Source organism: Paramisgurnus dabryanus, chromosome 21 (assembly GCF_030506205.2).
Source record: "Paramisgurnus dabryanus chromosome 21, PD_genome_1.1, whole genome shotgun sequence".
Classification (NCBI taxonomy): domain Eukaryota; kingdom Metazoa; phylum Chordata; class Actinopteri; order Cypriniformes; family Cobitidae; genus Paramisgurnus; species Paramisgurnus dabryanus.
The window spans coordinates 20,330,086-20,402,174 of record NC_133357.1 but is presented as its reverse complement, the minus strand read 5'-3'; the positions used below and the strand labels follow the sequence as shown (position 1 = coordinate 20,402,174).

Below are 72,089 nucleotides of genomic sequence, written 5' to 3'. Positions count from 1 at the left end.
CAAGCGTTTATGCTACATGCAATGCAAATGCTTCTCTCTTCTGAGTTATCAGATCTTGCATAAACAATGTAAAGTGTCAACAGTAACGATACAAATTATTTGCAAGAGTAATAGTACTGCTTTTGCATTTATTGCTCTGACTGTATAGGCTATACAATCAGATATACAAACAAGCAGATCACTGCTGACCTGAAATCTCTTTCCCAGCATGCCTGAGGCCGCTCGTACAGCTCTACCGACACTGTTTTATGTGCTCTGATACATGTGTTAAAAATCAAGAACATACACTTTCCTTTTAGACAGAAAGGACCCTTGACAGAGAAAAGGAGAATGCCTCTTTGTCTCTAATAGGATCTTGGATGATGTTCAGTCCCCCTCTCCCTAAGTTTTTATGTAACTCATCATCTGCCTCAACCAGACTCACATGTTTTTCGGTATCTTGCTGAATGAGGGACTGCCCGAGAGTAAAAAACACCACGAAAAATTACTCCAGACATTAAATATGGCACAGACTTATGTTTGTTATCTTACCGGGGATGGCCAGAGAAAAATACATTTGTTACAAAGGTAACGCGTGAACGCGGTTCAGTGACGACAAACGAAACTGCACAACAGGGACTCGCAACAGTGAACTAAATAAACATGAGCTCACATTTAGGTCAAGCAGATACGCTGCATGCACCCAAGAATTTTTTTTGACGCTGGTAAGACGGTGCCAGTGTGATCTCGTAATAAATGCATATCAATGTGTTTACATTAACAAAACAACATGAAGGACAAATCAAAGCCCTGCCAAAACTGTTTGCTAGGTCACATAGGCTTATTGACAACGTCAGACAGGTCGCACTCACTCGAGCAATGTTGAATATCCTCTGTGAGATTGTAGAAGATGTAGGTTTAGGACTAGTAGTGGTCAGCATCTGATATCAATTTGAACGTGCTTACTGACAAAGTGATCTGTTTAAACTTTGCACACATGATATGCATGAGATGTCACCATCTCTCTCTCTCTCTCTCTCTCTCATTCGAACACACAGCTCTGTTCCCTTGTGTGCAAACAGCAGAGCTAAACAAATGTACACTCATCAAAGTTTAAAAAAAAGGAATACGATTGGTTTTCAATACACTGTGTTAAATGTATATTACAGTTTTATGGATGGATGTGCAAATTCACACAAAACTACATAGATGATGAGATATTCTGATATGAATCTGATCTTTTGCTATCTATTATCATAATCAAATTATTATACTATACTATAACAATTTTTTCAGAATCTTTGAGATTGTTAATTATTTTGTTTTGATAAAAGTTGACTTAATATACTTAATAATAAATGTTACAAATGTGACCCTGCCTATAAAAACGCAGCTAAAGTAAATTTTTTGTGAGTTACTGTCAACATGAAATTATAATACATCAATGACAGGTACAAATATGCATCTTTGAGGTCAAATATGCACTCTTTGGTACCAATCGGTACTAATATGTGCCTCTAAGGTGTAGTGCCCTAGTGAAAGGTAGGGACCATTTTTGACCTTCATTTAACAGTGTATTTAGATGACATGAGAGATTAACAGACTGTGTAACATATGGGGGATTTTCGCGAAATTAGACTTATGAGGTGTCATGAAACATTTTGATAAAAAAAGTAAATGCAAAGTAAAAGTTTCAAAATAAGAAGCATACAGTTACAAACATCTCTTCATGTACTATTTTGCAACATGATTTCAAATGATATCATACAAACAATTTTGTTGTTTTTCCACATGTAAGGGAAAAATTTTCATTACCGCAACGTGTCCATGACTGGATTTGGGTTCTTTAACATGGAAAATTTATAATTAAAAAAACCTAAAAAATAAAAAGCTTCAGTGCATGTTATACTATAAACATTTACAGTAAAGAAACATGTGGTATTTGGTGATCATTGGTAAATGTAGAGACATAATAAGGAATATAAATGTGTCCAAGACCAATTTTCTCATCCTCCGCAACAATTTTCAATCATTGTTCAAGCCTTCAAGGAACTAACATTTTCAAAAAAAAAAAAAAAAAAATTTGTTGGAAGGGACATAATTGACTGTGACACTCAAGATGGCTACCAGGTAAGCAGTTCTTATTTTTTCTCTCCAGATAAAAGTTGAAATTTTGTTTGTCACAGTACCTAGACAACTTTTTAGTTCTCATTACCAAAACATGAGTTTGTGAATGCATATATGTAACGTAATATCATGTTGCGGTAATGATAATTTTTGATAATGATAATCTAAAAAATTTAAATAATTCTATAGGAAACATTTTTTAAATCCTCTAAAATAATACTAAGTTCACACCTTAATCGTATATATATATAAAAAATGGCTTCAAGGGCTTTTTAAAAATTCTGATGCTGGACACCTCTTAATCTGGATTTCGTGAGAATCACCCATATGTGGCAATTTTCTATATTAAAGAAAGGGGACATATCGTGAAAATCAGATTTTTTCCATGTTTAAGTGCTATAATTGTGTCCTCATTGCTTCTATCAACCCAGAAAATGTGAAAAAGATCAACCCAGTAACTTAGTTTTGCTAAAACATTCTCTGCAAGCATATGGAAAAATAGTTCATTGAAATTCGGCTCCCCTTGTGATGTCAGAAGGGGATAATACCGCCCCTTAATCATTTAGTGCATAGATCAGCCCAAAACGTCAAATGTTTTGCTCCCACCTACAAAGTGGCAATTTTAGCATGTTACAATAAATTATCTATATTATATTTTGAGCTACATGCATATAACATGCATACTCCAAAGAGTCACCAAAGATTTATTTAACATCTTAAAAAAGTCTTGTGAAATGTCCCCTTTAAGTAAAAGTCTAAACAGTTTAAAAAGGTGAACGCAAAAACGACAATATAATCTGTAATTTGTCATTTACATGCAGTTTGACACAATGTCTGGTATTGACAGATTAATGCAGGGCAGCAGTCTTGCACTGATAAACCGAGTGAAATAAATCACATCACACACGCTTAGTTTTCATGTCAATCAGCACATTTCCAACACACAAAAGTCCAAAGGCTGCCAAACGCCTGTATGTCTCTCTAAATAGTGAATGTATGACAGGAACAGGGCATGATCCAGCGAGCCTGCCGGGCTGGCTTAACCCAGTCCAGTTATAATTAGAGATGACCTCAGCAGGGTGATGAAGACAGGGTTTCCTGCTCGGGTGAGCGAGACCTGAGTTGGCCATTTCGGGGACTCCCCATCCCCCTCGAACTGGTTCCCTCATAGCTGAGGTGGGGTTTCCTCAGCTGTACATGCCATTCTGTTATCCTCACTTACATAAAGATGATTGATCTGCTTTATGTGCACATACTGGAGTGTAATTTTTGGATTTTTAGTAGGGTATTACGGGTCACAGTATTTGTTCTCTGAGGCAAAACTGGTGTAATCTTAAATTATTCTGACAAGATTATCACATAGTCAGAGCAATAAAATGTCCTATTTTTGACTCAGATTTTCATATTTTTGGGGTTAAAACTACATTCTTAAATCGAGTTTCTGTCATTTACACTGTAAGGCTGGTTCACACCAAGGACAATACATAAAACTATGTATACATATAGATATAATATAAAGATAAACGCCCCAACTATGATAACTAAACAGATCACTTTCAGAGCCAATTTTTTAGCTGATGAGTGACAAAACCTCAGAAATCCACATTATTTAAAATGCTAATTTAAAATGTAAATCTTAAGATCTTAATCATAACGTTATCATATGTTGAAGTGCATGCATTTGCATACAGATGAACTTGTACATGTATGCCCTTGGGTGCAAAATGCATTATTTGGTAATACAATTAAATTACTTACAAGGGTATGTGAACTTTAAATTGAATTATTTTTGTAAATGTAGCTATTTTTGTGTGTTGTGGAAAGATATGTTAATCATTGTTATGTGAAATAGCGGTTTATTTACTTGTAAAACATTTTAATGCAAAATTATTGAGTGCCCCTTTTAATTTGCCAATATAACTACCCTCATGAAAATTAACTATAGTTTAACTACAGTGAGTGACCATAAATGTAACCATTGTACATAGTACAGTTTACTACAGTTTATCAATCCACTATAGTTAATATTACAGAATATCATAGTATAAAGTGTAATAAATACTATATTATACTACATTATACTTTTATACAATTTACTACAGTAAATAATAAAGAATACATCAGTTTGCTATTTTAGCCTACAGAATAGCATACATTAACAAACTGTAGTTATTACTAACTATTATATGGCACAGCATACAATTTACTAATGATTACTAAACTATACTACAGTATTTTATTCATTTGGATAGACTTTTACTAACATTAAACCGTGGTTAATTTTCCTACGGTTATTTCAGATGCTTTACAATGACGCCCTCTACTGAATAATCCAGTAACACATTTAACGTTACTAAACTGAGGCCCCACACTGTCACAACAACACGCGGTATCTGCCACAATAATCTCTGTTCCCTTTTCGCAGAGTTTCAGATTGTTCGACACGATGTTTCACTAAAACACATGTATATCTTTAAAATAACAGCGAAAATTGATTTGCTTACCAGACTACAGTAGCTGCATCTTGCATCAAAGGTGTAGGGTTGATTCTAATGTGTTACCTCATCACATTGAAGGTTTCAGGTGTGTTGGACTATGTGGGTACATCTTATCATGACGTCAATGTACCGCGAGAGCAATACACAGATGTGATTTCGAGATTACTCTCATCGTTGCTCTCGCGGTACTTTGATGTCATATTGGGTCGGTCTGCGCAGTGCCGCCTGAAATCCAGCTCAGGGTGCGCTGCGAGGACCAAATGAACTACACTTCCCATAAACGCCGCTTCACAACAGTCCAGAGACCCGAGAAAAGCACCGGATTGCTCTCATACTGCCGCTAAAAGAGACACAGAGGCGCATTTTCCCACATAAATGGAGGCACGACCATTGGGCGCCATCAAACAGCCCTAAACCTTTAAACATGGTGAAGGACCAAGAAGTGGAGCGCATCGCTAAAAAGCTGGACAAAATGGTGCACAAGAAGAACACGGTAAGTGTGACCGATTTCCTGCAGCATCTGAAAAGCAGGTAACAGAGAATCACGGCACTCACAGTTATGGGGGAAATTTCCAGAAATGGATGCACGAGTCTGGTTTTACGAGCGTCGAGATTTGGTTATAAATCTCCCGTTTTCCAATTCATTACGGTCGCGTTAAAATTAAATGGTGAAAAACCTGAAACGTTATTTTTAGGCAAAATATACTTCAACTCTTTGAAAGCAGATACTTTAGTGATAACCTGCTGAAGGGCTTAAACTTATTGCCTAGTTTAAAATGGTAAATTTTGGAAACGTACTAACGCGAGGCCGATTAATATATTCCGCGCGCGTTTTATGTTTGTTCTTTATTAAATGAGCAGGAGATCCGGATACAGTGTTTGATTATCGCCTGTTGTTTCATCCTCATCCAGACGCCAACTGACTTCTTCAATGCACGCGTACATATGCGACCTTAACCCGCGTTTGTCTGTTTTGATGAGTTGGCAGCTGGTTGTTCTCCAAATTTCTCCAGCGCAAACAAAAGACAGATTTATACTTCACAGCAGCCAGTCGCTGTTTCGTATCCAAAACAGTACAATTAATTTATGTGCACATAGCCAATTAAGGATGCACCGATAGTTTTGTTTTTACAGATTTACTATTTATTGACATAGGTAATCAAATGCATACCTTGTAATGCACTATAAGTCGCTTTGGATACAAGCGTCGGCCAAAATGCTTAAATGAAATGAATTATAAATTATATTGTCCTATTCCTATATTTCTCACTCGCATACCGATGTTTTGCTCAAATATTATTTTTTTTAATTGGACATAAAAATGGGATAGTTCACCAAAAATAAAAAAGTCATAAATTCACCCTCACGTTGTTCCAAACCTGTATAAATTTCTGTATTCCAGAGGAATGAGTCACATTTGATTTATTATTATTAATAATATTATAACATAGATTGAAACCATATGTTGTTTTACTGGTCACTTGTCATCTTTTCCAATCCTTGTGATTTTACTTTCAGGATGGTGCCATTGATCTGCTCCGAGAGCTGAAGAACATGAAAATGTCTCTGGAGACCCTACAGGTAGCTTGGCTGGATGAGAAACCGTTTCTGTGGGCTGAACTTTGTTTTGTGTTGGATTACATAACCATCATCCACTCAAGGAATCTCAGACTGCTTTTGCTGTGGTTACTCTGCTTTGATTTCCACACATGAATCTGTTTCAAGACATACACATACACACTATAGCCTCTACACCGTAGGCTACGCATCAATATTCATTTATAATTCTGTGTCGTTGTTGACGTTGACGTCCAATTACACATGCAGACAAGAATTGATGCATTGTTTACATTTTTGGAGCGGTGCGCTTCAGGCTTCGCAGAGCTATGCTCAGTCGTACAGCGTAGCTACTAGTAATGCGCAGGTCAGGTTTTTTTACACAGGTCATTGAAATCCTTGAAAGTTTGTGAAGCGGGGGGGGGGGGGGGGGGGGGGATTCAAGACCCTGGGAAGTTTTTGAAAAAATACATACATAGATACAGGCCATTGAAAGTGCTTGAATCTATTTTATTCAAGAAGGTTTCTGGAAAATATCCATATTATTCCCTGTGTAGTGTAGGATAATATCATAATAATTCTAGACTTTTTAAGCACACGTGCTAAACTGTTCGTTTTAAATGCTTATATCTTCTGAATGTTGATTCATACCAAAATGTTTTTTTGCATAGTTGTGTTTGACACATGAAAACATCTCGGGTTACGTAAGTAAAGTTGTTACCTGAGAAGGGAACGAGACGCTGCGTCTCCTTTGCCATACTTCCTGCGTCCCTGTAAAGCCGTCGTTGGCAATATTTCAAATATCGATATACTTCCTGGCTCCCACGTCACCCTGTCTTTGCTGTTAAGCCTCACCATTGGTAGAATTTGATATACACCTCGATACGCACTTTCCCTTCGAGGCATCCCAAAAGTGTCAATGCAATGATGCAGCGCGAGTTTCATCGAAAGGAAACTGTAACAATGTATCTTTAAAGGTAACACAATGTAACCTTGCTCTTACTTGAAATGTGTCCCCACATTTAGTTCTTGAATTTGAGGGTATTGGACCTGGAATGTCCTTGAAAGGTCCTTGAATTTGAACCCTGTTTTCAGAGACTTTATTTCAGCCAAAAAGTGCTTGGAAACAGCCAATACGCTTATGAACCACAGAAACCAGCATGTTCATATTAATAACAAGATTAAAAACAAGCAGCGTTTGTAATATCAATTCACAAATTCCCGACCTTAATTTCCCGCGCACCTCGTATTTCATCTTCACTTTTATTTCTCCGGTTTTTTTGTTGTTGTGGCTGGCAGTGTGCGCTGCTAGGCGTTTTTTTGACGTGAGGCCAAAGTTTTGGGAAAATCGAGTTATGTTGCGCAAGTTATGTTGCTACATAATTTAACCTTATCAAAGAACCTAATAAAATATGAAAATATATATTCCCAAATACATACGTTGTTTTTATTTTGTTTTTTAATGACCCGCCCGGAATAAAGTGACTAAATGCTGCACAAAACGGCACTACACGAGAATAGCTGTAGCCGTGCGGGGATTATGTCGCTTGCCTCACACAGTGTGAAATGCCCATAAGAAGGTTTCGCGTGTTTTCAGACCAGTATTCAGCTATGCGTTGGTTCAGTTTGCTTTTACATGGCAACATTTGGGATTAGACCAAAACTGTACTGTAAGATCTGTCGGGTAATTTTGTACTTCTGTATTTAGTTGCAGTATTATTCCTCAATTTTTTTTTTTACACATTTGAAGCTTTTTTGTGCTATAGTCAAAGCATTGCAATCATAAGATGCTTTTTGCTTACGGCTGTTTTTGAGAAGGTGTTTAATTGCATTTTAATCTCTATACTATCTAAATTTGTACTTCGTCTTTGAACCTTTGCCGTCAGACAGTAATTTAGACTTCAATTAAGCTTTGCCAATGAGTTTTTATGGCAATCCATATTTTCACTATTATCCACCAGGTGGTGCTGTTACCCAACTTATTAAACACTGAAGCATCCTCTAAAGCCAAAAAAGCTAAAACTCTGTGTACGTTTTTGTTCGAAATTTTGTATTTTTGAAGAAACCTACCCATATTTGAGAGGTGATAAGCAGAGGGTCTGTTCTTTCATTTGATATACTGCATGTTTATATATTTAAAGAAAAATCTTTTCTGGAAGGCATTAAGCTTTTGTGAAAATCCCAAAAAATTCTGCCGCTGACCGGCAACTTTAAAAAAAAAGTTCTGGTGGGGAAAGAGTTCAATTATAGCCTCTAATTCAAAAGTGAAAGTAAATGCACATGGCTGCATGCGAATGTGTAAGCCCCTCTCACACGGTGATACCGGTATCACCAGGTTTTTCACACGCAGTAATTTAGACATTCGTCAAAACAGCAAAAATGAGTAAAATTGTGGTCTTTCTCTTGTATCAATTTGCTTCTCTCTTTACACTTCAGTCCACCCGGATTGGGATGTCAGTGAACGCGGTGCGGAAACAGAGCTCAGAAGAGGAGGTCCAGACTCTGGCCAAATCACTCATCAAGGCCTGGAAGAAACTGCTGGGTACTTTGGTTTCTGATTGTTTGTTATTTTGCCACGATGCCTTTAAATTCATATAAAGACCAGGTTAGGTGAATTGGAATTGCCCTTTCCCTGCGCGTGCATAGATTAACCAGTTTTCTGCATGAATATAGTCATAGATGCTGGAATTGTGTTAAGAATGAATAAATTAATTAATTAATAATTTGATGTTGAATTTCTATACGCCTTGTCTTTGGTGCAGATGGAGCTGAGGGTAAATCAGAGGAGAAGAAAAAAGTAGGATCTCCTCTCCAGTCGTCGTCTTCTAAAGACTCTCCTGGATCCAGTGACACCAGGTGTGTGGGATCCAACCATTGACATGCTTCAAAATCAGTGGTTAATGTTATAAAAAGTGTAGCCTGTTGTTACCCTTTGTTAATATTGTTGTGTAGTAACAAACCGGAGACGCCAAAAACTCCCACAACCCCTGTAACCCCCAAGTTTACCTCCTTCCCACCTACCCCTGTTACGACGGACAGCGTGCGGACTAAATGCAGAGAGCTGCTGGTGGCAGCCCTTCAGACAGACGGTAAGAGATGAACACGTTAACAGGAACACAACCACTGATCTGCATCAGCTACAGTAAATATAAGTTAATGATCAGAAGTACTAACTTGTGGTTTTTCGCAGGTGATTACCAAACTATTGGAGCAGACTGTGAACATCTGGCAGCTCAGATTGAAGATGATATCCTTTTTTGTTACTTAAAGGCCACCTGATATGTATTTTTGTAAAAATGTAACATTAGTTATAGGTGTACCCAAAATGTGCCTGTGAAGTTTAAGGTCCAAATACCCTATAGATAATTTATTATACCATGTTGAAAAGGCCTGTTTTTGGAGGTGCCGTTTTGTGTGTGTGTCTCTTTAAATGCAAATGAGCTGCTGCTTCCCTTTTTGAAAAAATTCTGGAAGGCATTAAACCTTTGTGAAAATCATAAAAAGTTCTGGCGCTGGCTGGCAACTTAAAAAAAAAAACCTCTGGTGGGGAAGAGTTAAATAATTGCATCTCATTCTGAAGTGAAAGTAAAAATGCACATGGCTGCATGCATTTATAAGCCCCTCCCACCCAGTAATACCGGTATCACCAGGTTTGTCACACACTGATTGAAATTGCTAAAAGATCTGTCACCGCAACATCTATTAAACAACATATAAAAGTCAATTACTCCTCCTAGGTGACCTTTGAATCGTTTTTTGACGCTGAACTAAACCAAACACTGTCCAATGCTCTGAATACCTTTGCCCATCCATTTCGGAGATGCTTTGATCCAAAGTGATTTTTTTATCAGAATGTGCCCTGCTATTACAATGCTTGTATCGGTTGAGCTACAGGTGCAAATGCGGTGCAAAAGTTTGCATATGTATTTTCTCTCAATGTTTAAAGGAAATGTGATTGTGGGATGTTTAAAGTCAACACTGTGCTTCCTTGACCTCATGATTCACCTATCTACCAGGAGTTTAAATCCACTGACATAAAATATAAGACCAGATTGAGGAGTCGCATCTCCAACCTCAAGGACCAAAAAAACCCGGATTTACGCCGGAACGTTCTGTGTGGCAACATCGCAGCTGACCGGATCGCCAGCATGACTGCAGAAGTATGTGTATGATTGGCACCTTTCTGTTTACTTTTTTCTTTAATTTTTTGGAATATAACATGGTCAGTTTATAACAGTCTAAGATTTGATTTGAGATTACAGTAGCTGCTTTTCAGAATTTGAGATAATCTGGTGTTTTTTTTTCTACAGGAGATGGCAAGTGCAGAGCTGAAAGAGATCAGGAAAGCGCTGACCAAGGAGTCCATTCGAGAGCACCAGCTTTCCAAAGTGGGCGGCACAGAGACTGATATGTTTGTCTGCGGCAAGTGCAAGGGAAAGAACTGCACTTACACTCAGGTATGATGCTACAACATCTCACCAGCTCGTAGGACCGTTTCACATCACATTACGAAAGTGTTTACGCTGCAGTTCACCTGAAACACAAATAGATCTACGTCGTTGTAGCTACCATGCTCTGAATAAACTTGCCTGCTTGCACTATTATTTCACCTGTCTTAAATGTGAATGGAAGTTTGTAAATAGGCTTAAATTTCATTGACGCATGAAATTCGCTGGAATGTTGTGCATAACGTACAATCTCTCTGCAGGTCCAGACACGCAGCGCTGATGAACCCATGACCACCTTCGTGCTGTGCAACGAGTGTGGAAACCGGTGGAAGGTATGAATACTTTTATACACACCCTAGCAGTGCGAAAGACATCGCCTTGAGTAATGTGTGTTGCAGAATGAACATAGAAGCATATGCTACAATGTAGCCACATGGTGGCAGTATATACTCACTGTAGCTCAGGTCCCTCCGACCCTGCTCCTGGGGAGCTACCATCCAGCAGACTTTAGTTCCACCTATTATAGCAACATTACACACTTACTAGGGTTTAAAAAATGGGGTCAGAAAGAATGTGACCTTTAAACATAACAGTAACAGTAGGAATTTAGTTAGATATTAGCAATCTTAAAAATGTATATTATGCAATTTTTGAATACTACACATATTTTTTTGTCTTCTTTTGTTTCCCTCAGTTTTGTTAAGACTAAAGGACCAAGATTCTTCATATGAAGAGATGATCTAAAAGTCAATAGTGTAAGAAAATACTTTTCTTTTGAGAAAAAAAAATGGATGTCTTTTTTATACATTTCGTTTTCATAGCTTTGTAATATATAATGTGAGTGTTGCTACTTAAAAAGCACTTTCTGTATTTCTTTTTTTTTACCGGTGTAATATCATTACCATTACGCACTGCCGATAACATAGACCTAGTAAGTCAGCTGGCTTGATGACTTTTGCTTTCTGCCTTTGGTATAGCGTTTGTGCCTTTCTGCTCTATGAGTACCAAGTAATTGCTCAAAGATTTTGTACATATTCATACTAATGTTTTTTTTTTTTTTTTTTGGATTGTGTGCTTTTCATATATGTACATGCAATTTATGCATTTCATAGATGATTTATTTAACCAAATCGTGATGGGTTGGTTGTGTTTCAAGAGTTTAGAAAGTCATAAGGGATGAGCAGCTAGTATTTGAAGAAAGCGTAAGCTTTGTCCTCTATACGGCTGGACGTTGAGCAAATTAGAATGGTACATGATTGAGAATTCATATGTATTATATGAAGAAGTCAACTGTTTTGTCACAGTAAATTTGGCTAAAATAGTTTGTGGTTTGAGTGATTTTTCTTTATGAAATCGATAGATTGTAGTTCCTATGGAGGACCACAAGAGTCATGCAAAATGTAATAAAGAACTTCAATATTTAATAACTACCTGGACAATAAAAATAGCAATTAATAGATTTGTTTAAAAATTCATTAATTAATCTATAAATAAATAGACAAAGTTATAAAAAAACATTATGTAAGATTTTATTAGGCAATAAAAAGTGAGATTATAAAAATAACGTAGAAATGAAATATTAATCCATTAATAAATAGTTCAAATTAATATAACAATTTATAAAAACATAAAAAAATACTCAATAAGTTCATCATTTTAAATTGCATTTATAAATTCTTAATTAAATAATGGAATTTCAAAATGTATTTCAAAAAGCGATTTAAAAAGAGAAATAAATAACTGGATTTATAAATTGAATTACAAATACAGGTTTAAATTAGGCATTTAAAAGGGCATTTCCGTTTAACTTTTCTGTTTTCATTTTCCCAATGATTCTCCTTATTCTTTTCGCAATTGGATTTGCTTTTCGTTTTAGCCTCTCTATTTAGCTTTTCCGTGACTCTTTGGGTCCTTGCAAATTGTCAAATGAGAAATGCAAATTAGCTATGGCCAGGAGGATGTAACAAGCTCGCTGATTGGCTCTGATTGTACGTCATGCGCAGATTTATAGATCTCAGATGAGGACCCAAAGAGTCACGGAAAAGCTAAATAGAGAGGCTAAAACGAAAAGCAAATCGAATAGCGAAAAGAATAAGAAGAACCATCGGGAAATGAAAACAGAAATGTTGAACAGAAATGCCCTTTTAAATGCCTAATTTAAACCTGTATTTGTAATTCAATTTATAAATCCAGTTATTTATTTCTCTTTTTAAATCGCTTTTTGAAATACAATTTGAAATTCCATTATTTAATTAAGAATTTATAAATGCAATTTAAAATGATGAACTTATTGAGTATTTTATGTTGTTTTTATAAATTGTTATATTAATTTGAATTATTTATTAATGGATTAATATTTCATTTCTATGTTATTTTTATAATCTCATTTTTTATTGCCTAATAAAATGTTACATAATGATTTTTTTTGTAACTTTGTCTATTTATTTATAGATTAATTAATGAATTTTTAAACAAATCTATTAATTGCTATTTTTATTGCCCAGGTAGTTATTAAAAATTGAAGTTCTTTATTACATTTTGCATGACTCTTGTGGTCCTCCATAGTTCCAACAGAATTTGCAAGCAATCAACCATATGCCCTAACACAAAACCTTTTACAAAGCACCCAAAAATTAAAATGCAGTTAGCATGTTGTTCTAAACCCAAAGGCATTTTGTTTTTCTGTGGAGCATAATTTGGAATTTTTGGGTTCCATGGAAGAAATCTCATACGGTTTTGGAATGACAGGAGGATGAGTGTCATATTCCTTTTGAATAGTCATAACATTAACCCTTCATTTATGCTGTTTTGCATTCTTTCCACTAGAGGGAGTAATAAACCAATACCCGCTTGTGTTTTTCAACCAAGGGCCTCAAGATATGGACAGTTCACCCAAAAATAAAACTTCTGTTATCATTTACTGACCCTCATGTTCTTACAAACCTGTATAAATTTCATTGTTCTGATTAACATAAATGAAGATATTTTGAGAAATGTTTGTAACCAAACCATTCATGTCCTCATTCACTTCCATAGTAGGAAAAACGAATACTATGAAAGTAAATGGGGTCCACGTATGGTTTGGTTACAAACATTTCTTAAAAAATACCTTCATTTGGTTTCATCAGAATAAAGAAATTTATACAGGTTTGTAACAACATGATGGTCAGTAAATGATGACAGAAATATCATTTTTGGGTGAACTATCCCTTTAACAACATTGTATTTGATCCCTCAATCCCTTTCAATTTGAACACTTTCCTAACTGTTGACATCCTGGATGTTTCTCTGTAGCTTAACTTAATCAAATCTGGAAATACATGACCTTTTGTGACTTGGATATAAGTCACAGATGATGTTTCTGGCTATAGTATTAAGTAGTAATTGGAGCCGTGACAAAACATTTTAATTATGTTGACCAAAAATAAATTCTGTCAGATCTGTTTTTGGATCAAAGCGATGGCTGAAGGTGCTTTTTGAGCTCTTAAACACCACCCGTTAGTTGAGTACCACCCAATCGTCAAGGGCTTAAAACCTATGATGGATTAAAAGAATAAGGTGGAAATCTTTCAAACAACCGTCTTCATTGTGTCTCCGCACAAAGTACAAAATAGCCTCCAGTCCTGAAGGAATTAAAGGGTCACTAAGCAAGCGTCCTGTGCTGGTGAATTTAAATGAGTTACTGCTGTTTAAAAACGTTTAGGGTTTTATTCAGAGAATAAACTACTAAACCAAGAGCTTTAGGTAAAAACGCGGTGCAGGGGATCTGTAACATATTTTTTTTCCAATTAAGCTGGTTTTGGTAAAGATTTGAAGAAACACACACACACGTCAAATAGTGTACACTATCTGAAAAAAAAAGGGTTAATAAATGACTCTAGATGTCACTAGGGTGGTACCCTCGTGATCATCAATAACTACATCCATGCTTGCACCCTCAGAAATGAAGATACTAAAGTTGTCACTGGGACGGCACCTTTTAAAAAAGTCCTAGTATGTACCATTCATGTACTTTTTGAAAAGTTACCGCCCCAAGGGACAACTTTTGTATCTTCATTATTTCTTGAGAGTGCGCAGATAGCTTTTCTCCGTATTATGAGCCCAAGTTTATTGGTCTATTAAAGGCTGTGTTTTCTCCTTTATGATGTAACTGATCTCTTTTATTTTGACATTCCTGTTTCCCAGAGTTAATAATCTCTGTCAAGGCCTTATCGCCGGACACATCTTCCACACAATTCTTGTTGGAATGTCAATGTTAACTGAGACTCATGTTTGACTACAGGAATGTTTGTGGAATTGAAGGAGGAGGAGAGAAATTCTGTATTGGTATTTCCGTCTCGCATTTAAGCCATTTGTTTTTTCCTTCATACATTTAAAGTTTATGCAACACAGATGTTCAAATGGTGCCTGTCAGATGCTGAAACATGCAAAAAAGTTGCTTCAGTCGTTTTTGTTAATGGTCACTAGCATGCTTAAAAATGCTTGGTTGTTTCAACCAATGGTTGGGTAAAAAATGACCAGACCCAAATTAACAAGGAAAATGTCCAACAGTTGGATTTGTCCTTTTTTTTATCTAATCATAGGTTGAAACACTGTTAGAAAAAAGGCACAAAACTGTACACTTAAAGGTTCATCTTTGTACCTTAGGTATACAACACATTGGTATGTTGTACCTTTTGGGTTTAAGCGTTAACGCTTCCCATTCACTTTTAATGGGTGACGTCATGCGTTGCCGAACTGAATTGTGGATCCGTCGGTGCTACGCCAGTGCCGTTGCTCATGGCAGAAGTTGAACATTTCTCAACTTTTTAAGTTGCAACGCGTGCGTCAGCCAATCAGATTGCCTTATGCAAATAACCTAGGCAGAGCCAGCCAATTACATTTATGGAAGACTGGAGCATAGGTTGCGGCTACTGTGATTGGCTGTTGGCCATGCTTCAGACAAGCCTTCCGTCAAGCGTTAAAGGCGTTCTAAGCGAATCTGCGAGACGTTAGTTTTTGTTGACGTTTGAATTGTTTTCAAACAGACAGCGCATAGCTAACTCCTCCTTTCCGTGCTTTCATGAATGCGTCCAACCCCCACCCCCAAATCCTTCTTGTCGTTTATTGGTTAGAATACTTTGTTATTGTGTTGTTATTGCCGTTTGTGAAGTCTGGGCTGTCTACAGAGATCGCGTTTTTTTACAGTTTGATCAGCGGACAGGCAGCAAGCAGATAGTGAGGAGATGTTTGCTGTATGTAACAAAAAACGTTTTATGGTCTAAAACGCGTCAATTCGCTTAGAGCACCTTTAACGCTTTCGCCCCGTGTGAATGTACCGTTAGGGGTACAGAACATTTAACTGTTCCTTTAAAGGTACACAATAGGTCCCAAAGGTACAGTAATGTACCCAAAAAGTCCCAAAACATTGTTTTATGTTTAGTATACGTGCAACGGTACAAAACTGAACCTTAGTTTAACAACCCAGTGACAGAAAATGTACAGTTTTGTACCTTTTACTAACTGTGTAGGGAAAGCATCATGTTTGTTTTGGCAATATGATACCATTTCCACACATGCCTTCAATGGCAATGAGAACGATAAAGCCTGAGAAATCCCTCTGCGTTTTAAGCTTATCCTGCTTTTAAATTATTCGCTTGTCACATTGGCTTAAATAGAAAGTCAGGCCTGAAAGGTTTGTCAACTGAATGCTTCATTAAAATGATCACAGTAAGCCTTTGGTAGGCCCGTATGAAATGAGTCCTGCTAATGTGACATTCATGACAGAGATGAAATTGGAGAAAGATGATTCCCAATTTCGTATTTAAAATAGTTATTTTTAAAACGAAGAGCTGCATCTCAGACAGTTTCCTAAAAGTTAAACCAGAAGGGAGTCGTGTTTAGATGAAAGCTATTTGGGACACAGTTGATCATATTACCATCTTAGGTTATAACATTTGGAGCCATTCACCAAAGTCATTTTAAACCCTGGTCTAATCATGTTAAATAGTTTCTGTTCACTATTTCGAGTAGATTTTTTTTTAACCCTATGTCTGTATTTTTATTTTCAAGGTTAATAAGATGTATCATTGTTTGTAATGATGATAAAAGGCACAATACATAATTTTCCATCGTAAAAGTCATAGTAAATTTCTTGGAAAACTCCAAATGAATAATAACACAAATGTCTTTATTGTTATTATAGTCATATCTTCTTTAAAAAAAAAAAACATTCAAAAAATCTGCAACCAAGTCAAAGTTTATGCAATTTTTCTCTGAATACTGGTAATGAGCTGGCCTGGGTTAACAGGGGACCGCAAGTCCAACCACAACCTGAAGAGGGCACCCCGTCGTGGCACCCAAGTGTCGAGCAGAGGTTACGCAGTAATGGCAACCGAATCTGAGAAACAAAAAATGGTCCATAAATCTATAAACATACTCTTTAAAACATAGCTTGATTTATTTTAATACAAAATAGAATGCTAATGTCAATAAATAAGTGTCCATAGAAGTCCATCGGTCAGGGACCGATCTCACTGCTGTACTGTACGTCTCGTAACACTACGAGAGAGTTTCACAGAGCAGCTGGAGAGAATGCAAGTGAATAAATGTGGGACGGTAAATGTGCGTAAGTGAAATTGAGGCTGGCATGTGAGATGTGCATCTACAAGTCTTAAAACACCAAAAAGAGTTAACTTAACATGTAATGCAGATCATTGTATGGGAACACGCATCAGTCATCGATACAGACTCGCATTCACGTCCATAGTTTGAGACTGTAAGAAGGCTAGATTAATTTGGCACCTTAAAGAAATCCATGTAAACATAAGCAGCTCTAGGTCACAATCTCTCTAATCAAATACATATTTGTATCTTTCCTTTCCAGCCATGTTCACTTGAAAGACATGATGACTATAATGTAACCTAGTCTACGGGAACACTGTGTACACCGCAAGGTAGTGATGCAAAATGTTAAAACACACTTATTGTAATGAACAAAGTGGTTCACGCTGTAAATGACGGTTTCAGCTGAATTGGTATTGTGTTTGCAGCACAAAAAACAAGAGTTCGATTTCTGGGTAAACCTAATAAGAAAATTTATAAAAGTGTGTGCCAAGTGCATAAATGTGACGTTTTCATGTTTTAAACGATTTAATGTTTTGTTTTATGAATGTTTTGCATGCTTAAAGCATTTGCAGTTTTGTTAATTATCTGGAACGTTTAAATTGTTTGTAAAGTGCTGCGTCCACACTGTCAGCGATAAAAGAATCAAGCTTTTTTAGTGTTCGAAGTAAGTTTGCGATTTTGAGGCATTGTGAGCGACTTAATCTGCAAAAAAAAGTGCACACTGTTAAGCTGCATTCTGACTAGCCGTAGCTGAGCAATGCAATCGGGTGATTCTCGCGAAATTAGACTTATGGTGTCGTGAAACATTTTGATAATAAACATAAATGCTATCAAAATAAGAAGCATACAGTTACAAACATCTCATCATGTACTATTTGCACGTGATTTCAAATGACATCATATAAACCAATTTTGTTGTGTTTTCCACATTTAAGGGGAAAATTTTCATTACCGCAACGTGTCCATGACTGGATTTGGGTTCTTTTACATGGAAATATTTATAATAAAAAAAATCGAAAAAATAAAAAGCTTTAGTGCACGTACCGTAAAGAAACGTGGTATTTGGTGATCATTAGTAAATGTAGAGACAATAACAAGGAATATAAATGTGTCAATTTTCTCATCCTCCGCAACAATTTTCAATTATTGTTTAAGCCCTCAAGGAACTAACATTTAAAAAAAAAAAAATTGTTGGAAGGGACATAATTGACTGTGACACTCAAGATGGCTACCAGGTAAGCAGTTCTTATTTTTTCTCTACAGATAAAAGTTTAAATTTTGTTCGTCATAGTACCTACAACTTTTTAGTTCTCATTACCGAAACACAAGTTTGTATATGCATATATTTAATGTAATATCATGTTGCGGTAATGATAATTTTTGATAATGATAATCTAAAAAAAATGTAAATAATTCTATAGGAAGTATATTTTTTAAATCCTCTAAAGACAATGGTTATATGAAGTTCAGACCTTAATCTTATTTGTGCAAAAAAAAATTGGCTTCAAGGGCTTTTTACAAATTCTGATGCTGGACACCATCTAAATCTGGATTTCGTGAGAATCACCCAATCTTATTTCAATGAAAGCTCTGCGACACGAGCGACAGTGACCGTTGACCTTTAGCGACTAGCAATGGCAAAGCGACACAATAAAATTTTTGCAGTAGAAGCTTGGTTACTTCCAGCGACATGAGCAATGTTGACAGAAAGTGGGCGTGTCCACTGGTGACAAAAAATGAGAGGTTTTACATTATGCAAATGAGTAGCGGCTTTCAGGAGTGTTAACCAATAGGAGTGAAGTCGATGGAGTAGTGTCTTCCATCTCTTGACGCTGCAGTGACTTTACAACTATTACTAGGACAACCAGAATACACCTCCTATGACTACATGGATGGGGGCGACACACAGCAAAAAAGTCGCTAGCGGTGTGAACGCAACTGGTAAGCATATGACACCAATTGAAGTGCAGATAGCGGAGCTTCTAATAAATTTGGATTGTGTTGTTGTACAGTACTGTGATTAAAAACTGAAGTGTGTGGTTTTTGTGGCACTAACATCAATTATTTAATTTTATGGGAGCGAAAAAAATGTGTTTTAACATCGAATGCAACACACGATTCAGCTTTAATTTGCTTTCAGTCTCATCGCAAAGTGCACATCATGTGACATGCTGAGAGGTTCACCAGCACATTTCTCTCTCTCTCTCCCATTGTCTTGTATGATATTTCACATTAAATCTCTCACACACACATACACTCAAAAATCCATCGGGCTTAAGTTAGACTGGTCACATCATGTTGGACAACAAGAGCAATGCTAAATATATACTCGTATACACACTTATATTACACACCTATAATCAAAAATGTACATCTTCATGCACAACTGATGAAACGTAAAGAAAAATATAAAGGCATCAGTTGTTTTTTGGTACTACAGTACATGATGTTCCTCTAAATTGTGTTTGGCAACACTGCCAAATCGTGAAATCGTATAAATTCTCACTTTTCATTTAATTCGCTTAAATGAATATAGTTTGTATATCTCACTGTAAGTATATATTTACAATCCTGAACGTACCAGGATGTACCAGGTGTGGATGATTTGATCTATTTCAATGTGAAATGAGAGTTCTGACGTTGTTTGAGAATTGTCTCAAGCACTGGTCTCTGATCAGTTTAGACTGCTTAAACCACCACTACATAAGGATCGATGCTTAGGTGAGAAAAACTCCAGTGGACGTGGACACGAGATTCAACACGCATACAAATCACAAATCAATATTCTGATCAGTGCTTTAAAATCCACATTGGATTTGTATAATTGTGGTAACCAGTGGCACAGTACTGGATGGTTTTAGATTCACATTATGAAATGCTTAAACATTTGATGTGTATAGTATACATGCAGACTGTTGTATTAACTGTTTACCATCATGTCTAAAGCCAGTGAGTTTTTTTTTTAATTCCTGTAACACAAAATTTTTTAATCCTTTTGTTTTCTATAATGTTTTTTTTTGTAACAGTGGTCGTGCTTTTCATGTGAAAAATTACTTCTGTGTTTTGTATTTCTGCTTCTTTTTTTTGTTACAGACCATTTACGAAAAACAAGTGCACTATGACAAATAAATAGCCGTCAACTTGACGCCTAGGTTAACTTTAGACCCGAAACTCGAATTTGGTTACATGTCATTTTTGCCTAAATAGCTTGTAGATATATGATATTCCATCATGAAAGCAAAGTCAACAGTGATTACATTTATTTGATCTTATTTATTTTGAGGCTACGGTTAGACGCCTATTACATTTTCACTTACAGACAAAATGTTGCCTCGTTTTAGCCCAGACATCTGCTGGACTGCTATTCGACACCTTTTAAAAGTAAAACTGCTTTATAGGATTCTCTTGTGTTACGTGAAATTTGATTACTCTTTTAAAAGCCTGCAAGCATCATCACAACACACGAGAGTGATGAGTGAGTTGTTGTTTTTGTGAATTACTGGGTATTTATCTTAAAGGGACACTTGAAAATAGTCCCCTGCTATTGAAAGTAGCCAAGGGGACTATTTTCAGGCAGTGCGTAATATCACAGACGAGTCAAGTTTTAAATAGGAAAAATATTGAAACTCTTTGGTTATTTTTAGCGCAATGCTAATGGTCTAATCAGATTCAATGGATTATGCTAAGCTATGCTAAAAGTGGTAGCACCAGATCAGATGAATGGATTCCAAAACGATAAAACTCAAAAGTTTAACTCTAGGGGAGCAGGAAAATTTGCCTATTTTCAAAAAAGTGGAGTGTCCCTTTAACATAAAACCAGTTTGCGATATCTCAGATTCTCTGTTCTTTAAAGTTAACACGAAACCGTGTTCGCAACCTGTGACATGTTTCTGATTTAATACAAGCAATGGGAATAAATGAGGGGGTGTGACTTGATTTTATCCATTGATTGGCTTGTATAAACCACTCCCCTCTTAAATTAAAATAACTTTTGGCTATTGGTAAGGATTAACCAGAAGGTCATAGGTAGGGTGGCCATTCGTGCCAGTTCCGCCGGACACGTCCCGAACATGTTTTCGGGTTTCGTTCTCCGGAAGTCACGTCCGTCGACCGTATACGTCATCAAGGTTTAATATTTTGGGTTTAATTTCAGAAAAACAACCGTTACATGTCAAGGTAAGAATGAAACTACAATGATTGTATGTCTTAAAAGAAATAAATCTTAAATTTCTAATGTATTTTAACTGAAATGTGATGATGTATGCGGTCGAGCAATGCGACTTCCGGAGAACGAACCCGAAAACATGTTCGGGACGTGTCCGGCGGAACTGGCATGAATGGCCACCCTAGTCATAGGTGCCTACATCTAAAAAAAAAAAATGGTGCTAAATTGCACTAAAAGTAATTCCCTAGCTCATAATCATAGGCGAACCACTATGATTATGGTTTGACACATGTGCTATAGTGCATATATTTACTACACTTAGCACCAATATTTTTACATAAAAAATTGATTTCTTCTTCAGAATGAATTGAACTGCTAAATCTAGCAGAACAAGTCCAGCAAGGTGGATTTATGGTTTTATGGATGTTACAAAGAAAAGAAATTTAGATCTTTACATTGACTGTAAAATGGTCATTTTTGAATGAAGAGCAGGGAAGAACAGATAAGTATCTTGAAACAAAAGTGAAACTGAGAGCAATGGGTCTCTAATGCACTTAAGTGCAGTACCTCAAATTACCTACAGGGGTTGCCAGAGAAACTCTCTCACACACACACACACACACACACACATACAGTGAGGGAAGAGACAGATACCGCTCTGTTGAGCACTCAGGACTACGAGCTTGTTCGGTATGATGTATCTGTTCCAGATCGCCTTTAATATATGTACAAGAAAATAAAACAAATCACAGTTTAACAAAATAAATAACATTCAGAATACTCATTTTAAAATGTGTTTGAGTGACCAGTCTAATTAAGACCCTACATTCTCTCTCTGTTTTTTATTCAGTATCTCTAAAACTGGTGTGGTCTTTATTTTATTTATATCAACTGTTAGAAATAACCAGGCCCATACAGAAACTATGCATAAAATTATGTCTATTTCCAAATAACGAATATGTGTCATTAAAGTAATAGTTCACCCCTACAATGAAAAGAGGATATCTCCTCAAATAATGCCATCCAAGGTGTATATATAACACATTTTGAGTTTCACGTAAGTATTTTCTGATCAAAACATTGCGTTTAATTGTAAACGCATGTAGATCTAAAATGGAGGGAGAGCGGGCTCCACGTTGGTAGGTAAGAAGAACATTGGTTCACCATATGATTGAAACACGTAGTCACGTAAGAACCAATAATCATCTTGCGTACTTTCGTAGAGCTAGGACGATTATTCAAGATAACTCTTTAATATGTTCAGCTAATGAAAGGAAGATATATTATATATATTTATATTGGATGGCTTTAATATATATTTCATTATTGAGTAAACTATTACTTTAGGTACACATCCATCTCTCCAGTTTGTTCCATAAATGTGTAAGATTTTTATACATTTTTCTTTCAACCAGGTTTATGTTATTGAATATTAAAGTTTGCAGAAACATCAGCATTGAAAAAGTAAAAAATCAGCAGCTTCCGTCTGGGCCTGCGTATCAATTAGCGTTTAATATTTACTGTAAATATTTGATCTACCTATCTATTTAGCACCTAAAAGTGCCATCTCTTTTTTTATGATCTACCAGCCAATCACTTCTCAGCTCCTTGCCTCGAAAAGCCAATCAGAGCACAGAGACAGTGGACAGGTCCGTGGTGACAGGTAAATGTGGTGATGAGCTGAACGGTCAGGCCACTCCAGTGTATGTTATTGCAGAGGCCTTTTCAGCTCTCTTCCGCCAGAGACATAAAAAAGATGTATGACGGGTACACGTGTGCATACATAACAAACACAAATCAAGTCAGAAGATGGCTGCGTGAATCAGTAGTTGATGCTGCTGTAGCTGCTGCCACATACGTTTGGATGAAACGGGGACGGAGGGAATTACGAAAATGAAAACTGCATTTTCAACCCTGTGTTCCAGTTTTGAGTCTGTGCAGGAGAAACACCCCAAAAATAAGGGATTCCCTTAAAAAGTGGAACACTGACCAACAAAAAACAAGAAAAATCATAATCCAATGATGATGACACAACAAAAGAGTACTTTATCCTCAGGTGATTGTGCAGTGAGGGGAAATATGAAGGGGTTTGTGGAGAGAGGGATAAATAAAGAGGGTTTCTATGATTCAGACGAAGAGCGCGACCCTCCCTGCACCAGTGATCTGTAGATGGAGGAGTTGAGGAATCGTGGGTAGGAGTCTCTGTGCATGAGCATGTAGATCTGCAGCTGTGCGTCTTCAAATATATGAGGGGTCGGCTCCTGCATCCTCCTGTTGATCACTTCCCTCACTCGAGAGTCCAGACTCACCTTTAACAAACAGAGAAAGAAAGTTCTGTGTTAACTAAATTAATTCTAATCACAGCTACGGCTTTTACTATACTAGTCTTAACTACTCTTACATCTGCACAATGTCCAATTCTAAATGACAGCTACAACTTATACATTCCCATAAGAAAGAAAATATATCAAAGGTAAAACACTGGGTTTAGTGAACTAAATATTAATATAAAGATATTTTCCAAGACCTTATCTCACAAATGTCTCCATTAGAGTTTCAGAACAGATCTCAACGATGTCCAGGATAGCCGGATGACCCGGGGACAGCGTGAACGATGTTGACAAAACTGTCAGAGGCCCGATCGGGCACCATTACGAAAGTTTAGCATTTGCACGTGTTTTTAGGCCTTGCCAATTTAAATGTTTAATAAAAGAAGACGCGAAACAGATGTCAATGCGCTACTTACACGCTGTTGGAGAAGATTCGTGTGTGCGTATATCCGAAGCGTATACTCACAAATAGTTAAGACAGTGTGCAAATATTAAGTTCATGTTTTCTTACACTCGAGCAGACATATTTGGGTCAATGACATGACGTTAATTATTTTGTGTCCGTATGGTTCAATTAAATGTAAAACGGTTAAATTTTAAAATATTTTTTCAGATTACTTGCATACATTCTCTTTTTTCTAAAATTTCTGGTTTTATTTCATTTTGACAGAATATTTGGGGGATAAATAGAAAAAATGGCAATGTGGTGTAACCGGTGTGTGTCAGTTGGTGTAACTAATATTTTTTAAAAATAAAAATATAAATATATTAATAAAAAAAGAAAATATAATCATCTAGTTTAGTGTAATATGATTTTTTTACAAACATTTTTACATAATTTTTCAAAGATTATTTAGAAAACAGAGCTGTTTTCAGCATATGTTAGGACAAATATTACAAAAAACGCATGCAAATTTACATTTACAAATAACTACATTTTACTACATATTTTACAATGATTTTTTTTTTTTTGAAGATGATTACACTTACATGCCATCAAGTTAAATAAAATATTTAATATTTCTCATTCTTTGGCGCAATGGGCGGTTACACCATTTGACATTTTCAGGTCCATTCATTCTTAAATTTCATAAAAATGGTGCAAATGAATTTCTCATCTTGCCAATCTGATTTTCTCACTGACCCATTTACAAAAATACAGTGTGTACAGAACCGAACAACTAGTTGTTGATGAAGTATTTAAAAAGGAACATGGACCTGACAGGTTTCTACCTAGACAAGAAAAATCTCTGCTGTATACTTGGTGCAGGAAATCACAGTGATTGATTACTAATGTTGCCAGATCTTACAAGAAGAAAGCCCATACTTAATTCAATCCAAAACAAAACAAAACAAAAAAACAAATCATCCAGATAATTTACTCACCACCACGTCATCCAAAATGTTAATGTCTTTCTTTGTTCAGTCGAGAAGAAATTATGTTTTTTGAGGAAAACATTCCAGGATTTTTCTCATTTTAATGGACCCCAACACTTAACAGTTTTAATTCAGTTTAAAATTGCAGTTTCAAAGGACTCTAAACGATCCCAAACGAGTCATAAGGGTCTTATCTAGCGAAACCATTGTCAATTTTGGCAAGAACTTTTAAACCACAACTTCTCATCGTCTTCCGTTCGTGTGACGCGCCAGCGCAACCTCGCATAATACGTCATCACGTCAAGAGGTCACGGAAGACGTATGCAAAACTACGCCCCAGTGTTTACAAGTGTGAAGAAAGAGGACCGTTCCGACACTGTTGTATGTGGAATGATACTTATTAATGTCTTTGTGTCAGTTTATTGTTTAAAATGGTCCGCAAATGTGCGTTTCATATATGTAACACGTTACCTTTCAACGTCATCACGCAATTATGTTAGGTCGTGCTGGCACGTCACACAAACGGAGGAAGATGAGAAGTTGTGGTTTAAAAGTGCATTTTTTTTTTCTTGCCAAGAATGACAATCGTTTCGCCAGATAAGATCCTTATGCCTCGTTTGGGATCGTTTAGAGTCCTTTGAAACTGCAATTTTAAACTGCATTAAAACTGTTAAGTGTTGGGGTCCATTAAAATGAGAAAAATCCTGGAATGTTATCCTCAAAAAACATAATTTCTTCTTGACTGAACAAAGAAAGAGATCAACATTTTGAATGCCATGGTGGTGAGTAAATTATCTGGATTTTTTTAAGAAAATGGACTAATCCATTAACTACACATAACTTTTTGAAATTTTAAAATCATTCATTTATGCAAATCATTGATTGATATTTCAATATATCTGCAGCCCTACTGTGTGTTTGTGTGTACCTCTTTGGGTGAGAGTATAGAGATGTAGTCTTCATAGATCAAGCGTGCTTTCTCCTCGATTGAGCTCTTGTTGATCTCTTTCTTCAGGTCTTCACAGGCCAGCCAGAAGAGCATGTTCTCCTCACTGTACTCCGTCCGCAGGAACTCGCGAAACTTGTTCCGCCCCGCCGGGTTCTTCATCAGCTTATCGAAAGACTGCGCCCACTGTTTAATCTCTTCTACGGTCGGTTTGGTGCTAACAGAGAAATGCCATCACATTAAGCAACTTTAAAACAATGAGACCCGACTTCATTAAACAACTAAATGTTTTCAATTGTGTCAGCGTATGCTTGTATGTGCCTGTAAATCTCACCAAGTTTCACATGGAAAGTACTCCAACTTGGTCTCCTGGTCCTTCCTTCGCCCACGCTTGTCATCTTCACTCCTAACAGTGAGACTAGAAGGTGGTGAAATGGCATTGAGAAATAACAGCAGTGCCTGAACAAAACAACACAAAACACACTGCACACACATACAACATGCAAAGTCCAACAGTTTGATTCATAGCTCGACTTGGTAACGCATGATGTGAGAAAATGTCAGGGTCATGGATTCGATTCCCAGTGAGGTGTGCGTAAAACATGCGTGTGAATGAGTTATTGTTTGATAAAGTGTGAATATGGCTTTCATTTCCTATAGGGCCTTTGGCAAAATGAGAGCAATCTTAACCACATTTACTCTCCTCACACACGGCAGACTTGACTTTCACTCGTCCAAAAGTTTGAAACACACACACACACACACGGCACATTAACACATGGGGAAGTAGATTCACTTGTACCCACAGATGCATAATACACCATACATAACACAAGTATAGCTCTCATAGACCTATGATGTGCTGAGGGCATTTATGTATTAAGCAATGTTACATGTGAAACAAAATATGTTGTGGGAAATAATGTGACGTTTTTTTTTTTTTTTGACAAATCAACTCAATTTTAAGGTAACTTACTTTTTAAGATGAATTTTTTTTTGACAGTGTAGACTATGTTGACGCACTGTTGTCTGTAAACAGAACGCTTCAAAACCAGTTTTAAGTACGTTGTTGTTTTGGACACATACCCTATGTTGCTTTGGATTAAAACATCTATCAAATGCATAAATATACATTTAATTTCCTACATCCACCCAAACACCATTGGGGCCAGTTGAACTAGCTGTTAAATAGTTAGGAAAGGTGAAATCAGTTTAATAGGTCTAGCAGCATGTGTTTGCAGATGCAACTTGGTTTGTTATCAATTTTGATGTCTAGTTTAAGTGTCTACATGCGTTTTTTGGTCCTCTGAACTTGGTCAAGTATCAGAAGTGAATTGAGAATGTACCATGTGCAGACAGAGACAGGCGAGTGTGGCTCGTACCATGAGCAGCTACAGCAGCAGCACCAGCAGAAGCAGCAGGTGTTGGGTTTCTGTGTGGGGGAGGGATGCTGGGCGCGGCTGGGGGATGTCTCGCTCCGCACCATCGGAGACTCGCGGTCTGCCGGGACAGGTCCTGTGTACTGATAAAAACTAGAGTAAATACAAAAGCCCGTGTGCACACACTAATATCAAAATCAAGAAAATGAATTAGAAAATGGGCATGAGGTCATAATCTGTCAATCTAATTTCGTGTCAACTTTCAAAGAAATTCATCCAAATCCCACCCTTAAAGAGTAACTAAACCCCTGGTCAGAGCTTGACTCCACCCACTGGCAATATTTGAAAAATACAAGAAAAGTGGGCAGACCCCAACAGAGATAGACGGGACGAACTGAGCTCGTATCAAGGCTGTGGCGAGATTGTAACAAGGGCGTGGTGAGCTTGAACCTGCTTACGTAGGGTCGTACAGCTTACATCACGCAGTACCGCAACATCCAACAGGAAAATTCTGCAGTAGCCACCGTTCAACCTAAAGAGGGCAGCACTCAGTTGTTTTAACACTATATATTGTAGCATTGAAACACTGTATACACAAATGTCAAAAAAGGTATTAAAATCAATGAACAGCACTAATAAAGCCCCATTCCTACAGATCATTAACTAAAAAAAGTTGGTTTAGGGTTTAGCTACTCTTTAAATCCCACCCTTATGGTACATTCACAACGGAAGGCTTGTCTGAAGCGTGGCCAACAGCCAATCACAGTGGCCGCTACACATGCTCCGTTCTTCCATAAAATGTAATTGGCTGGCTCTGCCTAGGTTATTTGCATAAGGCGATCTGATTGGCTGACGCACGCGTTGCCGCTTGAAAAGTTGAGAAACTTTCAACTTCTGCTGCGAGCAACGGCACTGACGCGGCGCCGACGGATCCACAATTCATTTCGGCATTGCATGACATCACCCATTAAAAGTGAATGGGAAGTGTGAACGCTGACGCCTCGTGTGAATGCGCCGTTAAAAGGGACTAAGACTAAAACTGTCTTAAGCAACCAATTTGAATAAACACGGCAGATTGTAACTCGCCAGTTCTACCCTTAATAGTTTTTAGAGTGCACTCATATTACGCACAATTGCCTTGAACAGTGCCCTAGCACGATTGTCCCCCCTTCCTTTTTTCCCAGAAGCACACACTCACACTGTACTTTTATCGAATCTGTGCCCGAGCATGCTTTTGTCATTAGGATGCGATTATTTAACTTTATACCACGGGTCTGTTGAATGCTGTATTCTGATTGGCTGAGAAATGTTTGGTGGGTATGCATTAATTTCTGATAACCGCACACCTAACTTGTCAAATGTCTTAAAAATAGGCACCAGAGCAATGTTTGTGGTAACCGTGGTATAAGAGGAATAAATTACTCCGGTCCTTTGAATTATTTGAAAATAATGCACATCCGCGGTGTAACGGCACTCCGCTTTGCATCATGCCGCATTGCACCTTGGGTGTGCATTTTTTCTTATAATTCAATGGCCCGTCGTCAATTATTCCTTACTTAAAGTATTCCACTGTTTTGGAGTAATAAAGAATTAAAAAGAATGAAAGGTCTAAGGCAGGGGTTCTCAAAGTTTACATTCAAAGGTCCAAATCTGAATTCTCATCATTTTCATAGGTCCGGAAAAACTTTATGTAAATAATTTGTTTATAAAACAAATCAACACAACAGTTTGGGAAAAACATAAGTGTATTTTGCATTTAAAGTAAAAATTTTTTGAATATGCCAAAAGTAACCAGGTGCAAAATACAGAGCAACCTAATTAGAGAAATGGCACAGTTTGTTCTCCATCAGATGCATAAACCATGGCAAAAAAAGTGTGGTTGGTAGGCAGAGACACTGACCAAAATTAGGGGTGCACCTATAAATTGGCTGATGATGCTTGCTACGCTTCTCAATGAATTACGGTGAAATGACGCTACATCCATAAGCCAGGGGGCGCTCTCGGGCAGAAACTCAATATGCGCTGCAGATGAAGAACCAGACACACGCAGCTCCAGGAAATGGTTTAAGGATATATTTATATTGCTGTTCTTAAAACCTTTTCAGGTATTTTCATGATAATAAAGAATATGTATAAAGATTATGTTTGACGAGTGTTGCTTTTTCAAATGCATGTTTTAAACGAATCAAACCAACAGTGATTTCAGATCGATAAGGACTTACTGATCAAAAGCTGTAGTACATGAAGTAGCTCAGCTGTGCATAATATCTGGGTGTGATGGCTACAGCGTCACACAGGAAATTTTTAAATAACTCGTTTTATTTTCGGACCAGGAATACTCTTAAATCTAAAAAGAAAAAAACCCTAAACGAATGGTTTACAAGTTTAATATGCATTTGTAAAGTAGCAAATGCACACATTTAATCAATCACATATAAATTTGCACTTGTAATATGAAGTGGACACGGGTCCGGATCAAGATCCCGTCGGGTCCGGATCCGGACCAGAGTCCGGACTTTGAGAACCCCTGGTCTAAGGAAACCTGGTAATAAATCGAGCAAAATTTGCATTAAATCTGTGTTTAAAAAATCATGTCACAGATGCTTAGTAGATTTTAGATTAAATCCATAAAACTTCGTTCAAAGTGTAAAACTAGAGTTAATAAGTTTAAACTCTCCTCCCTAATATGATCTTCTCGCTTCTAAGGTTATTTTTAATTTGCCAAAAAGCCTTAGCTATAATTCTTTTACAAATACATTTGGGCCAGCTGTCCAAAATACAGGCACTGTCTCGCTGCATACCCAACTACATATCTAAAACCATCATAAAACAGCCACAAACATAATATGCATGCGGGAAAAAGAACTGTAAAGCATTTAAACAAAAGGCTTCTGTTTTATGTAAAGACAGTATAGTATAAGAATATAGTGTCATAAACAGACAAACTTTAATACATATACACAATGGTCCTATAGTCTCACAAACGTCCTGGACTCATTTCCTGCCCCTGGCCAAACCCAACAACAAACCCTTTAAGTGTCTCTAGACTCGGCCTATATGATATGCCAATGAATTAAACATAATTAATTAAATATATAAAATGAAAAAAATACACAACAAAAACTGGCCATATCTTCAAATTTAATCCAAGTAAAATCACTGGCTTACAGTCTACGACAATATATTTTGCAGTCAATTTGGTCAATCCCACCCGCATAAGCCCCCGTGTGAGCGGTACAGCTCCAGTATTTCATGAATGACAACAAAATAAATCAACAAATCCTAAATGATCTCCAATAGAAGCGGAAGAAAGTGGACAAAAGAGTAAATGTGAATGTTTCTCTCCTGTCCACTTGTGATCCTGTAGACCAAAACTAATAGTAAAACAGCCCCTAAATTTGAAAAAGTTTTTGAGGTTTTTGGTTGTGAATGAACTTTGTAAATTAAATTCCATGAGTTTTTCGTCATTTATATGTTAATAAAACAGTTGTGTAATTCTTATAGTCAGACAATGTCTTCCTGTTTCATGTGATGTTCACACTTACAGCAACAAAAGGACCTGAGGTCAGCCATTCTCCAATAGGAGACATATAGGAACGCCCATCCGACCATCAAACATTCATCTTAAACACAGGCAACATGAGCAAGACTTCAGCGGGCAGTTCTTAGCTATAACACTGCTGCCATACTGACCAGACTTTTTGGCAATAATACAAAAGTTTAACTGTATTGCAAGTCTCTGTAAGACAGCCAGGACATATGAAACCTAAAATCACTAACTTTGTAACTTTATATGTGGCTTGTTGTCATTTTTGTCCCTCCTTTCTTCACAACTTTTCCTTATTCCCCCTCGTGCGTAAAACGTTCTCCGCTGAAAAGATTGCTGTAGCCGTTTAAGTTATTTTTAGCTTTTCGCAGACCCCCATTCATCCTCCCCCTCTCTTCTTTCTTTGCCTGAGAGCTATTTTCAGCGCTGGGGTCAGTGGTGGCTAGAAATTTTGACAACGCACTCCACACTTCACAAATACTGTTGAAGAAACCGAGGGTTGAATCCTCCCCCATTCCTTCATTGTGACAGCGAGTGGTGTTGTATTTCCCTCTGGAGAATCTGTCCACATTAAACGCCTCTCCTGTTTGCTTTTGTAGCGCTGAACAATGACGTCTCAAATGATATCCTGCACACAGTTTTTGTTTAGTCTGCAGTATTTCTCATCTTTTGTTTCATTTCACTTTTGGTCAGTTGAGTTATATATTACTCAGACGTGGACAATTCTTCATATCGCATTTAGTTACGCAAAACTAGGCAAATTAACCATTTTGTATAATATCATAACATATTTCAGGATTTAATTTAATGTAAGTAAAAAATCTAGTTGAGTCGAGTTTTCTACAAGTTTTCTACACACAACATACAGAAGAAAGAATGATATTTGAAACATATTATATTTTTTATATGTATGCTCTATTATGTTGCAACTTGCAATAAACATAATACTTCCCAACAAAAATGATTAAAGCATTTTAATACATAAAAAATGTCATGCTACTGAGAATGCCTCGAGTTATCGTGCATATTAATTGCTAAACTGATTCCTGAAAAAAAAAAAAAGAGAGAGAGAGAGAGAGAGAGAGAGAGAGAGAGAGAGAGAGAGAGAGAGAGAGAGACTTAAGCCTTGATTCACTCAAACTGATACTGAAATTATACACTAAAAGACAAATGTTTTGATTTTTGTCAAAAGCATTATTTTAAAATATGGAAATAAATAGGACTGTCACTCGCTTAAAATATTTAATCTAGATTAATTGCATGATTGTCATGAGTTAACTTGTGATTTATCCCAACTTAATCGAACATTTTTATCGATTCTATATGTACCATAATTTAGCACTTTTCAAGTTTTTTATACTTCAATCAACAATTTTTTTGCACATATAATATTAAGGTCTGAAACATTATTTTTAAAGGATTGAAAAAATATTTCCTATAGAATTATTTACATTTTTTAGATTATCATTATCAAAAATTATCATTACCGCAACATGATATTACATTAAATATATGCATTTACAAACTCATGTTTTGATCAACATGGGTGTAAACAACTATGGATGCTTTATTTCAAATGTATGTTTATTATTACTGAAAGAGTCAGCATAAAAATAAAGTTAAAAAAACGAAATTACCAAATCCATACTTTAAAACCACCGGTAAAAAACGAATAGATTTGGCACACACAAAGTAAAAAACAATATTAATATATGTTAAAACTTTTTTCTTTCTTTTATAGTTTGATTGACATTGACACAGATCGTTTTAAAATCTACTGTAATGCAAAAATAAAATATGTTACACACAACCGATATATTGATAACATTTAATTAAACATTTACTTAAGACATAACAGATTATATTTGCGTGAATTCTTGTCAAAACAGATATTTGTAAAACTGTAAATCTGTCTACAGGGTATGTGTGCATATATCGGGGTCGGGCGCCTGTGTGCATGCTTCAGATGTGTCAGTCAGCAAGGATCAACTCTCTTAAGAACTCTTTAAACATCAATCATGTCCGAACTATATCTCTCTTTATAACAATCTTAACAATAAGCAAGCCCTGCACTTAAAGGAACAGTATGTAAGAAATGTATATCAATTACTCATAAAATGGCCCTGATATGTCACTAAACATTAAGAAATAATTTTCATTTCAAATACTTATATCACTGACAACAGTGGTCTGGCCAGGATATTGTCATTTAAAGTGGAGTTGCAGCCCTCAACTGATGTTTATGTTGTCATGTTGTGTATTGGCCACCAGTTGTGTGATTGCAGTACCAGTTTTAGCCACCAGTTTTGTTATTGATACATTTTGTTAATTTTGACAACCCTGGTAATAAAACATTAAGTAGGGCAAAAATAATTGGCTAAATTACGCAGTAAACAATATAAATACTATCTATAAATAGTTTAAAATAAATGATTCTACATAAATCTAAAACTAGGACTCATATTGATGTTTTAAAAAAAATATTTTGTATATGGTTCAATGGCATGTTATGTAGATGAATGCTTTATTTGTGCCAATCACTTCGTATGATTAACAGCTTTATTTATTAATATAAAACATATGAATATAGTATAAAACTTTTTTCCAATTAGTTAGTTTGTTTGTTTAAAAGCAGAGGGTCTGTTCTTTCATTTGATATATTAAATGTTTATATATTTATAGAAGAAAAAAATGTAGCTGGAAAATCACAAAAATGCTGGCGAACAACTTTTTAAAAAGGTTGGCCGTGTATGAGTTAAGGATGGAGTTTGCGGCTGCGCTACTAGACAGACAGTTAAAACGTGTCTTGATTTTGACATTGCAGCTGGAGGTCAGAGGCTTTTGTCCCCCCTCTGCTCATTTGACACCCTGGATCGCAATGGCCCGGCAGTGCAAAGGCGGCTACTTATGTGTATATGTGAGTTTGTATGTGTATTGGGGTGCGGTGCGGATGCATAGTGGTGGGCCTTTATAATCCTGTTAACGCTGCCTCTAATCCTGTTTGGAGGGATTTTGTCAACTCTTGGCAACCCTCAAAAACTGTCCCTCTTGACCCACAGAGTAAGAGAGAGTGAGAGACAAAGCATGCGAGAAAGAAAGAGAATGACATAAGCCAGGTTCCCGTAATCGAGACACAAATTCCAATGCAGGCATGACAATTCATGTTGCAAAACAATTATTTATGGATAACTGCATCCAAATCCTTTTGGGTGTTTAATATAAAGCTGTACTAAGGCAACTAAGCTATGTAAGTTCAAATTGTGCGTCATTGCATACTGAAAATTGTCCGATTTCATTTAATAATTCAAGTATGCGTTGCATTCTCAGCGTGGCCACAAGGGGCGCCTAAGTGAATATGAGCGTAAACTCACGTCCTTTAGCCTGTCATGGTAAGCAATAGTTTAGTTTAGCAATAGCAATAGTTTAAAGAGACCTTGCCGAGCAGGTTAAAGTAGGTTCGGTATGTTCCAGAGACCAGAATATCATAAAGGACTTGGGTGCTGGCTACTTTGACTTGGGTCAATAATAAAGCACCTAGCAACCACCAAGAACACCCTAGCAACTGCATATCACTATTAGCAGCAACCTACAACGCATAAGCATCATGTTGAGGAGTTTGTGCAGGTTGAATAATAGACATAAGACATAAAAGTCTAGCTGAACAGTAAAATATCAAATTAAGTAATGAGATACAGAAATTCAACACTTCAACCCAAAGGAAATGTATTTCTGCACGTGAGAAAAAGAAGAGAGGGAAAATGTTTTATAAAGAGACACCAATACTGTGTGATAAAATAATACTGGCCCCTGGGAGCTCCGGTCTTATCAGGTCCCTGGAATAACACATGGCACAGGGAGAAACTCTGAGAGAGGAAAGCAGAATGAAGGCATGCTGGGACGCGTCTCTCTGGGTGGTGGAGGATTGAATAAAGCTCTGCTGTTCATGCCTGGGGCCTTAAACCAATTAAGAGTTCATTTGAGAATTAATCTGTGTGATTATTCCCTCATAATATCACACAGAGATCAGTGTTCAAGTATAGGATCAGAGGGAGAGAGATTGTTTAAACAATGCAAGGCAAAGGTTATATATACATAAGGCACATCCACTATACTGCTATATATACACCAAAGACCATATACTGTACATTTCTATTTATAAATGGGCCATAAGCCATCATGCTCTCTAGATATCATCATCAGCCAATACAAGTGAGGATACACACACATTTATGACATCTGAATCTGTGCCATTCTTATTACTGCACGTAAATTCCCTGACAAGCTCTTTAATGAATGAGGTTAGTTGTGCGGACAGGCAGAGACATGCGATTTATGTACAAAACAAGTAAAAGCACAAAGTTCGGAATCCGGCTCTTTAAGTGTGACTCAGCCCTGCTGCACCTCCGGAGGGAATTTGGTGGCTGCTGCACAAGAGGTCAGAGGTTAAATGTGCAGGGGCGAATGACAGACGCATATTCTTCTGGTGACTTAAATCAATAAGATGATGAATTACCTCTAAGTAAATGTTTTATTTCATCGTGAACATGTTACACATCGTCACAAAGCGACCCTTTGTGTGCAAATGCTGCCCATTAAATCAAATGTTTTTCAGGTTTTAGTATAAATACTGCATCTTAGACTTTGTGATATCGATAAACTAGTGTGCTCGTATTTACGAGTTGATAAGTCTTGTTTATGAAGTCACTAGCTACATTTTACATTGCAGATTTGCGCAAAAATGTTGCGTTATTTTTTACCGAAGGTGACGTACAAGTTTTTATCCAAACATTGATGCTATACTTAAGAGCGGCAACTTATTGGTGTTCCTTGGAGGTAGATACGTGAGGTGTTTCTGTGAGTTTTTAGTATATACCGTTTCATCTTCAAATAATAATTATATGACTTACTTACATCAGGTGACCAGAAAATGCGAATAAATTTCCATTGCAGTTTTGCGAAATACACCTTTTCCGAATTGCCTGAAAAACCACCTCATGCAAGTGTAGATTATTTTTGCACTTTATGGGAGTTTTTGCGAAATTGACGCATTTCCATTGGCCGTATTTTCAATTCGCAATGTCAATTTGCGCAATTTAAAGGGTAATGGAAACGCAGCTACTGTCATCAGGACACGCGCCCAACTCATGAACTCTGGCTTCTTGAGTTTCCCACTCATGTTTACGACTTTGTGTATTTGTTTATGTGCATTTATCTCGTAAATACGATGTATCCGACATGATTTTAACGCACTAAGCATTCGAAATATATAAATGTATGGTTCAGACGTCACTCTGTACTCATCAAATTCCAAGCTAGAGGGTAAATAAAACACTTTTGGTTATTTTAAAGGAGGAGGAGCCACTCATTAAGTCAATATGTCCCGCCCCAACTTCCTGTTTCGGTGGAAATTATGTCAATGGATTGAATAAAAACCACATATTTAAAGGCACAATTTTAAAGATAGTGCCATAATGAAGCCACACACACACACACACACACATTCTGGTTTCCATGTTTTGTGGGGACATTCCATAGACGTAATGCATTTTATACCATACAAACTGTATATTCTATTCCCCTTACCTGCCCCATTCCCTAACCCCAACCATCACAAAAACCTTTTTTGTACCTTAGATTTTCAATAAACATCATCTTGTTAGATTTATAAGCTTGTTTCCTCATGGGGACATCAAAATGTCCCCACAAGGTCACAAAAACACTGGTATTCCTATCTTTGTGGGGACAATTGGTCCCCACAACGAGATAATTACCAGGTACACACACACACACACACACACACACACACACACACACACACACACACACACACACACACACACACAATATATATACTGTATAGGACGAGTTCAAATGCAAAAGCCACTAAATGCCATATCTGTCAAAAAATAAGATAATGATTATAACCGAATGCTCTCGAAATGTACTATATGTTCATCAAATACTTTTGCATCAAAAACGCTTAATCACGCCCTCTGGTCATTTAGGAAAAAAAAAAAACGTTTTTCAGGCAGAATCCATTAAGGGATTGATAAAAAACGCCAAATTTCAACAAATCATGCTAGATGCACATGCTAGGTTTTGCATCTGGGTTATTCTCGCGCAATTAGACTTATGACGGGTCATGAAACATTTTGATAAAAAGAGGAAATGCAAAGTAAGACAGCATACAGTTACAAACATCTCTTCATGTACTATTTTGCACATGATTTCAAATGACATCATACAAACCAATTTTTTTTTCACATTTAAGGGGAACATTTTCATTACCGCAACATGTCCATGACTGGATTTGGGCTCTGGACATGGAAATATTTAAAATTAAAAAATCAAAAAAAAAAATCAAAAGCTTCAGTGCATGTTATACTATAAAGAAACATGTGGTATTTGGTAATCATTGGTAAATGTAAAGACAATAATAAGGAATAGAAACGTGTCCAAGAAATATTTCTCAACCTCCGCAACAATTTTCAATCATTGTTTAAGCCCTCAAGAAACTAACATTTTCAAAAATTGTTGGAAGGGACATAATTGACTGTGACACTCAAGATGGCTACCAGGTAAGCAGTTCTTATTTTTTCTCTCCAGATAAAAGTTACAATTTTGTTTGTCATAGTACCTAGACAAATTTTTAGTTCTCATTACCGAAACATGAGTTTGTAAATGCATATATTTAATGTAATATCATGTTACGGTAATGATCATTTTTGATAATGATAATCTAAACAATTTAAATAATTCTATAGGAAATATTTTTTCAATCCTTTAAAAATAATTGTTATAGTAAATTCAGACCTTAATCTTATATGTGCAAAAAAATTGACTTCAAGGGCTTTTAAAAAATTCTGATGCTGGACACCTTCTACATCTGGATTTCGTGAGAATCACCCATCTGTGCTCTTCATATATTTAGTACCAGTACATCTACAGTACCGCAAAAGGGCAGACACACTTAAGTAGCTTTTTAAAATGTTTTGAATTACTGTTAAACTGTTTTTGATGATAAAAGAAAAAGCTGTCAACAAGCATACAGCAGACATGGGAACTCCTTTAAAAAAGTATCCCAAAATCCACCTCTATCACTAGTACGGACAGGCACAAACATAGATTCAATGATTGTTTTTGCAATGTGTAACGTTCATTAAAAGGACGTCAGTCACAATAAAGACTCAAACAGCCTGAAGACACTCTAAGAAGACCTGCACCAAATATGGAGCTCTAATGAGGTTTCTAAAACTGAACATTTCCAAAACACAACCTTTAAAAATCCTTTACTTTCTTTTAAATTATTTTACAGACTGACACACAACCAACACATCACAGAAGACCTATCAAATCCAAAAAAATCCCATTGAGGGGAGATGTGACGAGAAGTGATGAAAGGGATCTTGTTCTAACAAGCTATAAAACTCAAGCACATAGGCCAACAATGAAAACAAGTTTTTAAAACTTTACCGTGTGTACACACACTAATCTACGTCAAGGATTTGCGAGCCAAGGGTATATTTGCTTTCTCCTATATCACTTCAATCATCAACTATGCCAGGAAAAAACTGATAGTATTGCTTTAACCCAGGTGATGATGTACAGGTAATGCGTGCATACAATACAATGAAGAAATCACTCTGAGGTAAAATATCTCATTTATAAATTTTATTGTAATTGGAAAAGCAATGAGCCAAAAATTTCGGGATAGGATCCAGCCTTCCCAAGAGATGAGTTTGAAGATTGAACAGATGTGTTTCAGAGTAATATTTATAGTATGTATATTTATACAGTATAAATAGTATGCACTTGGAAACACTTTTATCCGAAGCAACTAACAGTGCATTCATTGTATGTGTTTGCATGTTCCTTGGTATTCAAACACATGACTTTGGCATTGCTTATGCCACAAATCACCAGCTGAGCTACTGGATCACGTATAGCAACATGCAGACATTCAGGTAACAATGTCTTGTGGTGTTACGACTAGGGATGGGACGTTACCGGTTTCACGATTAACCACAATAAAATGTCCTGACGGTTAGTATTATCTTTTTAAATTAAATTATCATTACAATCGTGTTTTATTACCGTGATTTTGAAAACTCGAGGTAAATCCTGTCCAGCCAGAATCAGTTTGACGCAGGCGCATCTTCAACATTATATTTTTCATTATAAATTTCTGCTTATAACAAGAAAAAACTGCAATCTGCTAATGAGAAATGGATGTGCAGATTTTTACCTGGCAATTATTTTTGCAGGGCTCACTGCTACTAAACACAATGAACAAATCCACCGAGATCTACACAAACAAACACACAAAAACGGCAAAGACAAAAATAGTTTATTTGGCCAAGAGATATATTTAATAGCATGAGACGCGGCAAATATGTTGTAGTTTGATGTCCATTTAAGGAAGTTTAATTCCGGCTCATTCGGTACAGTCGCACGGGAAACGGAGACCTCAGTGAAGAAAGAGACATCCTGAGTACCAAATATAAATTGATCAATACATCTCTTTGTCTCTCATTCTCTGTGTAATTTAAGCTTTAAAGGAACGTTTCACTTAAAAATATAACTTTTGTCATCATTTTCTTAACTATCGTGTCTTTCTTGGAAAACAAAAGCCTATTCTGGACTCTCTTTTCCATGTAATGAACATCTAAATGTCGCACAAGCTATTGTGTGGCTTTCGAAAACTTTAGATGTGGCACGGAAGAGATATGAACTCCTTGACCTCTTATGGAGATGTTTTGTAATCTTTGAAACTTGACCCAGTCTCCATTTACTTTACTCAAAGACCAAGTCCCCATTTACTTTACTGTCCTGCAAATGGTAAAACATTTAAATTTATTCATTTAGCAGATGCTTTCATGCATTTTTTCAGAAATGCAACTTTTGTGTTCATAACTATGTTTTTTTTTTTTTTTTTAGAATTTCCCTTTATTTACCGCACAACATCCTGTATGGCCCTAAAGGCAGTCAGAGTAACACAAAAACACACCTAAAGTAAGAGAAAGAAAAAAAAACGGGGAGAGCGAGAGGAAGTGTTGAAACTCTCCAGATGTTGTAAGTGGCACAGGGCGCTTGAAACCTATTGAGTCAGCTACCATCCCTTCCTCTTTCTGCGTGCTTACCTCTCACCAGATCAAACCAAACAGCCATCATCACACCACTGATAGCCATCGGTCCTGACAAACAATGAGTCCACAACACCACTACTGCTGCAGCTCACAATCCCACATGCCCTCTTCATCTGATAACATGCACGCCCACATTTCTACTCGACACAGCCATATGAATAAGCCACTTGTTAATGTAACATGACCTATATATTGTACCGGAAGCCTCTGTAACTTCCGAAGAAGATGAAGAAACCTCAAGATCACCATGACTGAAGCATGTTAAACTAGCATGCCTGCATAATGCCAAACCATTCATTTTTATTCATGAAAATATGTCAATCTACTTCACAAAGTATGCATGAGTATATCTTTTAGAGGAGAGTTTTAGAAGAGAACTTCCTGGTGTGATAAAGTTACTAAGGTGGTAGCAGTGCAGTGGTTGCTAGCCCATAAATAGGTAGTTACTAAGGTTACTTGTTTAAATAAGTTGAAGAATCCTACCCTGAGGTCTTTATGATATTTTGGTTACTATGCTGTCAGAAAAAAAAGTTAAAAAATGGTCACTAGCTATCACTGGGGCAGTTCATACTGTATTGGTACCTCAAAGGTACATATTGGTACCAAATGTATACATATCTGTACCTAAATGCTTTGAGGTCCTTTTTAAAGGATAACGCTCCAGTGACAGCCTTTTGGTGTTCACAATATAGTGGACTCAAAAGAGAACCCAGTAGGGCTGAGCGATACATCGAATTTTCATCGTCTTCGCGATATGAACTCACGCGATGACCACATCGCAAAAGACAGCCTAGACGCGATGAATGAAGGGAAAACGGTAAGTGCATGTAATAACGTTTGACCTATCACGTTTGGTCCTGAAGACATCCCTGCGTCCCAAACCGCATACTTCCATACTATATAGTAGGCGAAAAGCACTACTTCTCGTACTATATAGTATGGAAGTAGGCAGTTTGGGACGCACGGATGGTTTGCGCGTTCATGATATTAGGCCAATCAGGGGAACCCCCAAGTCAGCTACAATCAGATTGATTTGTGAGGTGTCAGTTGCGACGCTGTGCCTGTTAGCAAAAACGATGGCGGAGGAAGGAGAGAAGAGTGAGGAAAATGTGTTGTCAGACGAAGACCTTGTGGTGAAAAGGAACAGCACCTCAGCTATATCATGGAATTATTTTGGATTTAGGAGAGATGACGGCGCAAACACAGGTACTGTGGAAGCTGTGATTCACATATTGCGTCTATTGCACGCTCAAGTTCATAATTTCAAATGTAGGCGCGCAGTATGTGCGCTCTGGGAGTGCCGCGGTCGCGACTCGCACACGGTGCGATGCGCTCGTTTTTCCAGGCTTTTCAAAAACATTTTAACTTTTCAGAATGACACAAGCGCAGCGTACAGATCATTTGACAATAACCTACGTGTCTAGCATTTTCAACGCGCTTTTAACGCGACATGTGAATGGCCCCTAAAACATGAAAAAAATATAAAATATTTATCGCAACTCACATCGTCATCACGACATTAAACAATGTCACCGCACATCGCAACTTTTCCTCACATCATGCAGCCCTAGAATCCAATTCTATTTATTGGTCCTTTTCAGAGATGAATTGATCTCAGACCCTTTCTTGTTCACATCACAACTTCATAAGAACTCAGACCCCAGCTTTCTGTGCAGCAGTTGATTTTGATACAATGTCCGAAAGCGGACCGAGACTTCATTGATTTCACATCTCAAAAAGAAATCGAACCGAAAAGAACCCAAAAGCGAACCGTACTCAGACCACCTCCAGACGTGATCTGAGTTCGGGTCACTTTTGGGTGCTTTTAGGGGGGTCTGAGATCACTTGGTTTAGTCACATATTCACCCTGAACTGATCTGAGAGCATTTGGAGTGCTCAAACGAACTAGGTGTGAAAACAACCTAAAAAATGTTATTGTCCCAAACCTGTTCTTAAATGTTATTGTCCCAAGTCCAACCTCTTTAAAAAATATATAAATATATATATATAAGTATAGTCCACCCTTTAACTCTTTCCCCGCCATTGACGAGTTAACTTGTCAATTAAAAGAAAATACTTTCCTGCCAATAACGAGTTTTTCAGGCAATTTGTATTTCCGCTACTATCCACCAAGTGGTACCTGGTATACACAACGTATAAATGCTCAAAATTTTGTATTTTTAAAGAAACCTACCCATATTTGAGAGGTAAAAAAGTTAATATTACACTATGAGAGTAAATAGCTATTAATGTAATTGTTAGTGGGCTGGTATAGAGATACTTCCTGTAGTCTGTTGATGTAGTCATCAAAACCAAGGTGAACTCATTTATAAAGCATGTGTATGCATGCACCGATTTGATCGTAAAGTGTGCGTCACAAAAATCCACAACAAAGTCCAAATAAGTCCATAAAAACTGTCTGTGACAAAGAAAAGTGCTTTGTTCCACGTCAGGGTATGAGCAGATATATGCACTTTTGCTTTGTCCGACTGCTGCAGGTTTTTAAAATGTAACCCCGGATTTCCACCAACTGCGGAGCGGCTGCAGATCGGCTCTGCTGTGTTACGACCCTGCACTCCGCCGTCCGCCAATACCCGCCACACTCTAAAAAATATTTAACCCAGGGCTGGGTAACTACAGTATAGGACAGAACACATTTCTGGGTTAAAAATGACCCAAATAATGGGTTGTTTTAACCCAACTGCTGGGTTATTGTTAATCAACCATCTTGAAACAACCCAACAGTTGGGTTAAAACAACCCATTATTTGGGTCACTTTAACCCTTACTTACTTATTCATTTAGCTGATGCTTTTATCCAAAGCGACTTACAATATGTCAGAGGTTGCACGCTTCTGGAGCAACTAGGGGTTAAGTGTCTTGCTCAGGGACACAATGGTGTGTCACAGTGGATTCGAACCCGGGTCTCTCGCACCAAAGGCGAGTGTCTTATCCACTGCGCCATCACCACCCCTGAAATAACCCTGAAATATATTCTGTCCTATAGTTACCCAGCCTGGGGTTAAAAACAACCAAATATTTTTTATAGTGCAGTTCCGTATTTGTTGCATAGCGGCTGCGTGCTGAAGTGACGAGGACCCATGAGGTCTCGCAAATTCACGTGATGATCGCGCGATATCTAGTTCTGTCTCCACCCATTATAACGTTAAATTATGATATTTTGCTGGACCAGCCCAGGTCACAACACGAGATCTCGCAAATTCAGGTATGATCACGCGATATAGTCATGGCTCCGCCCTGCGGAGCTGTCCGGCGTCCAGCAAAAGTAGAAGCTCTGCGTATTTGTACTGAAGGGCTGCGGATGGCCGGAGCTGTGACGGATTCGGAACGCAGTCAGTGGAAATACACATAGTGACTTGAATGGAAAACGATTGACTCTGCTGCCGTTCCGCAGTCGGTGGAAATCTGGGGTAAGCCATTCTTGCTGCACGAAAAGGGTTTAAACAATCAAATGTAAGATGGTTTCCACGCAGCATTTTATAAATGAGGGCCCAGGATTCTTGAGAAACTTTTCCCAATTTGTTGAACATAAACTGAAGGTTTTGTCACACCAGTGTTTCTCATGTGAACTGTGGTGACACACACCCTTGACTATTTTCTAAGTTAACATGTACCATCAGAAAAAGCAGAAGCACATTGTGCCCGTGCTTAAGCCAACGTGACATGCCAGCTTCCTCTATGAGTCAATAAAACAGTCGCTTTTCTCAAAGCTTGCAGGCATCATAAAAAGGTCACAACCCCTGGGTATAAGAGGCCAGATGTGAATTGTAGACAATAATTAATAGGTCTTATTAAAAAAGTATGAATACTTGAGCTGATGAATGAATTGGGAAATTGATTTTATCAGGTTTCCTCAGAAGCAAGTTTTGAAAGGTGGGAGGTGAAAGGGATCTTTCCCAGACCCAGCTTTTACAACAAGACCGTTTTCGACTTCCTGTTGGAAAATGTCAGTGGGGTTTAGGAAACAGGGGGCATCTCTATGTCAGGCCACTTGTGTGCTCATTTAACCCCATAAATAATAGATCATTGGTGGACTGATGTTATTCTAGCCATAAACTGTATTTGGGCTTCAGGGTCTTATACATGGCCATGTTCAGAGATCCAGCACCTCTGCACTCTCAGCACCATACAAAGTTTCAGTATCTGCTTTATCAAATAGGCTGGAGACAGAAAACCCTACATGCAAGTTTGTTATGTTTGTTCGGGTTTAACTGATACAACATTACACAGATTGTAATGATTGTAAAATAAAGACATTATCAAACATTTGTGCAACATGTTGTTGGTAAACTAAAAGGGGAACTGACATCATAGATTCATCAAAGCTTAAGATTAGTTTGAATTAGATTAATATCATTTGTTTGTATCGAAATTCATATAAATTTGCACATCTTAATTTTTGTGTCTGAAAAATGTGTCTGAAAAATTGTTGGGGTCATTGCTTATTTTAAACACTACATATTATTCGTTTTTTTTTATGTCTTGTAATTGTTTATGTTTGTTCTAAAATACAATGTAAAAAATGCAGAATGAAGTTTAAACAATTGTGCATGTCAATTTTAACCTACATTTTAACTTGTGATTAGTTGACATAACTTAGAAAACAAGTTGAAATTGTTTAACTTAATTTTTTATATATAATATTCACACCTTAAAAAAAAACATTGGTTTATTTTTTCAAACCAATGCCTGGGTTAAGCTGATTGGGTCATTGTATTGGACTATTTTCTTCAGTGTTGGTTTACCCAGTTCGCTAGGTTAAAGGTTGGGTCGTTGAAACAATGACGCGTCAACTTGACGCAGGAGTTTTGAATCGCATGTGGAAGGAATTTGTATCAATGTTTTAATGTACCATCTACAATTGCTCGCACAAATGTGTGCTTAATAGGACAGTTCACATTACATTAACAGTTACTAAAAAGTCAGTCCCTCCAGAAAAAAACGTGATTATGCGATTTAACGCATAATCACCCTAAGTCCACATATTTATGCAGGGGGAGCATTTTTTCAAATATGGTGCACTTTTGCAGCATAAATTGTAGATTTCCGTGCGTTAAATATGTGGGGCTTGCATAATTTCATAATCCCTGCATTTTCGTAGCAAAAATCACATATATTTTAGCAAAAAGTTGAAAAATGTTGCATTTACTTCACATAAGCGCAGCCATGTCCCCTGTTGCCATGGGAACGTTATAAAGTAAGGTAATTATGTGACGTGAACATAATTGAAAAGCTGCAAAAGCAGAAAATAGTTATTGCAATTCCCACATTTTTTGAAAGTTCCTGCAATCTTTGCAGGTTCCCGCAATTTCATTGCATTAAACTGCATAAATATCCCGCATATTCCATCACATTTTTTAAGAAAGCGTATTGCAAAATCAAAGATTTTTGCCCGCAACATTCACAAAAAAACTCTTTCTGGAAGGACTGAAAAGTAACTCCATCTTTGTAAGCTTTGCTTAGTCTGTCATAATTTCATTTGTTTTACGGTAACATCACGGTTGCCTAACTGAATTGCGAATCCGTCAACGTTACTAAGCTTGTGAGCATTTTTGCCGCTTTATTGGCATCAGTGTTGGGTAAGTTACTCAAAAAAAGTAATTAATTACTAGTTACTAATTACATCTTCAATCATGTAATTAGATTACTTTACAAATTACTCTCTCCAAAAAGTATTTAATTACTTATTACTAATTACTTTCTAAATCCTATTTAGTATACAGGTATGATACAAGGATAGGCTTGAAACGGCTCGAAGAAATAATATATAAAAGTACATAAATTATTCTGGTCCCGCTTTAGGGTCCAATTCTCTCTAACTAATTATTAACTACTTTCGCCTCAATATCCAACTACTGCTTATTAATACTAAAGAAGTTGTTAATTTAAGTATTGGTAGAAATGGGGAGGGTTAAAGATGTAGAATAAGGTTTTGCAGAATCAGGCATTAATATGTGCTATTAAGTATTAATATACAGCCATCATCTCATTAATATTAATGCTAATAATAATCAACCAGTTAATAGTGAGAATTGTAAACTAAAACCATGTTAAATCCACTATTGTGTTTAAGTATACATAATTGTTTTACAGTCCATACACAGTTAGTTACATCAGAAGTAACTGTAATTAGATTACAAGAAAAATAAGAGTAATCCCTTACTTTACTTTTTCATAGGAAAAGTAATTAAATTACAGTAACTAATTACTTAGTAACTAGTTACACCCAACACTGATTGGCATTAAATACACATATGCATCAAAAAGTATTCTCATAAACATGGTGATTTAGGTCTTAAAAGAAAGAAAACAAGCAAATGCAGGACTCAACGCAAATAATTTTTTATACTGGCCCGGTCGGGCCAGTGGTTCAGGTTTTCACTTGCCCTACCAAAAGTTTCACTGGCCCGCAAAAAAGGCAGTATCACATATTTAAAAACAATAATGCAAAAGTCAAATATAATTGTATACATATACAACAGACATGTTCCAATGAAAAAAGGCTCCCAACTTTTCTGCTTTACCTGCAAACTGACAGCAAATTGTGCAAAATATAGCAAGTAAATGTCTGCTTCCAAGATGTTAAATAATATTCATGGATGAAAATATATTTTAGTGACTGAGGGTAAAGCACTGGCCCGATCGGGCAAGTGACAATACTTTTTACTGGCCCGAACGTCTCTCATGCTTGCCCCGGGTTCGGAGTGACTTTGGTCTTGAAGGGGAAGATCCCTAATTTTACTCCTGTCTGTCACTCATGTTAATCAAACAGCATTGAGAGAAAATCTCTCACTGCTCTTAACTAAATCACTTTTCTACCTAATAATAATAATAAATAAATAAATTTAGCTGCATGGTTCAGCTATGATCCTGGCAATAAACATACGTTTATAAGGTAAAAAAACAGAAACAGTGCCTTAAGATTAAGCTAAGGAGACTTCAAGGCATTGTGTAAAAAAGTAAGAGTGTGAAATACGGGGAGAACACAGGGAGCCTCAGCGAGATGATGAGAGGAGGAAGTGGTTTTGCTGAAGAGCGACCGCAGCGGAGCAGCGAGCCACTAGAAACTGACCACACTTCAGCCTTAAATCACTGTGAACACACACATCAGCCCTTAACAATAACACGCAGCTCAACAACACTAACTCGCTTACTCAACTCATGGCTTTCAGGTTACATCTCAAACAACTGAAAACAGCTGAACTTCACATTTATGATGACATCTGCAAAGAAGGTGGAGCCTTCGTAGCATTTCAACATCTCTGCAACACCAACAACACACCCAGCAGATCATTGAATGGACCCATGCAAGATTTGATCATACAGGCCTTTTAGCTGCAAGTCTGAATCTTTGACTATTATGGGCATATCACACGGTATCGCGAGCGTCTAGTTCATTTTGAATAGGAGACGTGCTGAAAGTGACAAAATGGGGGCGGCTACAGAGGTGAAACGGAGTCTGTCCGCATGCCTTGCTCGTGCAGCCAAAATCCTGCCCTTGCTGCGGACACGGCTCTTTAGGGCAGGCAGCATTGAAGATAAACATATTTGCACTAAATGCTACTACACAAAAAAAGCTGTGGCCAAGTGGCGATTTCGCTGCTTGAGGCGTACCAGTGAAATGCACATTAGGTTATTATGCAATTAAACCAACTAAAAAGATGTTTCTTACAAAGTAGAACATTTAGTTTAAAAAAAGGAAATTTAGTTATTAGTAATTTAAGATAATTTTGTCATTTTAGCCCCGGCTGTTTGCATGTCTCCTTATGTCAGCAACAGCATGGATGCGTGGAAGTTCTCCGGGTTGTTGGAGTACTAATAATAATAAATGTCATAATTTTAAGTTATTGTATGTAATTGGTAATGATGTACCCTAAATGGTAAAAGGGTGGTTGAATTTTTTAAGAGTGAAAATAAAATTACATTATATAAAATAAATATATGAAAATGAAAATCATTACATGTTTCTATAACTAAATGTCTAAGAGTATATTTTGTGGTTTTAATTGAATTACGTTTATTTATAAACAAACCACAAGCCACACACAAAATAAAATAGTGACAAACCATTAGAAATCAACAACCTTTGTCGTTTTCAAATTGTCCCAGAAATTCCATATCAGTACATCCTAATTCCCTGTCAATAGTAGATGACGACTTCTCATGCCATCCCACGGTTATCTGTTCCCTATTATTATTTCAGCCATCATTAACTTTATTATTCCTGAACCTTCTCAAACCTTCTGAAAGCAGCAGTGATATCAACAAGCCCGTGAGAACACCCCTAAACCTGGCATCAAGCGTGAGAAACACTGGGACCTCCTGAGGGCAAGAAACTAGACTCAGAGACGCAGGCGAAGGAGATACATGCAGTGATGTTTGGGTTTGTATATAAATTAAACTGACAGGCAGTTGTAGTCAATAAAAGATATGCAACTATATAAATTGCTGGAGATGTGTTAAGTTGTTTACTATTAAAGACGAGGGGAAAACTTTGCACACAGAATGGACGTCTGCTTGTCTGTTTATAGATCTAAATCTTACTTTCCTCTAACTTTATCCAGATGTCATGGCCAACTAGTCATGAATCATGTGACTTATGACTCCTTCCCTCAACTGTCCTCTCTCTCTCTCTCTCTCTCTCTCTCTCTCTCTCTCTCTCTCTCTCACAGTTGTTCTCGTTCACCAAGGGAACAGATACATTTCAGATACATTTCAGTGCAAAAAATGTACCACCCACCATCCAGGTTAACCTTCTAAACAAAACTTTTAAAATATAACAAATATGGTAAAACTTCTTAAAATGACTCGCATAGAAAAGTGTATAAAAGGACCAAATAATGACTTCATGTTTATGATTGCTGTGTCTGAAACCGCTCCCTTGTTCACTCATTCACTATTCCCTATATAGGGAATGACAATTGAGTCCACTATAGAAGAAGAAGTAAATGAAAATGAGTGTGTGATTTCCGACACTGACGTAAATATCATGCGTCAGAGAGCTGTCGCAGAGATTCATCATAAACCCTTACACCTGTGTGGCTTTATTGATAGAACTGGGAAAGGTAAAGTCTACTTTCTTACTGTTTGTCACACTTGTCATGTTTATTGTATTAGTTGATAATGAAGAAAACAAAACAACTGCTTGTCATATTTATTTACTGTTATTTGTTTATTGTTTAATAAACATGCGTATTATATTTTAATGAAAAGATATCGCAATTATTTTAAATTTGTATATTTTAAGTAGAAAATAACTGACAACAAGAACTAAGAAAATGTATAAATGTAAATTTTTGGTGTTTATAGGGCCCTATAAAATCTGTTTTATTTTTTCCCAAATTCCGTTAAATTTTTTTCCAAATTCCGTTTTGTCCATTTTAATTTTTGAAAATTCCGTTTTATCTGCTTAAATTTTTTGCACTTTTTTTTTACCCTTTACTGTTATTTTAGTCATAAAAAGAGTGTGCCTTTAATGTTAATGATTAAACATTAATCTTTGCACGTGCGAGCGAAAGAGAGACAGAGAGCGGCGCCACGATGCAGATGATTATATTTTAAATGTGAGGGATAGTTAGTTTGCCTCAGCTCGCATGAAATGCATAAAACTGAACAAATACATTTTTTTTGGATTTGTGTTCGGACTTCGGACAGATACGAGCGCGCGTGCACGTGAGAGCGGTGCAGTGAGACAGACGTGGATGAGAGAGTGCATGTATCTTTGCACTCACAGTGAACGGAATGTTGACAAAACTTACAAAATAACAGTTCTCTGGTCACATAAAAGTAATGTTGGAACTGCTCGGAACTAAGTGCTTAGAGTCGAACTTCTTATTTTTCTCGCTGACGATATCAGAGTCGTGGAGAGCCACTTCGCATGGCTTCAGTGTTTTGGAGGGGGACTGAAACAACGGGAGGGGGGGTGATACGTTCTTCTCCCACACAAAAACAGAATTATATTCAAAATATGTAAAATTCGGCGAAATTCCGTGTTAACACTAGATTTCGTGTTAATTTGACAATTCCGTGATCGCGGAAATTATAGGGCCCTATGTTTACTGTGAGTATTCTTTAGCTGATTCCAGTCACTATGGGAAATAGTGTGAGCGAGTGTACATTGAATGTACCCTCAAAATTAGAGTGCATTGTGGGTAAAGTAGTGAATGAATGAAAGGAACAAGTTGTGGTTTCGGACACCACTACAAAATGGCCAACACCCGATATAGTGTACTACATAGTAGATAGGGAGCAGTTTCGGACACAGCTCAAGTTTATAAAAGTTTTAGCTATAGACGGTTTTATTGGATGCATGGTCGTTGCCGCGGTTATGCGCATGAACCAAATGTAACTTCCGCTTTGTATTTATTTATTGGTCTGGCTAGTGGCTAAACCGATCTCTGAAACAAATACCTTGTCAAAAATAAAAGATTTTGGTTTGCTAAAAACAAGGGGAGACAAGTCAGCCAAATGGATTTTGCATGCAACTTCCAAATCAATGAAACATCCATTACCCTGTTTCTTTCTGTATTGATCCGTCTTTTTATCTGTGTAATATGCACAATATTCAGTTTACAATATTCAACCTTGGAACTTTTCAGAGATTTTCACCATTTTGATCGTGTTACATGTTACTTTATTCATGACGAAGGTGCTGCAGATGCAACAGCGCAGTCACAACAAGGTAGTCGCAGACGTTATCAGCATCTGAGAGTGGTTGCGGGCTCCTTGCTGCTGCATTCTGCAATCTGATTTCCAAACCCCAGTATGGTAATGAACATTTAACCTCCGCTCTGTAGAAAATGTATGGTTAAAATGTGACAGTCTGGGCATTGTATAAGTAGATTTCTAGATTTATCTTGGTACAACGAGTTCACGGGGGTGTGGAATCAAATGCTCATAGTCACATATGAGGTAAAATTTTGTGCAAAAAAGCGTTCCTCTAATAATTTTGTATAGACATATTTTTTTAAGTTTTTAATATTTGTAATTAAAATAAAATATATAGCATTATTGGTTTTGTAGCGTTAAACGTTAAAATCAATCAAGTGACATTTTATTGTTTATATACTTTATGGATTTAAAATTACATAAATTCTATAACATAACTGCAGTTGTTATGCAAATGCATTAACTCTTTCCTCGCCATTGACGAGATATCTCGTCAATTAAGAGAAAACGCTTCCCCGCCAATGACGAGATTTTCCGTCTTTCCGCAATACCGCTATTTACCGCAACTTTTTAAAACCGGAAGTATTGCCCTATGGCAAGCTGCTGCATGTCCGTGTCTGTTTTAAAGATCGCTCTGAATGGGATCTCTATGAAAAGTCCGTCATAAAAATGGAATTATTTTTGCTTTTTGCTCAAAATATGGTGTTTTTGCAAAAACCTACCCATATTCAAAAGCTGATTGCAAAAGAACCACTAAAGGTAGGATGAAACGTTTTTTTTTTGTTTGAAAGCAGAGGGTCTGTTCTTTCATTTGGTATATTGTATGTTTATTTATTTAAAGAAGAACATTTTCTGGAAGGCATTAAACTTTGGTGAAAATCATGAAAAACGCTGGCGCTGGCTGGCAACTTTTTTTAAAAACGCTGGCGGTGAAAGAGTTAATGACACATTAAACAAGTCATTAAACAGAGCATATATAAACAAAAATGCCATTTCAGATGTAAATATAATGCAAATCTGTCATTATTCTGAATGAATTAATTGATATTTGCTATAAAAGTTAGTCATCACATTTATTTTGGTGGTTTTCACATGAAGGCAGGAGGCTCAGATTGTTAGAAAAGTGTCAGTGCCAAGGAAAAGACTGAATGCTTTATAATATTTCTTTTAATGTCTGTTTATGCATACATTTTGAGAGCCGTGCACACTGTGCCACCTTAAAAAATATTGGTGCATAACGCCGCTAACGACGAGCATGGATCAACTGTGCGGAGAGTTTTGGCAGCCAGGCAAGAATTAAGGACCTGTGGCTAACATTGTATACATTCATTTTACACAGTAACGTTAGCTCAGTGTAATAGTTGATACAAGTTAGATATGATTTATGAACAAAGGTAATTTACTTTTATTTACAAGTCTTTTATTATGTTTGTTATCAGAAATAAACTACTGTAAAAACCGGAAGTTGCGTTTAGTCCACAAAAGCCATTTATGTTGTTGCTGCTGAAACCATCTATATGGATAGCATCTTTAATTTCAACAAATTTTTATGAGTGGAGTTTGGTTTTTATAAAAGTTCTCTGAAGATAAATATGTAGCATGTTTTTATCATGTTTCTTTGCTGCGTTTATGTGACATGTACCTGGGAAACCCTACAGTGTGGGGATCAAATGTACCCACAAAGATAGTAATAGCAAAAAATTTTGCCCTTGTGGGAACATTTTTGGTCCCTGTGAGGAAAACAGCTTATAAAACAAACTAAATTATGTTTGTTTGAAAATGTAAAAATGCAAAAGGTTTTCTGTGAAGGTTAGGTTTAGGACTTGGGTTAGGGGACAGAATATATAGCTTGTATGGAATAAAAGTAATTAAGTCTTACAGATAACATAATACATGGAAACCAGTTTGTGCGTGTGCGTATGTTTTAAAGTATCTATCAACATCTATCAAGAGTTCTCTTGAAATGACTGAAAAAGCCACATCATGCCCCAATGTTGATCATATCAGAGCATCTATGTACCACCCAGCTACATTTACTGTAATGTTATCAGCACTAAACAAACTAGCATCTCTTTTAGCATACTGTAAGGTTAGGGATTGTTCGCAACACTATTTCGCAACAGTATTTTGACATATCAATATTTCTGTCATAAAGTCAAACATGGGACTCTAAGACTGTAGAAGGAGCCAGCAAAAACAGCAAGATTGTCAATCAGAAAGTGACCACGTTTAAAGAAAATAGATGTCCCTTTAAATTAAGAATTAATCTAGCTTATTTCTCAATCACTCCTATTTATTGACAAGCTGTTTTATTGCAACATTCATCATGTGAGTAGTCAGCAACTTTTCTACACTGCAAATATGAGTACAAAGCTCTAACAAAAATGCAAATAGATCAGATTAAACATATTTTTAGGCATCAATTTAAATTAATTTTTACAAATAGTTTACTATTGTCAATCTACACCCCTGCACACAAATAAAGAACCACAAACACCAATGAGATATAAAGGACAGTTACCAGAATGTCCATCATGGCTTGGCGGAGGGCAGCCTACTAGTCTTAAAATCCTCAATGATGTTAAATGCCTGGACACATGCATGTCATCCCCCCGCAGGCCGCGGACCTCTCCTTTATACGTACACACAGGCAGGGGTGTACAAAAAAACACAGAGACAAACGCAGACACAGGAAACAAAAAGATGCACAAACAAAAAGGGGGAGAGAAAAAAAGAGGGAGACAATGTTAGTCATTTTATGCAAATCAGGCATGCATTTTATGCTTACAATTAGTTAAGTGATAGGCTAATTTGCTCACAAAGGCCAAGTTAATGTCTAATAAAATGAAAATGCTGTATGGTATTAGAATGTAAATTATTATTATTATTCTTTTAAAACATGGTTATAGTGCCAGTCTGTAACTTTTGCCTCTCTATCGCCATCTTTGTTTAAAACATTAAATAGCAGGTTACTTGCGTAGTTATTTTTTACGTCGGGTGAAGTCAAATGAAGTCAGACTGTCATCATTACAAAATTACTAATAACTAAATATATATATATATATATATATATATATATATATATATATATATATATATATATATATATATATATATATATATATATATATATATATATATACACTATAAAGTAGTAAAAGTAGTAAAGTAGTAAAAGTTGCTAATATCAAAGTACAAAGTAGCTAAAAAGATACTTAAGTTTAAGTTACTCAACTAACTATGTAGATATACTGGAGTACTTTATACCTCTGGCTATTAGTACAATGGAAAAACACTGTTTACAGAGGAATCAATATCATTTAGAATATATGAAGAGTTTGGTTCCAAAACGCGATAAACGCCTTTTTTATTGTTACCCCCAAAATTAGTATTGTGTCTGGTCAGATTTAAACAGTAAATTCTGAATTTTTTGCAAAATCCAATTTCGGCCATGTTATTCTGTCATCTTTTCTCCCTTTTTTCTCAAACCACGATAAACTCCAGTCCTCCTTCCCTACAGAATGCAATAAATCCCCTCAACAAATCACAGCGCACCCTTCCATGCATTGTAAACAATAATGGCGGCGCTACACACAGAATCCTAGTTTTCCTCATCTACTTTGTACTTCGTGATCAACAAATAAACAAAAACTAAATAAAACTGATGGCACTGATAAACCTGTGGTGGTTTTCTGTGGTGGGGAAGAAATGTAAGCCAAAATCATATAATTTACGTGAGAGGCACTCGGGCGAACGAAAAATGCCGGCTGTTGCTTGTTTTCACACGACAGCATCAAGCTTCTTTCATGCTAACACACTGACCCCAGGGGATCTTATGAAAAACTTTCCATTATTTTACTCAAAGTCAACGAAAATCGTGCAGGACCAAAACATTTAAAAGCTGATCGCTGTCAAAAAAGTTCAGCGACGACGTCCCAAGGATGACAGCAGCAATGACAGTATTATTAATATGACAAAGTAAGTGTTTTGATTAATGCCATTAATGTTTATTTTTTATCAGTGTGTACCACTAGTCAACTAAATGAATATAACATGGCAAAAATGAATGCACATTTATATATTGATTCAATAGATTTAAAGCATTTTGAAAAAATTAAATAATCAGTTTTTATAATAAATCACAAATCACATCAGCTCAAATCTCATTTTCCACACATCAATATCTGTGAATCACTTCTCTAAAGTCTTGTAGGTTTCTATTCGAGATCTGCCAAGAATCAGCCTCGAACCATGACAAAATCAGATCCAGATGGTTCACCAGCTGCCACGTTCCTGTGCCACCCTCATATACAGACAGATGTGAACAGCTGTGGATCTAAAGGTCAATCTATTTGTGACCCGCAATAACTTTTCAAATATGACCAAGACAAGACAACTAATAGTTTCTTCATTTTTATCAAATTATATATAGATTAACATTCATAATATGTAACCTGTACATGGGAATCAATAACCTGGCACTGTGATTTAATTTTGGTATCTGGGTCATGAAATGATTTTAAGTGTATAATTATTTAAAATGCTTTTATGAATTGTTTTCATTTGTTAAATGAGTTTTATTTTTGGGATGATGTTTAGATTCCCCCAAAAATTCATTTAAAAGATTTACCTCAATATTTAGATTTTGAGTGTGAGATGCATATTGATACAGCAACATAAAGTCAAAAAACAGTATACTTCGAAATCAACCTTTTCCTCCCACTACACTTTCAACTATTAACAAATTTGTTAAATTATGTTAATTACCATAAAAAGGCCCTATAGATCAGGCAGGCTAATACTTACATGGCTCCGGGTTCGAGAGATTCTGTCAACTAATCTCTATCAAAGCTACAGAGTAGTGCTTTTGACTACATAGAGAAATGAAGACACTGCTGAGTCTGCTGTGGCCAAAATCACTTACTTCCCTTTTAACTCTTTGAAGGAGAGGTAGAACAGAGAGCTCAACCCAAAAAGAGGAAACGGTCAACATAAGACGAGGAAGAGAAGAGGAGATTGGCAAGAATGTGCTTACAAAAGCTGAGACAGAGGGCAAAACATGAACGCTGAAGAGTTTGGTCAATTTGAAAGGAGTGGTCTCGGTTAATAAGCCTCTCTATGGACACAACGTGATATTTCAGTGATGTATGCATTTTTTGAAATGTCATTTGGACACTTGTAAATGTTGTGACAGAACTGGTTTTCAGCAGCTAAGAGTTAAAGGACCAGTTCCTCAAAATGAACATTCTGTCAACTTCATATCCTTTCAAACCTGCATGACTTTTTTCAACTCGAAAAAAAAAATTTTTGGACTTGGACATATTTTCTATATGGGCCATATCACTTTGTCAGATTATTTATTTAAATTTCCAGTTTTTGTAAACATGAATAACTCTTTAATTAAAAAGATCCAACTACATAGGATTTGAATACAAAGTTACATTGTTACTTCTGTCATGACCTATTAAGATTTTCTGCAGACTTTTTATGATTAATTAATCATTTTAATCGAATGGAAAATTGCAAAAATATATATTTTTAACAATTTCTTTGTTTGTGATTCTTAAAAGAAAACATTCAGGGTGAGCATTCTTTTATATAATACACTGAAGAGCAGTGCTTCCCAATCCTGGTCCTCAAGGACCCCCTTCCAAAAAGTTTTAGATGTTTCCTTATTTAAAACATCGGATTCAACTAATCAGCCTCATTCCAAAATGATAAACATGTCTCCATAACAAGCTGATGAGTTAAATTAGTTGTTTTAAATAAATTTAGAGACATCTAAAACTATTTGGGAGGGGGTCCTCGAGGACAAGGATTGGTAAGCACTGCTGTAGTGGTTACATGGATCATGACCACTAGTTTGTCATTTTATTAAAGAGACTAAATCTGAATGTGAAAATAAATTCATATCCACATAAATTAGGTGCGAATAAGGGTGAAGAAACTGATTAAGAAAGAGAGATAGAGAACGAAAGAGTGTAAAATGGCTGTAGAATGACATGAGTGACTCATGCTTCCTTCTTAAAATCTGTTTTTTTTTCTTACAGCAACACTGATGACTTACATTTTAGTCTTTTCCATCTGACCAAAACTAATGAAAACCCCTGAAACAGCAATAACATAAACAACTGCTGTTCGTACGAGCAGTTTACGTGCACGTTTGCATGAATTCTGGTATGGGGTTTGACCCATGAACTGATTTAAGCCCATTTAACTATTTGAACTTAAGAGCTTTAAACTCATTCTCTACAATTTGTATATCAAAAAGATATAAATTACAAATAAAGCAAGAATGTATATGACGTGAATAAAGTGTTTCTCTGAACTTTGACAGGCACGATGTTCAATTTGGGGCCTGGTTTTGCCGAGAAATGACAACCGGCATTATGTTTCAATGCTGGATAAAAGAAGCTTTGTTATGAAAACACTCTTGGTCGTTTCTGTCTAGCTTTAATTTCTTATTCATCTTTGTGACAATTTCACAACACATTCCTTCCCTTTTAAACCGCATCACAGCAGCGCGCGTATAGTCTGTCATTAATGCCAATATAATGCACTCTTACTAACCATACTATTTAAAGTCCCCCTGTAGTCGATAATTTTATAACTTAAAACTTTGAGCATCATAATAGCATATATTAATGTTTTTATAACAGCATTAATACTATTGACTCTATTTCATTTTGCCATGTTTAAAAGCCATATACAGAAGACCTTATATCCTTCTATTGGTCAGCGATACCGATGGGACAGAACCTGTCATGGAGGACCAAAAAATTAAACATGCTGGTCTCTATGTTGGGGCGTTGGTTGTCATATACTATGACATTTCGAGATAAAACAATCAATTATTGTGCCTCAACGCTTATTGTCATGTATCATTACACCCTACATCAAATGTATCGCCCTAAACATGCGCTGATAGTAGGGGTGTGACGGATCACAAAACTCATGGTTCGGATCACATTAAGCAAGGTCCAAAATTAGCATTAGTTACATAAATCAAATCAAAAAAATAATAGCACTGCCTTCATTGTATAAATTAAATATTATTATTATTTTTTAGAGCTACTTAAGTAGGTTAATTGAGGTTACTGTCTCTTTAAGACCAAATAAGCACAGACTGGTTTCTGACTCTAATCTATACATACACTTAAGACATAAACAAATGTTTTTATTAGAAAAAGAATACTGTGGAGATCATTTTGTTTGTATATGTGACCTGTCAAGAACAGAAAGATTTTTTTTCACGCGACTCTCCGTGTGTGCACTTTTGAATGCCCTTAAACCCGCATGCACACACAGATGGAGGGCGAATTCCAAACGGCACAGCATAAACAGTCGCTCCACATAAAAACATTACGTTGTTTTTCAGTGCTCTATTCGCCTAATGTATTTAAATCGACTACACTATGAGACAAACTAGCAACTCTCGCTATATATTACACATCAAGAGTTCTGATCTTTGAAGGGTATAGTGATGATCACGTCTGAATGGAGCTGGACCAGACACATTCAGCAGCATGTGTGTCTGTGCGTACTGCTCACTGTAGCGCCTTTTTGTGGTTAAATTGTTTAAAATCACTTGAATGTTAACATTTGTAATCCTTTGAAACACGTAAAATGATAAACGTTCCCTATTTAAATTTGCGTATTAATCCGCGAATCGCTTTTTCAAAGAATGCCGACTGCCAGCTTTTTTCTACCGACTGCCAGCTTTCTTCAACTGAGCGCTTTGGTTGCTTTTTGTACTGCACCTCCTCCACTGTGATTGGACGGCTGTGTGAGAACTGACATTGATGAGCTGAGCTGTTCACCCAAAGTTGAATATTACTCTCGGCGCTCAGCATGGACAAAACACGAAACACCAGCTTTCAGCTTGGAAAAACCGCCAAACGCAACCTTTCAGCGTGGAAAAAAAGCCAGCGGCGTAAAAGCATTGGTGTGCACACCCCCTTAGGTTCACCTAGTACAATGGTCATAGTTCTTGTGTAAATGTACCCAAAAATATTTTGGTTATCAGCTGAGAGTATTAATCCATGAGTAACACTATTTCCTGTACCCTACACTTGCAACTTCTCAGCAGGCCAATACAAAATCTATGGCCACAGAAAGCAGATTTATTCAGGATGTGAATGCCCATCATTCACAAAGTACTTCACACAACGCCGACCCTTCCCCATTTAGTCCAAACAAGTTGGTATTAAAGTAAAAACACATTTAAAGCAGACATATCATGCTTTTAAATCTGTCCTTTTTACATAAATCATCTATTTGTGGTCTATATAAAGCGGAGCTGCAATGCTTGGGTCTGAATTCCTCATTATTATAGCCCCACAGGCCCCCTTTTTACCCCTTTTCTGATGTGCATCTGAGAGCAACTCGTTTTGGTGCTGTCTTTTTAAATGCACTTCATACCCTGCCCCCTCTCCAGGTTGCAGAAGTGACACTCGGTTAAACTCCACCCCGTTCAGCCATTTTTGTAGTTTTATAGCAGAGATACGATTATCTAGCAGCACAGAAACTTTTTATTTACTCGTTATTCACAAAATGTCAACAACGGAAGACTTGTCCATCCAGCCTTATATGTTCGAGCCATAGTCGGAAACGGAGCGAGATGAAAATGAAGACGACGAACCTGCAGAACAACGTCTTCATATGAAGGTATCGCAATGGCGTGTTACTGCCGTTTGTCAATCCGAAGGCTGCAGCCTCCGGAGGTCGCATATCTAGGCTGGAAACGTCATCAAGACGGTCTTATTTCAGAATATTAACAATTATAAAGTTGACAATTATTCTTAGTTAATCGTAAGTTGTTGTAATATGCTCATGACTTGCAAATGTAATGCTCAGTTAACTTAAATAAACCAGGCTTGATGACTAAAAGCGCTCTCCGCAGGCTGCAGCTTTCGGATTGAGAAACGGCACTGCTAAACCATGACCACTGTGTACTTTACTTTTTTAAAGTTATTTACAGCTTACCGAAGTGCTCTGCTCGTCGTCTCCAAAGATAGAAGTAATTGACCCCTCAATCAGACGAAGTCTATCGGCAAATCTTTCTTTATACAGTTGGAGATTGGTGAAGTAGTTATCCTTGAAGTGCTTTGGGCACACAAAAATGACTTTACCCACGGATGTGGGTACATTTCTTACTCTATCGTAATTTCTGCATCCTTGAGCTTGGACTACAATATCGCAGCGATAAATAAAAAAAGGCGGATTGCTCGAAGTGTTGGGCTGGGAGTCGATGTCCTTAATTTGCAGTTCCGCTGCAAATACTGTGACGTAATTGTTCAAAAAACGTATTAGATAATAGAAAAATCAGAACAGGTTGGAAAATATGACCAAAACAGAATATAAAGATATCAACAAAGCACCTGAAGAGACTAATTTCAACTTTTATGTACTTCTAAACACTACAAATATACAACAAAATGCATTTAAGAGCTAAGAAAGTGGATTTAGCATGATATGTCTCCTTTAAATGTACCATAGCATTTACATTATCCTTTCTAACAACAAAACTCTTTCTTTCATAGTACACATCAAATAAAAAAATATAAAATATAAATGCTTTTTGTTTATTTTTAGCAATCCAAAAGTGTAGTACTTTGAGCAATGCTTAACTTTTTAAACCATATCTAAATTATTTCCGAAGAAACCTCCAGAAAAATGAAATTCTGCAGATTCTGTTTGGGCTTGCTAATTGGTTACACTTTCAAAACTCTATCCAAGTGATCATTTATAGCAACAACTTCCCACCGAAACGAACATAAAGCCAGCAGTCATTAACTTTAGCTCCTCAAGTAAAAACTGGCACGCTCAGTTTTTACTTGCAAGAGAGAAACACTTTGGTTTTAAAAGGAGCTGTGTTTGTTAAGTGGTGTTCTGATTGAATTAGGGCTTCAGAGAGGCAGACTAGCCCCTTATGAACCCTGCACAACCCTGCAGGCTCTGAATAAGAGAATCATTTATTCAGGATCCTGCTCCAGTGACTGGTCACATTGCTTTTCTATTTTCTCCGGTCTTGTTCATTCAGAAACTTCTGTTGAATAATGCCTATATTGCAGAATGAGTAGTAGAATGCAGTAGGATGTGGTTTTGATATATGCTGAACACTGTTTACCAGTTATCGCTGCTATCTCTAGACCTTACAGATGCAGCTTATTATATTTTGGCACAACTGCAAATTTTAGATCATTACACCATCTATTGAAGTCAGTGAAGTTAAAAATGAAAGAAAATGAATAGATGTGCGTCAATATCAATATGTGCTATCACAATAAGCCCATACAGCAACTGCACTTGAAACAAAAGACTACTTTAATTTAGGGTTAGATTTAACTACACTACTAAGGATGCACCGATTTTTTTGACCTATGCCAATAAAAAAAAAACTTTTAAAGGGCACCTATTTCATTGTTAAAAAAAATTATTTTGTGTATTTGGTATAATGCAATGTGTTGCGTGGTTCATGGTCCAAAAAACACATCACTTTCCACATACCGTACAGTTTGTAGCTCCAGATTTCACTCTCTTAAAATGCAAATGGCCTGAATACTTCTGATGTAAGCCGGAAATGTGACGCTCCTTAACATGTTTAGCTCACAACAAAGATTCGCTCACAATGCAATGCTAACAGGAGTTCATTTACAGGCTGTAAGTCCAAAATGGGTGGAATTATAAAAGTCGGTCTTGTCCACGTCAACAGGCCCAGGAAAAAAACTGTTGCCTACACTCTGTGTGTTTGTTGTAGTCCAAGAAAAGAGATTTACTTTGGAGAGGATAACTCGCGCATCGTTTACTTTGGGGTATGTATGTACCTTTTGCATAACATGTACTAATACACACTTACATACCAAAGGAAATATAAAATTGTGAATCGGACCAAAGGTGCCCTTTAAATGCATCTGACGTTTATGTTTAGGTTCAGTAATTTCACTTTAACGGCAATAAAAAGGTTATTAGTCAGTAATAGGGGTGTCACGATTCTCCAAATCCTCGATTCGATTACATTTTCGATTCTAAGGTCACGATTCGATTCTCGATTTTTTAATTATTTTTATTTTTGAAAGACAAAAATTATATGCCTTTATTATTATTATTATAGTTTCACATTAACATGCACATAGCATGCTTTTCCTCACATGGGGGTTTCTGGGCTTCACTTTACGGGAGAGAGCTTGTAGAGAGAGGATTCCTTCTTGCACACACATGGACTTAATGCACGCGTCTTGGACTCCTCCTAGCATCTGAAATAAAACCGGTGCGTCATAAGCAGCTGCGCTTCTCTCTGTCTCACGTGCACGCGCTCTCGCATCTGTCCAAAGTCTAAACATAAACTAAAGTAGTAATCCTTACGTATTTGTTCAGTTTTATGCGTTTCATGCGAGGTGAGGCAAACTATCCCTTTTGTTTAAAGTATAACCCGGTGCATCTTGGCGGCTCTCTCGCGCACGTGCATTGATTTAAAATCGAAATCGTGACACCCTTAGTCAGTAATCAAAATGCCTTATTTTCACAAATGTCACTTTACTCGTTTCAAAAGTATTTAACAAATTTGACTGTCTTTCGCTGCAAAACCCCTTAAGTACATGCAAAAATATTGTCCTTTCTGAGTAATGGTGAAAGGCTAAAAAATTCGGCCAATATGCTGATATATCCGGTATACCTCCTTCAACCGGGTTAAAAACTCTTTTGGATGAACTCGTCGTTCATCCAATTCATCTTCTGTGCACTAAGAGGCCTATTCTGAAAAATTGTTGTGATGTTAACGGATTTAGATATTTGTTGCACATGTCATTATTCACAATTGATTACATTTTCATACAGCCCCCTTGACTAATTCTAATCATAAGATACCACAGAAACACTCTAAGATTCCCATTAAGATTCCCTATGCTGATCTTAGGTCAGCAGCTATAATACAATCACAAGTGAGATTGTAATTGATTTGTTGCTGATATAACATACATTATTTGATTAAACTATAAGTTATATCCAGTGTTATCCAGTAAGCATATTGTAATGATATGAGTGGCATATCCTTTACACGTTTCTCGTCTTCTATCTAGTTTTCCTCTCCTGGGATGTCTAAGACTTTTTCTCATTTACCATTATTTCGTTTTTTATGTTAATTTAGAAGTTTTCCTCTCTCTATATCTCATCTCTGCAATGTCTAATGACCGGGTGCCTTCTCGTGGTTCTGAGTGAGATGTGTGTTTGACTTATATGGAGGTATAAAAGTGATTGTGAAATTAAAAGGTGTTTAAAGATCAGAGGTTAAAATATTATGCAAATATTAACCAGTGCGAAAGCTTTTTAAAAATACTTTTAAAAAAGCAAGGTATGGATGTATGAAAGTGATTGTAAAATTATAGAATGCGCATATGATAAAGATTTTTTTTGTTCTGGAATTTATGCGACAGGGTTAAACAAATATCTATTTTATGGACATTGTGCAATGAATATGAATGATATTCTCATGTACTGGTTAGAGTGTGAATTGTACAAGTGGTGGAAAAATTAAAAAGCTTCTGCTTCACCCCAGTCCTTTTCAAACATAATGATACTGTTTTCAAGAATTATGTATGAACTTTTATTGATAGTGATATTGTTTTCTGTATTATGATTATTTATTATAGGGGTTCAAAATAAAATAAGTAAATAAATAAAGTTCACATGGGGCTGCGTAGACCCATCGGTATATTAAAGTGTAATTTATAGTCATGCATAGGTTCAACGCCGTAGGATGTGCATTAACCGCGTAACCTGATTTTAACAACGCGTCCATTCTACGCGAACCACAAGCGCTGTGATTGGTCCAGTAGAACCCCTCCCATCAGGTAAAAAAATCTACATTGCATTTCTCAATAGGCATTTCTGTTTGTGACATTAAAAACAAAGATGAGCCAAGTTGAGGAGTAATTTAACTCAAACAAAAGTCGCTGTCTATTTACCGCCATCACTGCTGGTTTTCTCAAATCATACACAACAAGCTACTTCTTCTTCGTTTGTGGGTTTACTGGCCGAGCTGCTTTTTCTTAGCTTGTTGCAATGCTACTGTGGGTTACACGTGTGGATATGCCTACTAGCTGTTTGCATGTGTAATTGCATGTCGACGCAAACGCGGCGCAGATGTATGAATGTGACCTATGCACAACCATAATTAGGCCTTAACTGAGAGCATGGTGACATAAAACGATTGATGCATCATGGAAATAAGCCCAATCGTCCAATCACAGTGGAGGAGGGGCGGGACTGTGACCAAATGCAACCATTTGGTCGCAGTCTGAAGCCCTGAAGTATTTAAAAATTGTAACATTTTATGCATCAAATTATGCATCAGTCATTACACAGTTATTACAATAAATAGTGGCTGCCAATACAACTTGTCGAAACTGCGGTGCAGTCGTTATCCCATGTGTGACTAAAGACATCAAACCTTGGCTGGCATGCCCACTTGAAAGCTCACTTTGTGTTTCAAACATGTCGTTCTTTTACTACATATAGACCTCACTGTTGTCACCATAAACTAAGAAGGCTACATATTTACGCTATGATGATTCATTTACAAGACATGCATGTGGTCAACAAAAAAAGCCATGCTTGACTTCCTCTGAGGAACAGTAAGGTTAAAGATAGTCACTGATTGCACAAAAATATCTCTTAACCTCGGGAATTCTCGCGATGACGTCAGAGGTGCACGAGCACTGTGTCTCCCCTCCGTTTTCAATGCGCGCGCCCCACGCAGGGCCACGCGCGAGCGCGTTCGTAGCTCCACGCCGCCACGCGACACCGCGGTCCCGCCCCCCACCCAGACGAGCACGCGCGCACAGAATTCATTCACCCGAAGGTCCCGCGCGTGATTCGCGAACGCGCTTTACTACACAGCCAGCGAAAGAAGCGAGAGAACATCATACGGATAAAAAAGACACGCGAAGGCACAAAGAACGATGCGTACTGGATTCAACTCTCATAAAATACGCGATGAATGTGTGGGAAAAGCAATACAAACATGTAATGATAACCTAAGCGTTATTCTTGCCCACTTCCTATTTCATTAGAACATACAACACGTCCACAACGATATTTCGCAAGCGTTAGCTTTCACCATACGATGTCTGTCACTTATTTTTCAGCGGATATGTTTCCAGACCAAACCAAGCAGCATATCAAGCAACGGTACAAAACGACACCTTTCCAGAGGTCACTTCAGCATGCTGCATAGTGAAACCAAACATTTGTTTATGCATATATAGTTTTCTGCTAGGAAAAACTACTAAACCCGTAGTCCCCGTGACACACACCGGGTGCTCGTTCTTCCTGCAATAACTACAGAGAGAACACACATCACTCCCGGAGCAGGACTGCCGCACGGGGCTTACGAAACACGATTGATGCACAGCACAACATAGCCAGATGACAACACAGTTTAGCTTTCAAAGCGTACATACATCTTATCCCGACGAAGCAAAACAAGCAATATCAGAGACGGGGAAAATAAGCGGTGCTCGACTGCGAATAAGCATTGTAGTCTATCGCTAAGACATTCAAACCACCTATTTCTAGGAAAGCTTCGTTCTCTCCAACACACAGAAGTAAGTTGCTGTCCATTAGACTATGCAAAACATAGTTTTGTGTTAAGAATAAAAAACAGATCAGGATTTACGGAGGACGAGCCATTCTTTGGGAATCACGGACCTTTTGAAAACGGGAAAAAACACCATCCACTGGCAAACTCAACGTTTTTGCGATGCCGATGACAATACTTACAATTTTTGCATTAAAATGATCTGGAGGGCGGTAGCCGTTTCGTTTTCTGAAGCACATCCGTTTCTTTTAGCCTGTTTTTGTGTAAAAATACTGTATCTTTTTTCTCCAATGTTCCAGCTTGAGAATCGACACCCTTACGGAGGCAGGCTGAGGATGAATTGCGCATGCGCTGATTTAGACAGTTCTACTCAGTCGATTGACGAAGGACTTCCTCAGTAATTGTCGTTTCCAGTGAAACTTTCCCAGAAAAGGGATCTTCCGATAATCAATTAAACTATTACAACACATGTGGAGTTAAATAATAAAATAAGACTGTTTTATGTTGAACTCTTTTTTTTTTTGGTGGTACTAAAAGTTTGGCATCATCAGATAATGTTGAATTGGTCTTTAAATTTGGCTTAGTTATAGACAATTATTTGTATATTCTGTCTTATATATGTTAGTGGAAAGTGTCCAAATTCAATGTCACAATCATGTAGCTATCTGACTAAACAATCAAAGACAAGCAACGGGCATATAGTATTTTACATGACAAAGCAGACATATATAAGACTCTTAATAATTAAAACTGCTGAATTTCAATGAAAGCATTCATCATAACTAATGATGCATAAGCACTATAATTCTCATTTAGGTCATTTTTGTACATATCCAGCAGGAGGCGCCAAACACTAAGAAGAGCAACAGGGTACAAAGATTCACACCATGTTAAAGTTCAGAATAAAGTTATACATTTTTGCACATTTAACTGTTATATAAATACATAATAACTCATTCCAGTCAGTATACAAATGTTATTATTTTAAAATCAACTAGATATGTATTAATGTATTAATAATAGCTGCTAAAACGTCCTCTATGTGCAGCATACAAAATCTCTGATACATCCAAAAAATACCTCTGCTGATAACACTGCTGTTACTTTTCCAGTAAGTTAGGAGACACTGTAGGATGGCTGGGGTTACGAGTGGACACCAGCGTGGCTACCACTTGGTGTCAGTAAAGCTCTCTTCCTTATCGTAGGGCTGCAACCCCTCCCTCCAACATCATTAAACAGCCAACAGTTTGATTCATTATTGGTTGTAATGCTGATCCCCCAAAACCATTTTGCTGAGCATTTACTTAGTGGAACTTCAAAGTGTCTGTAAAATGAATTTTGTTGTAATGTACCTTTTACATATAATTGATGATATGTTGTTAAAAGCTGCAAGTAATTTTCTCTCCCCGCATTTAAGTAGCAGCTCAGATAATTGCATTATCTGCTTCCTGTCATATTCAGCCTCATTTTAATCTAAGAGGCATGAAATTGACCAATCTTTCACTATCCCTCCCCTCTAACTACGACAATAAGACCTTTAACCAAAATAAGATTGCATCCTGACAATGTTTATCTGCATCTGACCCAAACCTAAGTCCTTGCACATTCTCGAACGCTGGAAACACACTTGACATTTTTACATTTTATTGAGGGGTGTGTCCAGATTCGAAACTTTTTGCAAGCGACATTTTCTCCAAAACACTTTGAATTATGGTGTCATTATGATTATTTTAGTGCTCAGAGCCTCCTTGACCCCAGATTGCAATTATTATACATTATTTACAAAAGAAGTTAGTTCCGGTTCTTGATTCTGATTGGTTAATAGCTGTGTTTTATTTACGAGAGCTGCAACTATTGATTCTGTATCACTGCGCAGAACCATTAAAAATGTAAATATATTTAAAACGTTACTGTTAACATTCGGCCAGGGACTATTTTTTCCAGCGGTAGAATTAAGCTTTTTGTGATTGGACTTAATCAGAGTTGGGTTGATACTTGATACATATATTTTTGCCTTTATATTTGTGTGGTAACAATTATACTCAAGGCTAATACTGTTTCGTGAATAATTCATGGCTATAGGAGTTGCATTGACTGCACTTCACGTCATGCCTAACAACGTCCTTCAGCTATGACTTATTCTGTGATACTGCACAGCTTACATAAAAATCATACATAAATATATTTATGATCGTGCTGCCTCCGACCATATACCCGCAATACCCAGTGAGAGTGAGCAAGCATGTATGTTACATGCTTTATAGCTGAAACATGACAGTCTAAACATGTCACGAAAGTACTGAGTTTTGAGAAAGAACATTGACTCACAACTATGGCGACAGTATAAGAGTTATAATGCGAGTTGATCTTCCTCCATATTTTTCCTCTGAAGTCATGTTTGATGACGAAAAACTGTGAGATTATGTGTCACTGTTATATCTTGTGGTCTTGCAGTGTGGCCAAATCGTCTACTATGTGCGTTCGGATGATACAATGTTAAAAATAGGTTGAAACTGTCCTTACATCATGGTCTCACACGGTTTTAAAATAGGTTCAAATGTGAAAATCGTCTCATGTGTCCCAGGCCTAAGTACTGTATGATGACACATGACTGCACCAGCTCTTTGATCTCATTGGTTGGTCACGCTGCTTCTACACACATACTGCACTATCCTTTTTGTCATAACGCTGACAATCTGCAAGATGATGAGAAAAGCAGGTCTATGACTCAAGCACTTTTACACGTTCATCCACTCACAGATCAACTCCTGCTGCTAGGCACATAAAAAGCCATGCTGCCTGCAATCTGTAGTTGACTGCTACTGTCATGGCAAGCTGTCCCGTTCTTGTGTCTATTTGCCAGTAATGTCAGTTTTATTTGATAGTACTTATTGTTGGCTTTTGGCACCCTGGGTAAGTCAAGGTCTTTCATTTTGCATACACACAATGAGGCTTTTGTGCTTCATTGAGAACATAGTAAAATTTGATCATAGTACAAATGTAGTCCATTATTTGGCACCCCTCTTAGTTCCCATGCTGAAGAAATGGAAGTAAGTGGAAGTTAGATAATTTTAACTTTTAATTAGTTTTAATATCAGTTCAGAAAATATGAAATATGAATGTTGTAATGCAAAATCAGTTATACCAGAATGAATGAAGCAGAGGTCTTACCTTGAACCCATAGGCGGAGTTTCATGTTTGTGCTTGGGGGGCACCTACCGGCAAACAAGGGTACTGCAATACTTTGAGATTCATGGTTTTTAAATATGGTTTAAATCAGGGGTCTCCAACGTGAGGTGCCCGCCAAAGCACATTCTATTGATAGTCTGTCTCAATTGTAATATTTATTTATTACATATTTTTTATAGTAGCTTGGCTTCTTTTAACATGTTACCATTTTAAACAATAATCAAACATATCAACAAGTAAAATAAAATAAAATCAACAAGTAAAACAAATTTTTTTATATAGTATAGTATATAGTATATAGTAGACTATATCAAAAAGTAGCCTTCCTTATCCTATCCATTGTGGTAGGCAGCCCTTGCTCACGAAAAGGTTGGAGACCCCTGGTTTAAATGAATTAAAACTATTTTAGCCTTAAGTTAGACAGTTTACATATTCAAATATTAAGATTACACCAAAAATATAAATTCTCATACTTCTATTTCATTAATAGCTCAGACAAAATTATAATTAGCTCTGGTCTGGTTAGTTGCCCCCTGCCCCCCCCCAAACTCTGCCTATGCTTGAATTGGTGTTTGTAATAAGTTAATGTTCAATACAATTACTTCATAAGACTCATAAGACAAAAAAGAGGCGACCACAACCACTGATGAAGAAATCAAAATTGAACCTATTTACTTTAATGTATAAAACAAGTTTCTACATAAAATGATTTTTCCTCTCTGTAAATTCCATTACCATGTAAAATAAGTCACATTTCAGAATTAAAATGGTTTCTAAAAGGAGTTTAATGGACCAGTGCCGCAATATACTCAGCATTTTATAGTTTCAGAAATAGTCCAGTCTTCAGTAATCTGCCATGGATAGTCAGCCCTAAAATCTCTTATCCTCTAAAATCTCCTCTACTCTTCGCTTCTAGAACAAAGCAGAAAAGAAAGAAACAGAAAGAGAATCGAGGTTAGGAAAATGCTTTCGGCATGTCTCAAAAAAGCTTTACTGCACAGTTTGAAGTGGTGTCCCTTAGGTTCAAGGACGATGGAAATTTTATCAAAGGGCACTGATAGAAGCAGATGGAGTTGGATCCAAGTTCAGTAGATAATAATAAAAAAATAAAACCATATTACAGATTCCACAGAAACCATTCAAAAACTGCTGTGCACCAAAATACATAGGTACAAACAAGACCTGACAAAGGACAAAGATCATGAGGGCTTAAAGGGATAGTTTACACAAAAATGAGAATTCTGTCATCATTTATATATTTCAAACCTGTATAAAAGACGACATTCTGAGGAAGTTTGTAATCAAACATATCAGAAGCCCTGTTGACTTCCATAATAGGAATAAAGAATACTATGGAAGTCAATGGGGCTACTCATTGGTTTGGTTTTCTTTGTGTACAACAGGTTGTAACAACATGAGCTTGTAAATGATGACAGATTTTTCATTTTTGGGTGAACTATCCCTTTAATGCACAAGCATTTTTGTGTAAAACCATGGTTAATTTAACCCAACACTTGGGTTTGTCCTTATTTTTACCAACCACAGATTTAAACAGTCCAGCATATTTTCAAAACTTCTTCAATTTGAGGGTGAACCTTTTGGACTAATTTCACTGATCAACAATCATAGTTCAATGTGAACACGTGGGATATCTCGACTCTGTAGGGCCTTGCATGGCAGAAGTTTGACCATTTTGAAGTTACCCAGATGACACTTGGCACTGACATTTATCTTTCAAAGAAAACAGCTTTTTAAATGGCAGTCAGATTAAGATCCCTGTTTTCATTATAAGAATCCTTTAGAGTAAAAAAAAAACAGAAGCAGTCTCTTAAATATATGCCTGCTGTGAGAAGATAAACATGTCGCTTCACCTGTCCGAATGTGTGGAGATCTGGAGGCGTCCTCTTTGGTCATTACTATTTAGGAGATAGCATCAGAACTGTGATGGTCAATGAGATATTAGCCTCTTTCACACAGTAATACTGGTAAATTACCATGAATTTAACAGAATGAATTTACCAGTAAATACAAAAATCTGCTGTTCACACACGCAGTGACATTCCGTCTTTTTACCAGTAAGACATCATTCACACATCAGTATCAAAATACCGGTAAATTCGTTGAGAAAGCGGAAGTACCTGTGGCGTGCGGCGAGCTCAGTGTTGTATTTGTAAACAATCCACGTCGTTCATATCCACGGTCCGTATTTTGTTGTTTTCACGTCTGTGGTAAACTCTGACAGTCGCGAAGTTGCTCATGACCAAACAACATTGCATGAGGCGACGTCAAACCGATGGCGTTTTAAACAACAGTACTTTTTGCACATTAGGCTTCACATAGGGCATGCTAAGGACGTCGGCAATTCGACAAGTAGGTGGTAAGATGTTTTAAACAACTTTTGTGAAGAAATGTGGACGTAAACTTCAGGTGTGCTCGACTTTCAAGCACCGCATGTGTGGAAACGTCCGTAAACAATCTGGGCGTAAACGCGTCATCTGTTTTAAATCATTATGATTGGCCCGAAGCTGTCAGCGCGGTCTGACGTCGTCCGTTCTAAATGCCGGTAATCCTATATTTTTCGTTCACACATAGCGCTTACCGGTAAATTACTGGTAATCTTACAACCTGTCTTACTGGTAAATTGGGAGCACTGATTTACCGGAAAGGTTCTGTTCACACATGATCTGTTAACTGCAATTTACCAGTAAATTACCAGTAAAGACTGTATGTGTGAAAGGGACTATTGTCAGCTGGGTACTATACTTAACACTAACAGAGCTTTATAAAAGTTGGAGAAATATAACAAAAAAGCAACAAACGGCAATGATCAGAGATTTTATACATGTATATTTCAAATGGGATATACAGTACCTGTACTGGGTCCAAGCTGTCTTTGTGGTTCATCCTCTTATTCACCGATCTGACTGGTTTGAGTAAATGCTCCTGACGTAGAGCACCCCGGGCGTTCAACTGACATGCAATCATTGCGTTAATTTCCTCCGCCTGGCCATAAGCAAAAAGAAAAGATTAAACTTTAAAACACGTGCCATGAGCAAATGCTTTGAAAACACTACTAGAATTACTAAGAATTATATTGTCCACATTTTTTACACAAACCATGCATCTTATTCATTTGCAATTATATGTCAACTTAAGGGCTTATATAGGTCCTACGGCATAGCCTCGATGCCATTACATATATACTTTGTGCAACTTTAAACATATACTTGTGGATCTCATTCAGTTTATTTGTAAATACATAAAATTTTCATGTATTTACTCGTGGGTCATAATCTGTTGGTAATATGCAACAAATCTAACATCATACTGATCCGACTCTAACGACTTCTATTACCCACAACACACTGCAAGAGGTAGGAGTTTAATGAAGCAACTGAATTAATAAACAAGCGATGCTTCACTGAATTAATTACACTGAAATATTTAATACAAATATATTTAATAAAAATGAACTATTAATGACATGCCTTTAGGTGTTGATGGCGCAGCC

General features: G+C 36.9%; 2 protein-coding genes across 8 annotated transcripts; one reads left to right on the top strand and one right to left on the bottom strand.

The window, feature by feature from the left end:
* Window positions 1-4,867: 4,867 nt before the first annotated feature.
* On the top strand, window positions 4,868-11,930 carry tcea2 (transcription elongation factor A (SII), 2). The gene is made up of 10 exons (XM_065286190.2): window positions 4,868-5,097; window positions 6,123-6,185; window positions 8,598-8,703; window positions 8,924-9,017; window positions 9,114-9,250; window positions 9,352-9,408; window positions 10,167-10,321; window positions 10,472-10,618; window positions 10,870-10,941; window positions 11,304-11,930. Exons 1-10 carry the CDS (start codon window positions 5,029-5,031, stop codon window positions 11,310-11,312), a joined length of 909 nt encoding a protein of 302 aa, XP_065142262.1. The 5' UTR covers window positions 4,868-5,028; the 3' UTR covers window positions 11,313-11,930.
* Window positions 11,931-22,063: 10,133 nt separating this feature from the next.
* On the bottom strand, window positions 22,064-65,729 carry rgs19 (regulator of G protein signaling 19). 7 transcript variants are annotated; one of them, XM_065286184.2, is made up of 6 exons: window positions 65,572-65,711; window positions 53,315-53,425; window positions 27,416-27,555; window positions 26,368-26,451; window positions 26,016-26,250; window positions 22,064-23,689 (listed from the first exon to the last, which is right to left on the bottom strand). In XM_065286184.2, exons 2-6 carry the CDS (start codon window positions 53,327-53,329, stop codon window positions 23,501-23,503), a joined length of 663 nt encoding a protein of 220 aa, XP_065142256.1. In that variant the 5' UTR covers window positions 53,330-53,425; window positions 65,572-65,711; the 3' UTR covers window positions 22,064-23,500. The 7 variants fall into 7 exon arrangements, with proteins under 7 accessions (XP_065142256.1, XP_065142258.1, XP_065142254.1 ...); XM_065286186.2 differs by lacking the exon at window positions 65,572-65,711 and adding an exon at window positions 55,600-55,713; XM_065286182.2 differs by lacking the exon at window positions 53,315-53,425 and having other exon boundaries at window positions 65,572-65,729.
* Window positions 65,730-72,089: the final 6,360 nt, after the last annotated feature.

Excerpts from the sequence above, each read along its gene's own strand:
- tcea2 (XM_065286190.2), top strand. The coding sequence starts at position 5,029 with ATGGTGAAGGACCAAGAAGTGGAGCGCATCGCTAAAAAGCTGGACAAA. Across the intron at positions 10,322-10,471 it reads TCGCCAGCATGACTGCAGAA|GAGATGGCAAGTGCAGAGCT; the intron begins GTATGTGTATGA and ends TTTTTTCTACAG. Across the intron at positions 10,619-10,869 it reads AGAACTGCACTTACACTCAG|GTCCAGACACGCAGCGCTGA; the intron begins GTATGATGCTAC and ends ATCTCTCTGCAG.
- rgs19 (XM_065286182.2), bottom strand. The coding sequence starts at position 65,628 with ATGTGCTTCAGAAAACGAAACGGCTACCGCCCTCCAGATCATTTTAAT. Across the intron at positions 27,556-65,571 it reads ATCATTTTAATGCAAAAATT|TACACAGGACCTGTCCCGGC; the intron begins GTAAGTATTGTC and ends AGTTTTTATCAG. Across the intron at positions 23,690-26,015 it reads CTATACTCTCACCCAAAGAG|GTGAGTCTGGACTCTCGAGT; the intron begins GTACACACAAAC and ends TGTTTGTTAAAG.